This window comes from Globicephala melas, chromosome X (genome assembly GCF_963455315.2).
Source record: "Globicephala melas chromosome X, mGloMel1.2, whole genome shotgun sequence".
NCBI classification, from domain to species: Eukaryota; Metazoa; Chordata; class Mammalia; order Artiodactyla; family Delphinidae; genus Globicephala; species Globicephala melas.
In genome coordinates this window covers 84,939,297-85,007,484 of record NC_083335.1, presented here as the reverse complement: position 1 = coordinate 85,007,484, position 68,188 = coordinate 84,939,297, and the positions used below count along the sequence as shown (strand labels likewise).

At 48.4% G+C, this 68,188-nt stretch overlaps 5 protein-coding genes across 14 annotated transcripts; all 5 read left to right on the top strand.

The window, feature by feature from the left end:
* Positions 1-1,452: 1,452 nt before the first annotated feature.
* PORCN (porcupine O-acyltransferase) lies at positions 1,453-11,759 on the top strand. 4 transcript variants are annotated; one of them, XM_030846691.2, is made up of 15 exons: positions 1,453-1,614; positions 2,281-2,453; positions 3,686-3,878; positions 4,203-4,246; positions 4,631-4,812; positions 4,894-5,024; positions 5,139-5,156; positions 6,374-6,388; positions 6,486-6,611; positions 6,772-6,872; positions 7,914-7,990; positions 8,084-8,147; positions 8,271-8,356; positions 9,379-9,489; positions 10,542-10,664. In XM_030846691.2, exons 2-15 carry the CDS (start codon positions 2,318-2,320, stop codon positions 10,566-10,568), a joined length of 1,311 nt encoding a protein of 436 aa, XP_030702551.2. In that variant the 5' UTR covers positions 1,453-1,614; positions 2,281-2,317; the 3' UTR covers positions 10,569-10,664. The 4 variants fall into 4 exon arrangements, with proteins under 4 accessions (XP_030702551.2, XP_030702549.1, XP_030702550.1 ...); XM_030846687.3 differs by lacking the exon at positions 10,542-10,664 and adding an exon at positions 11,623-11,759 and having other exon boundaries at positions 1,456-1,614; XM_030846689.2 differs by lacking the exons at positions 5,139-5,156; positions 10,542-10,664 and adding an exon at positions 11,623-11,759 and having other exon boundaries at positions 1,454-1,614.
* A 1,082-nt stretch (positions 11,760-12,841) lies between these two features.
* On the top strand, positions 12,842-17,139 carry EBP (EBP cholestenol delta-isomerase). Of its 2 annotated transcripts, XM_030846702.3 has the most exons (6): positions 12,842-12,938; positions 13,072-13,148; positions 14,047-14,410; positions 15,745-15,781; positions 15,907-16,037; positions 16,662-17,139. In XM_030846702.3, exons 3-6 carry the CDS (start codon positions 14,110-14,112, stop codon positions 16,883-16,885), a joined length of 693 nt encoding a protein of 230 aa, XP_030702562.1. In that variant the 5' UTR covers positions 12,842-12,938; positions 13,072-13,148; positions 14,047-14,109; the 3' UTR covers positions 16,886-17,139. The 2 variants fall into 2 exon arrangements, with proteins under 2 accessions (XP_030702562.1, XP_030702561.1); XM_030846701.3 differs by lacking the exons at positions 12,842-12,938; positions 13,072-13,148 and adding an exon at positions 13,435-13,570.
* Positions 17,140-19,724: 2,585 nt separating this feature from the next.
* On the top strand, positions 19,725-33,761 carry TBC1D25 (TBC1 domain family member 25). The gene is made up of 6 exons (XM_030846684.3): positions 19,725-19,980; positions 21,578-21,687; positions 22,664-22,818; positions 31,466-31,593; positions 31,734-31,922; positions 32,170-33,761. Exons 1-6 carry the CDS (start codon positions 19,864-19,866, stop codon positions 33,529-33,531), a joined length of 2,061 nt encoding a protein of 686 aa, XP_030702544.1. The 5' UTR covers positions 19,725-19,863; the 3' UTR covers positions 33,532-33,761.
* An 8,187-nt stretch (positions 33,762-41,948) lies between these two features.
* On the top strand, positions 41,949-45,595 carry RBM3 (RNA binding motif protein 3). 2 transcript variants are annotated; one of them, XM_060292838.1, is made up of 7 exons: positions 41,949-42,075; positions 42,683-42,802; positions 43,041-43,147; positions 43,795-43,900; positions 44,000-44,093; positions 44,582-44,664; positions 45,003-45,595. In XM_060292838.1, the coding sequence occupies exons 2-6, from the start codon at positions 42,700-42,702 to the stop codon at positions 44,637-44,639; spliced, it is 468 nt and encodes a 155-aa protein (XP_060148821.1). In that variant the 5' UTR covers positions 41,949-42,075; positions 42,683-42,699; the 3' UTR covers positions 44,640-44,664; positions 45,003-45,595. The 2 variants fall into 2 exon arrangements, with proteins under 2 accessions (XP_060148821.1, XP_030702565.1); XM_030846705.2 differs by having other exon boundaries at positions 44,579-44,664.
* A 10,686-nt stretch (positions 45,596-56,281) lies between these two features.
* WDR13 (WD repeat domain 13) lies at positions 56,282-62,679 on the top strand. Of its 5 annotated transcripts, none has more exons than XM_030846694.2 (10): positions 56,282-56,410; positions 56,751-56,830; positions 57,506-57,746; positions 58,628-58,737; positions 58,850-58,980; positions 59,585-59,892; positions 60,616-60,796; positions 60,897-61,038; positions 61,878-61,996; positions 62,410-62,679. In XM_030846694.2, the coding sequence occupies exons 2-10, from the start codon at positions 56,790-56,792 to the stop codon at positions 62,592-62,594; spliced, it is 1,458 nt and encodes a 485-aa protein (XP_030702554.1). In that variant the 5' UTR covers positions 56,282-56,410; positions 56,751-56,789; the 3' UTR covers positions 62,595-62,679. The 5 variants fall into 5 exon arrangements, with proteins under 5 accessions (XP_030702554.1, XP_030702556.1, XP_060148839.1 ...); XM_030846696.2 differs by lacking the exon at positions 62,410-62,679 and adding an exon at positions 61,738-61,789; XM_060292856.2 differs by lacking the exon at positions 56,282-56,410 and adding an exon at positions 56,416-56,461.
* Positions 62,680-68,188: the final 5,509 nt, after the last annotated feature.

Sequence of the window (68,188 nt, the reverse complement as noted above, 5' to 3'; positions counted from 1 at the left end):
AATGCCAGGTCTTGCAACCAAAGGAAATATTTCTTGCTTGTGCTGTGGGTCATTGTTGACTCGATTTGAGTATGTTTGAAAACTGAGGAAAAAATTAGAATGAAGTCTAAGTCATAAAATGTATGGCCTGTATTCTGCTGTTAAGGAAAGGAATTAATATTTGTGCATCTGGCCTATGTAATTATCCATTACAGTTGACCACTGAACAACTGGGGAGGGTCTCAATCCGTGTATAATTCATAGCCGGCCCTCCATACCCACAGTTCCTCTGCATCCCAGGAATCAACCAAACAAGGACTGTGTAGTACCGTAGTATTTACTATTGAAAAGTATCCACCTATCAGTGGATTGTGCAGTTCAAACCTGCGTTGTTCAAGGGTCAACTGTTAAATATTTTTCATTTGTAATATATGCATATTCATTTATGAGGTAAAACTCCATCTAACTTCATGTTAACATTTTTTTAAAGAGAGGAGACATGCATTTCTCTTCAATTGCCATTGGTATTTCCAAGCAAAGAACTGCTAATCCCACTCTTTTGTTTAACAGAAAGGGACACTGAAGCCCGGGGAGTGGGCATGGCTTGCCCAGCTCCATACAGGCAGGCATTAATCTGATTAGAACCTGTTTTCCTTAGCTCCTCAGGTCAGGGTGGGGTCCAGCTTGACCTTGGCTTCCTTCTCCCTTCCACCTGATAGCTAAGTAAGTATGCAGTCCGTGCCCAATAAATGCTCCTTTGGAAAAAGGCCCTTCATCAGCCTAGGGACAGAGCGGAGTGTCCAGACACTGCAGGGTAGGGTAGGCAGACAGCAAGTGCTGCATAAATCCTCAGAGTTGGTGCAGATAGGGCCCAATACAAACCATCGTTGGGGACGCTGTAAGTGCTTTATAAATGCTCCCAATCGGTGCTCCGTACTAGCCTCCGGAAGGAGTCCCTAGGGGAAAGCACAGGCGCCTAATTCTTGCTCCTAGGTGACAGTCAGTACTGGTGTTTCTGGCCGGTCCCTGGTGCTGGAAAGGGTTGGAAATTCCCACAGCTCCTTCAAAGGATGGGAAAGGAGAGACCTCGGTTTATTCTCCCATCTGTGAAAAGGGGGCACAACAGTGACACGAAGACGTGCGCGGGTGGGCAGTTTCGGGGGCGAGGCTGATGGCTGGGGAAACGGACTTTCTCTCCTCCCTCCCCCATCTTTCCCATCTCGGCTTCCAAGGATTAGGAATTTGGCGTTTGGACAGTTTGTTCTTGGACGGCCAGAAGACCTCCCGACGCGACCCTTCAGGGACTGGCACACCAAGAGGTCGGAAAGGTGCGGGATCCAACGTTCCACGCGCCGACGTCCTCCCGCGCCCGGCTCCTCTCAACCTCCCGCTCCTCCTTCCCTCAATCCTCCCGCTCCCCTCCTCCTCCGTCCCCGCCCCGCTCCTGTCCTCTTATTGGCCGAGCGGGCCGGCCGGGCCTCCCCGGGATTTAAAGGGCCCGCTCTCCGCGCTGCCCTGGGAGCCGCAGCTGGTCCCGGCCTTGCGGCCTGCGGGGGAGGCTGCCCGGAGGAGGCGGCGACGGTGGCGGCGGCTGTACGTCCCCGGCCCCCTGGACCGCAGCTTTCTTACTGCCAGGTAGGTCGCCGGTAGTGCACGTGCGGCTCTCCCGCTCGCATCCTGAGCCGGCCTCCCCTTGCGGGTCTGCAGCGCGTGTGCTAGGGCCCCCTCTCCATCACCTTTCCAACTCTCCCTTCTGCTGTGTCCCTTTCCACCACCTCCACCTCCCTGCAGCCCCCGGGCCTGGGCAGGGCTTTGTTGGCGGCCGGGAGAGGCCGGGTGGGGGTGGGATGGGGCGCGCGGGGGATACAGGACACCCCCCACATCCGTTCAAGGAGAGATGCACACGGCCCCCAAGTGTCACAGGATCTCCCTCTCTGCCCTCCACACTGAGTGACTCTACCTCGGAAACCAGGGAGCCCCCCAATTTGATATACAGGCCTACAATGTACACCATTCAATCACTATCGGACCCGGACTCTTCCCAGCATACAAGAAACACAGGTCCTTCATTCACCGCAGGTCATGGGCTGTGTGTGTGCACCCAGAACACTCCCCCACACACAGCTGGCGGCTCAATCTGATGTACCTGACACTCACACCTTCCCTCAGCCCCCCAGTACCCTGTCTCTACAAGGGTTGGACGGCCCCAAACTGAAATCTGAGTGCTCAAGTCCATCTCTTGAGCATCGTCTGCCCCGTGGACATCCCAACTAAGCTCCTTCTATGTCCCCCCTTTGGCAGGTCTATCCATCAGTCCATCCATCCGTGGGGGTCCACAATGGCCACCTTCAGCCGCCAGGAATTTTTCCAGCAGCTGCTGCAGGGCTGTCTCCTGCCTACTGCCCAGCAGGGCCTTGACCAGATCTGGCTGCTCCTTGCCATCTGCCTCGCCTGCCGCCTCCTGTGGAGGCTTGGTAAGTGCCTGCCACACCATGGGCCACCACGCCAGGCCAAATCACACCTGCCACGTTCATCCGTACCAAGCCCCACTTTATCCTGCCACATCTTGCCAAGCCAAGCCAGGCTCGTACACGTCCAGCCTACCACAGCCCACCAGGCTAAGCGCCATTCTACCACACCACGTCCCACTAACCCAGCCACCCCATGCTACACCACACCAAGCCACATCCTGCCATGCCAAGCCATACCTTTCCGTATCCCTGGGTTCTGGGACTGTTGAAAGCTGAGGTTCTTGAATCTTGGGATCCTGAAATGCCTACATCCCAAGGTTATAAGATTCTGAAATGCTGATGTCACAGGGTTATGGAAAGTACCATGTATCCCAAAGTGCCGTGTTATGGGGTTTGGGGATTCTGACAAGTTGAAATTCTCACATTCCAGGCTTCCAAAATGCTGGCATTCTGGATTTCTGGAATCAAGGCATGATAAAATCTCTGGATTCTAGGATTCTGGAATGTTTCCACAAATCGTGGCAAGCCTATATCCAAACAACGAGATCCCAAGTGCCCGAGATCCCCATGGGATGCTGAGAATTTTGGAAATCTGAGATTCAGAAGTTCTACACTTTCTTTTTTCTTGTTCTTTTATTTTAAATGGATGTTTTATTTTTTCCCCAGGTTTATCACTTTGAAAAGTTTCAAAGTTACTGAAAAGCTAAGTTGAAAGAATAGTACAATGAACACCCATATATGCATCACCTGATTCTCCAACTGTCAACATCTTGCCACATTAGCTTGCTCTATCTACCTATCTATCTACCTACCTATCCATCCGTCCATCTGCCTATCTATCTATCTATCATCTTCCTGAATCACTTGAATAACGTGCTGACACTTCATCCCAAATCCTCTTGCGTGTGTCCCCCAAGAACAAAGACATCTTCCCCCCACAGCCAGAGCCTCAACCATCACCCCTCAGGAAATTTAATCTTGATGCCATAATATTATTCAATATAAGTTATTCAAACTTCCTCCAGGATTCCCAAAGTGACCTTTATAGATGTCTCTTTTCTTTAAACCCAAGCCCTGCCACCTCCCCAGCTCCCCAACACCTGCTTTGGGCCCCCTGCAATCCCACCACGTTCCAACCTCTAAGCCTTTGCCTGAGCTACGTCCTCTGCCCAGGCTGCCCTTCTACCAGCCCTGCTCTAATTCCCTTTCTTGTCCTCTCTTTCTCTCACCCAAAGGGTTGCCATCCTACCTGAAGCATGCAAGCACCGTGGCAGGCGGGTTCTTCAGCCTCTACCACTTCTTCCAGCTGCACATGGTTTGGGTCGTACTGCTCAGCCTCCTGTGCTACCTCGTGCTGTTCCTCTGCCGACATTCCTCCCATCGTGGCGTCTTCCTCTCCGTCACCATCCTCATCTACCTACTCATGGGGTATGGGTGTATGTCCTCATCCCCACGCTGTCCGCAGAAGGGCGGGGGGATCCCCAGGCCGCCCCTCCTGAGGCTGTCCAGGACAGGGAGGACGTGGGGTGTTTCTGGAGGGGATGGAAATCTGGGAGACTTGTTCTTTCCGAAGGCTACACAGAACAGGCTGGACTTGAGCTCCCCCTGGAGGAGGGAGCCCTGGAGAACTATTCCTCCATGAGGTTGTGCAGGGCAGGGAAGGGTATACCCTCTCTGCACCTTGGTTTCCCCCCTTTGTGGTATCTGAGGCCAGAGGAGTCACAGGGCCAAGACCACCACCTTTTTCCTCAGTGAGATGCACATGGTGGACACCGTGACATGGCACAAGATGAGAGGTAGGCAGCCCTGGCCCTCTCCCCTGCCCCAGCCCTCCAGCACCACTCCACATCTCCTAACTCCCCCCACCCTGTCTTTCCTTCCCCGCTTTTCTCCCTCATCTGCCTAGCCCACTGGACACGCAGCCCTTAGATTCCCCTTACATCTGTGTTTCTCTCTACCGTGTCTCTTCCCCATCTGTCTGTCCCATCTCATGTCCATGCCTGACTCTCTTGAGTCAAGACATCTGCCAGTCCTGGGCCTACCTGCTCAGCTGCCTGTCTGGCCCCATGCCCACCTCTCCACACTTGCTCTTCTTTCTTACCACCTCTCACCTGGTGTTCCCCGTACCCCATGATGACCTGCTCTCTGCTCATCCACTTGACCATGGGCACCACACCTAGGGGCCCAGATGATTGTGGCCATGAAGGCGGTGTCTCTGGGCTTCGACCTGGACCGGGGTGAGGTGGGTGCAGTGCCCTCGCCCGTGGAGTTCATGGGCTACCTCTACTTCGTGGGCACCATCGTCTTTGGGCCCTGGATATCCTTCCACAGCTACCTACAGGCCGTCCAAGGCCGCCCGCTGGTGAGGTCCTGGGTGGACAGGTGGGCAGGGACCATGGGAAGCCACCATGGGGCAGTGTTCATGGAGCCTTGATCCCCACAGAGCCGCCGATGGCTGCAGAAGGTGGCCCGGAGTCTGGCGCTGGCCCTGCTGTGCCTTGTGCTGTCCACCTGTGTGGGCCCCTACCTCTTCCCGTACTTCATCCCCCTTGATGGTGACCGCCTCCTTCGCAAGTGAGCACAGCTTTCGAGGCCTCTGCCCAGCAGTGAGGGGGTTGGGGAGGGACCTGGGGTCTCCCCAGCTCTGAGTTGTCTCTTAATGCTTCTGTCTGTCTTCTGTTACTACAGCAAGAAACGCAAAGCCAGGTAAATGAGGGCAGGTGCTGAGGGCGAGTGGGGCTGAATGGGGGTGGGTGCACAGTCTGTGACTGATTGGTTCTGTGAGTCTGAGACTGTCTGACCATCCACCCGGTGACTAGACAGAGACTGAGTGTCTGTGGCTGTGGTTTGACCAAGATTGGCGCTATGACTCCGTGTACAATGGATACTCCGTCACATACTGTGCCTGGCTGTCCGTCTGTTCTGCTATTTCACCATCAGAAGCAAGTTATGTGACTGCAGTGCCACAAGTATGTGTTGGTTGGTGACACTGACCTGTCTGTGACTCTAGCTAGGGGTTTGTATAGGTTGTTTACCTATCAGCCAGGGACTCCTGTGTGGGACTGGAGTTCTGGCTGTCTGGCTGGGCGGTTGTCCATGATGGGAGTATGTGGCTGTCACTGGATAGGATAAATCTGGCTTGTCTGTAACCCTGGCTGGGAATGGGTCTGACTGTCGCGTGTCGTGCGCATGTCTGTGATGGATTCTGCCTGTGGGTCTGCCTTCTCTGGCTCCTTGGTATTGTCTAGCTGAGGGGCAGAACCGACCTTCCACCCCGGGTGTGACTAGGATTTCATCCAGCTATTTGACTGTATGACCTTCCCCCCTACTCACTGGCCGCTGATTGTGTCTGATGCTGAATGAGGCTCTGAAGGGTGGAATGACTTGCCCAGTGTCACCCAACTAAGCAGCCAGGCACTAATCCCAGGCCTGAATCCAGAACCTATGCTTTTTCCAGTGTAAGACGCTGCTTGTCTTTGACCGTGTCTGACTGTACAACTGACAGGATGACTATCTGAGTACAGAATTGTGTGTGCATGCGTAACAGGGTGCTTGATGGTCTCTGTGCCTAACTAAAGGACTTCCGGGTATCTTATGGTCACCGAATCAGGTCAGAGAGCTTGGAGTCTGATAGTATGTGTGTCTGGCCATGTGGCTATGAGGTCAGCCTCTAACAGTCCCTGGGTCTGGATGTCTGGCCACGTGAAGCTGCGGGACCGTGTCATATTATAGGGCAGCTCACACATCCATTTGAGCTGCCTGAAACTAACTGATGGTGTACGGATGGATAGATGTGTGGGACTATCACAGCGCACCTCTTTTGCCGCCATATTTGTCTGTCTTGTTGATGAACAACTCAGGCCAGCCTCCAGGGCCTCTCTGACTCTCTTTCCTTTCTTCTCTGCTGCCTTCCTGACCCCTAGGGGCACCATGGTAAGGTGAGTCTACAGAGGGGCCAGGGATGCTGGCACATGGTGGGGTGTCACGCTGGGGCCTGGGCGTGATGCCTCTCTCTCCCTGGCTCCTTTCCCGCAGGTGGCTGCGAGCCTATGAGAGTGCTGTCTCCTTCCACTTCAGCAACTATTTTGTGGGCTTTCTGTCCGAGGCCACGGCCACGTTGGCAGGGGCTGGCTTCACCGAGGAGAAGGATCACCTGGAATGGTGGGGAGGGCTGGGGAGCCCCATCTCCCACAGGGTGCTGCCTAGAGGAGCTGCAGGGAGGAGGGGGGTGTTCCTGGGGGAGGGAACAGCCAAGAACAAAAGTGTGGCCATCAGGTGGGTTGAAATCCCAAATGAGTTTGCGTGTCTCTTTTGCCCATAGGGACCTGACGGTCTCTAAGCCACTGAACGTGGAGCTGCCCCGGTCCATGGTGGAAGTTGTCACAAGCTGGAACCTGCCCATGTCTTATTGGCTAAATAACTGTGAGTCACCACTCCAAGAGAGTTGGCAGTCCTCAACCCACACCCCTTTCACACATTCATACAACAAGCTGAAGATAGTAGGGACCAAAAAATCTCCCAAATTCCTGCCCTTGTGGAGTTGACATTTTTGTGGGGGTAGCAGTATAATAAAAAGAAAATACACAATAGTTCAGGTAGTGATAAGTGCTATGGTAAAAAATAAAGAAAGCAGGTAAAGATGACCTGGGAGTCTTAGGAGTGTGTGAGTAGGGGTGGATGCAATTTTAAATACATCATCCAGAGCAAGTCTCACTGAGGAGCTAACGTTTGAGCAAAGACCTGAAGGAGGTGAGAGAGCAATCAATGCAAACATGTAGGGGAGGAATTTAACACATGGAAGGAACAGCAAGTGCAAAGGCCCTGAGGCAGGAGCATACCTGGCACATTTGAAAAACAGTGAGGAGACCAGTGTGGTGGGATCAGAGTGAGCGAGGGGACCAGTGGCAGGAGGTGAGTTCGGAGAGGTGACAGGGCCTGGTTCTGTAGGGCCTCTCTGGCCACGGGGAGGACTTTGGCTTTTTCTCTGAGAGAGATCTCAGAGCAGGGTTCTGAGCAGAGGAGGGCCATGGGCTGACTTAGGTTGTACCAGGACCCTCTGGCTACTGTGAGGACAGACAGGGAGTCGGGGAGGGCAGAGTGGAAATGGGGAGGAGAGGTCAGATTCTGGATAAACTCTGAAGATAGAACTGACAGGATTTGCTGAGTTTGGTTATGGGCGTTGGGGGTGGGGGGCAGATCAAGGGTGATAGTGAGGCTTTTGTCCTGAGGAACTGGAAGGGTGTAGGTGACACTGGCTGCACTTGGGAAAGACTATAGGAGGAGCAGGTTGGGAGGGAAGATCAGGAGCTAACTTTTAGACAATGTGAAGTTGGAGGCCATTATAAAGAGACTTCATCCTGGGGGCCCCAAGAGGTTGTGGGTATCCTCACCCTGCCCTATGGCCCTCCAGGAAGGGCAGGGGGGAATCTCAGGAGACACTTGCCCCACATCTCCCCCTTGCAGATGTTTTCAAGAATGCTCTCCGCCTGGGGACCTTCTCAGCTGTGCTGGTCACCTATGCAGCCAGCGCCCTCCTGCACGTGAGCAGGGCGGAGCGGGACCAGGGTGGTAGCTGGATGGGGGTGGTAGGGCCTCTTCCTCACTCACCTCATTGCCCCCCACCCCCACCCCAGGGCTTCAGCTTCCACCTGGCTGCGGTGCTGCTGTCCCTGGCGTTTATCACTTATGTGGAGCACGGTGAGGGCGGAACCCAGCCCAGTAGATGGGATGGAAGGTTGGTGGCGGGCTGGAACCACTGTCCCCTGAGGCTAACCTGACGCCCTTACCTCTGCCCCCCCCCCCACCCCGCATCTGCCCTAGTCCTCCGAAAGCGCCTGGCTCGGATCCTCAGTGCCTGCATCTTGTCGAAACGGTGCCCAGCAGACTGTTCACACCAGCATCGCTTGGTGAGGGTTCAGCCTAGGCAGCGTTTTGTCCAACTCTCCCCCTCAAAAATTACTTCTGTCTCCATCTTATATCTGTCTCAGGGTGCCCAGCTTCCTCTTCCAGTGCCCGATCCACCCCCATAACCTCATCTCTATTCACTGGCATCCATTTATCTAACGAACATTTATCAAGCAACTGCTATATACCCACCTAGCGTTTATTTTCCCCAGTGAACATCTGTTGAGCACCTGCTGGTATCAGGCATTGTTCAAGGTGCTGGAGACACAGTGGTGAACAAAACAGACCAAAGTCCCAGCCCTCTGGGACAAACATTTTAACAGGGAAGACAGTAAATAAAAAATAAGTAAAGTATAATAGTTTGTTAGACTGTGATTAGTGCCAAGGAGAAAATACATAAGAGAAAGAGAAAGGGAAGTATCAGGGGCTGAGTGGTTTCAAGTTTAAATGGGGAGGTGACTTTTGAGTTCTTTAACTGAAGGAGGTGAGGGAGGGAAGCATTCCAGGCAAAGTCAACAACAGTGTAAAGGCCCTGAGATGGGAGAGGGCCTGGAATATTTGAGGAACAGCGAGGAGGCCGGTATGGCTTGAGCAGAGTGAGTGAGACAGGGAGAGGTGGGCCCTGTAGGTCACAGTGGGGATTTGCTTTCGTTTGAGTCTTTTTTTTTCTCATTCTTTTTGCAACAAGAAGTATGGAGAATTTCAGATTTTCCTCCCACCCGACAACCAATGTTTATCACCATAAACCCCCAACTCAAAGCCCTACCCACCATTTTTCCTCCTCTGCCTGAATACTCACATCTCCCCCAACCTGGACGCTCTCATGCTAACAGTACCCTCATCCTTGGATACCCCTTGAGCTCCCATAGGAGGATCAGAACCATCTCTTTCCTACCCTGGGGGTGGGTGCCCTGGACATCCTCATTCCTGTGCCTTGTGCATTTCCCTGTGTGCCCCTGCCCAAGTGGGGCTGGGGGATGGTGATTAGGTCCAGCTGCCAAGCATATCCATCTGTCCCCCACAGGGCCTGGGGGTGCGAGCCTTAAACCTGCTCTTTGGGGCCCTGGCCATCTTCCACCTGGCCTACCTGGGCTCCCTGTTCGATGTTGATGTGGACGACACCACAGAGGAGCAGGTGAGGTGGGGCCCTGGGCTCAGGGTTACCCAGGGATATGCTACCTATTCATGGGAACCATGAGGACAAAGGTGGGGAGGCCAAGGCATGGGAACCTTGTGTCATCTGTCTCCAGCTTGTGTAGCCACTGCTCTACCGTCCTTCTGTCCCCTTGTCCCTCTGGTTGATTCATACTGTTGGGTCTTTTACTTGGGTGAAGTGTGCAAAATACATTTATTTTACTTATAAAATTTATTTTCTAGAGATGGAGTGCAAAATCCAGGTTTTACTTTTTTAAAAGTTAATTATTTCATCATATTTTTATTTAGGTAGAATTCACAAGATTTCTTTATTTGTTTAAAAAAATAGTTTTACTTACATTGATTGTGCAAATCCTGGATTCTACTTAAAAAGTGTATGTTGGGATTCCCTGGTGGTGCAGTGATTGAGAGTCCACCTGCCGATGCAGGGGACACAGGTTCGTGCCCCGGTCCGGGAAGATCCCACATGCCGCGGAGCGGCTGGGCCCATGAGCCATGGCTGCTGAGCCTGCGCGTCCGGAGCCTGTGCTCCGCAACAGGAGAGGCCACAACAGTGAGAGGCCCGCGTACCGCAAAAAAAAAAAAAAAAAATAGTGTATATTAAAATGTATATACTAGTTTTATGCAGGTGGAGTGTGCACGTTCCAGGTTTTACTCCTTTTTAAATGAAAAACAATTTCAAAATAATGTTTATTCATATGGCACTAGCAGGATCCCGGTTTAGCTTCTCTTTCAGCTCATTTTTTTTCTTTTTTTTTTGGCCATTCCAGGCGGCTTTCGGGATCTTAGTTCCCCGACCAGGGATTGAACCCTGGCCCCCGCAGTGAAAGCGCCGAGTCCTAACCACTGGACGGCCAGGGAATACCCTGCATTAACTATTTTTAAAGTTTTAATAAAAATAAAACAAAAATTTTATTTAAAAAGAAGCAAAACCCAGATTTTGCACATTCAACCTGAATAAAAAATTAAAAATTGTTTTTAATGACAAAATATAAAATAATATAAAGTTTTATTTTCAATTAAAAATTTAAGGAAATTCCCTGGCTGTCCAGTGGTTAGGACTCAGCGCTTTCACTGCGGGGGCCAGGGTTCAATCCCTAGTCGGGGAACTAAGATCCCTCAAGCCACGAGGCATGACCAAAAAAAAAAAAAAAAAAAAGTTAATGCATATCACGTGGTTGAAAAACCAAACAGTATTCAAGATATTCAGGGGAGAGTCTTATTCCTGCCGTCTTACCCCCACCCTCTTACAGGTAACCACTTTTATTCATTTTATTAAACTATCCTTCTAAAATTGAAGCATAATAAGCAGATATAAAAATATATTTTAATTCCCTCCCCCCTGCTTTTTACCCTAAAGGTAACACATGAATGACACTGTGCTGCATGTTGCTTTTTTCACATAATTCCTGAAAACCTTCCACATGAAGACATAGAGTGTCCTCGTTCATTTTTTCCATTGTGACACAATGTAGTTTGTCCCTTATTGGTGGACACCCAGGTGATTCCCACTCTTTTCCTATGGTAAGTGGTGCTGCAGCAAGTAATACCCTCACATCCATGTGGATTCACATAGGTGCAGACAGAGCTGTAGGATCTAGTCTTGACAGCAATGGAGAAGTTACCTTTTTGCCCTCCCACCAGCAGTATGTGATCGTGCTTGACACCCCGACAACAGAGTGCCTCTCAGACCTCATGGATATGTTTGCCAGTTTGAGTGGAGGAAGATGATGAGTGAGGCTGAGTATTTTTTCGTATATTTAAGAGCCATTTGGGTTTTTTTTTCCTTTACTGAAAATGGCCTACTCACCTCCTTTGCTAATTTTTGTCTTTTTAAAAAGTGAATTTCTAGGAGCTCTTTATATATACGGGAGAGTACAGGTCAGAGAGTGGGATTGCCTTGTCTTGTTTTTTAAATTTTTGAAAGAGAAGAAAATACAAAAGAAAAAAACTAAATATGCCTACCTTTCATATGTACCCAATCTCTTCTCTGGGGCCTCACTCAGGGCTGCAGTGGAGTCACAGAAACGTCCTTGAGCAAAGGGTAGGTTTTCCTGAGACCTTCTTTGTTCTTGCTGAGTGGGACCGACCATCACCGCTTTCTCTCCCACAGGGCTACGGCATGGCATACACTGTCCACAAATGGTCAGAGCTCAGCTGGGCCAGTCACTGGGTCACTTTTGGATGCTGGATCTTCTACCGTCTCATAGGCTGAGGCACATCTGTGGACCCTCACAACTCTCTCAAGACCCCTCCTCAGGGTGCCAGCTCTGATGGGGGATGAGGGAAGGCCCTCTCTCTAATTCTTGACCCTCTCTCCATCCTTGACCCCCCAACACCCATACACACACACACACACACACACACACACACACACACACACACAACCATTTCCATGCCTGTCAATCCCCACCCCACCACAAGGAGGGAAGGGAGTGGTCCCTGCTGGGGCCTAGGGGCGGGGGATGCTTGGGGAAGCAGAGAGGGGGAGATCCAGGGCCTCCCCGCCTTCCTTGACCCTTTTTATATACAGTTTGTTATTATCAAATAAAAGTAGGAAGTATACAAAAGGCTCGCTCTTCACTGCTCAGTGGGGAATAGAAGTGAGTGAGGAAGGGGGCACAGCATGGATAAAGGTTTGGAAGCTAGAAACCGTGAAGAGGGAGGTTGTGATTGGTTCATGGTTTATTATCATTCATGATTGGATGATGAGCCTGAGGATAGCACTGCTTGATTTGAGTGGGGCCAGGACAGATTGGATGCTTGGATGTAGGGGAGGCCTGATACTAATTGGCTAGAAAAACTGAGGGATCCCCATTCGGTTTGGTTGCCCTGACTGGGACAGAGGAGGGAAAGACTGATGAAGAGTTGATGCTTATTGGTCCTTAGGACTGAGGGCTGTGGGTTCTAATTGGATAGGAGGCCTGGGTTGGATCTGGATACTGACTTAGTCTGGGCGCCCACTGGGTTAGAGTTATGGAGTCCTGATTGGTTCTTTAGAGTTGGCAGGGGGAGATTGAGGGTCTCCATGCCAATTGGCCAACAAGGCTGAAGGGCCTGGGTTTTGATTGGTTCTTCTGACTTGAAGTCAGGAGAGGTGAAGATGGCCTGAGGGAGAGGCAGAGGCAGCGTGTAGTATTGATCTGCCTGTTGTATTAAGTTTCCTTGCCCATTCGGGGTTTAGGATTGAAGGTTGGTCTAGGAAAAGATTTCGTTGCTCTGCCTTTGAAAATGAGGGCAAAGGTGAGAGGACACAACGCAATGCTGATGCAACAGCACAGAAACACCCGATTTCCGATGTGATTTATAAGGGGATAGGAAACTGAAGCCGCGACTCGCTGCAGGTTGGCTTCCGCCGAAAACGCCCACCAACCTTGGCCCTCCCAGCCTCTTCCACGCCTGACTGGGTCTCAACCAACAGCGAAAATGGTACCAACGCGTGAGGGCGGGGTCGGCGGCACAGAGAATTACTATTGGTTGGGAGCGGCAGTGGCCTCCTTCCCAGCCCCTCCATTGGCCAGTTCCGTAAGGCGGAACCTGTGAGGGGTTGGGTTTGAACTAGGGATATTTCGGAGCCAGCGAGCGATCCTAGAGAGACCCCGGAGCCGGTGGGAGAGGCCGCTGCAGCCGCGCTGCTGGGTGAGTTCCCTCCGCCTGGCCTGCCACTCCATCCCTTAGTTCTCAATTGCAAAACGGCCAGCCCTCGGCGCGCCTGCGCAAGACCCTACCCTTTCCCCCCCACCCCGCGCCGTCCCACCCCCCCCCGCCACCCCCACGCGCCTGCGCAGGACCCCCGGCTACCGCGCGGTCGTCCGGACGACAGAAGATCCGCCTTCTCATTGGGCAGCTGAACTAGCGGGTTCTAGTTCTGATTGGTGGTCTCTGTATTTGACCCTCCTTTTTCTCTTTAGCGCCCCGCGCAAGGCTCCTCTTTGTTGCAGGTTAGCCGCAGGCTGCGCAATTTCGGGAGGAGTCGGGCGATCCCACACACTGAACCTGAGGGTCGTCGTTCTGATTAGTCTTCTCTCTTCTGTCCTGCAGTTTCCAGGACTACGGGGAGGGTAATAGCTTTCCGTTGCATGATGCAAGACAGTGACCCCTGCAAATGGGACCTTACCTGGTCGTTGTGTCTCCCCCAGCCGACTGTGACCCCTGAGGGCGGGGATCAGGTGGCTCCCCCACCAAAGCGTGACCAATGAGGGCTGGGACCTAGTATGATTCTTGTGTCTGCCCACCAGACTGTGACCAATGAGGTCAGAGACTGAGCCTGGTTCCTATCTTCCCCAGCAAACTGACCAATGAGGGCTGGGACCTGTTCTAGTTCCTGTATCTACCGCATCCTATGGCTCCCGGAGGGCTGGAACAAGCTTTCAGTCTTTCTGTGGCCTTATAGTCATGTTTTTTAAAACAGTAAATAATTAGATTATTTTAATCATGTCTGTATTAATTGGTTAATTGAGTCCATTTACATTTCTTGTCATAATAAACTATTTGGATTTGATTTTATGATCTCATTCTGTGCTCTCTATTTGTTCAGGTTTTTCCTTTCCTTTTATTCTCCTTTCTACATATCCACACACCTCCATCAGCCTACAAAGACATGACCACCAATGCCAGCCCCGTGCACCCATACTGGCCTCGGCACCTGAGGCTGGACAACTTTGTGCCTAATGACTGCCCCACCTGGCATCTCCTGGCTGGCCTCTTCTCCATCTCTGGGGTCTTAGTTGTGACCACATGGCTGTTGTCAGGTCATGCTGCGGTCATCCCACTGGGGACTTGGCGGAGACTGTCCCTGTGCTGGTTTGCAGTGTGTGGGTTCATTCACTTGGTGATTGAGGGCTGGTTCAGCCTCTACCACGAGGACCTTCTCGGAGACCAAGCCATCTTGTCTCAACTCTGTGAGTCCTGAGTTCTTCAGTGTGCTGTGGAAGGGAATTTCCTGGGCAGGGATTGGCTTAGATGTTTACCCACCCACCAACTCTTTTCCATTCATTTTAAATAAAATTTTTAAATTTATTTAACTTTTTGTTGCATATATATTCACATGGATCCAAAACTAAACAATTTAAAGAGGTATGCGGTGAAAATCTGCGTTCTATCCACCAAGTTTCCCCAAATAATTGCATATGTTTCTTTTCAGGGTTTTACACATAAATTAACACACATAAGCCTCAGTTTGCTCAATTATAAAAGAGGGATAATAAGTCATATCCAAATATATGTAAGACACTTAGAACAGTGTTTGGCAGATAGTAGATGCCATATTACTTATTATCATCATCATCATCATTTTTATTTTTTCTTTTGTGTAAATGGTAACATGCTATATACACTTCTGAACTTTGCTTTTTTTAAATGAGGACACTTACAGAACTATTTGACTTTTCCAGTACTGATAGCATTTTCCACCAATATTTTGCTGTTACAAACAATACTCCTTTTTGGCCTCAAGAATAAATCTGGTAGAACATTCTTCTGCAAGTCTCCGTGTGGAGATCTGCTTTCATTTCTCTAGGGTAAATATGGAGGAGTGGAATGGCTGGGTCACATGGTAGATGTGTGTTTACCTTTATGAAAAACTGCCAAACTTTTCAAGAATGGCTGCACCAAAAAAATTTTAAAAATGGCTGCGCCATTTTATATTCCCACCGGCAGTATATGAGAGTTCTAGTTTCCCACATCCTCACTGACACTTGGTATGGTCAGGTGTTTCTTAAATTTTAGTCCTTCCAGTGGATGTGAGTGATATCTCATTATGGTTTTAATTGGCTTTCCCTTAATGACTAACAAAAGTTTGAGTAGCTTTCATGTGTTTACTGACCATTTGGAAATCCTCTTTTGTGAAAAGCCTATTCCAGTCTCCTATTTTTACATTGGGTGATCTGTCTTTTTCTTGATTCTCTTCTCACTCTTTCATTTACTCATCTGTTCACCTTCTCTCTCTCTCTCTCTCTCTCTCTCTCTCGCTGTCACTCACTCATTGGCTACGTCCCTCACTCCATCATTTACACCTGCCTCATTTTACTCCACAAACATTTATTGAATACCAGACAATCACAGCAACACTTATTGTTCTGTGCCAGGTTTGCACACATTATCTTGTATACATATATTAACCCTAGAGTCCAAACAACTACCCCATTTCACAGATGAGGAAACTGAGGCATGGGGAAGTTAGTCTGAGTTCCTTTTCCTGATGATATTCTTCATGTATGTCTCTCGTCTTCTTCAGGGAAAGAGTATGCCAAGGGAGACAGCCGATACATCCTGTAAGTGTTTGCCTCTGTCAAGGGAGACCTGTGTTTTGGAGGGGTGGTGAGTCAGGGACCACTAATGGGGTGCCTTGTGGGGAGAGCACAGTGATGCCAGTGCCCCCCAATCCTTTCTCTTGCAGGAATGATAGCTTCATGATATGCATGGAGACCATCACAGCTTGCTTGTGGGGACCACTCAGCCTATGGGTGGTGATCGCCTTTCTCCGCCAGCAGCCCCTCCGCTTTGTCCTACAGCTTGTGGTCTCTGTGGGTGAGGAGAGGGCCCACACTGGGTGCTTGAGGGCTTGATGGGGGATCCACAGACGTGGGGGCATCCCTGCAGGTGGGACCTCTCAATGTGCCCATCCAGGGCTGAGTCAGACTGAATGACAAACTCCCTGAGGTTCTGGAACAGCCATGCCCCTCTTGGCCTGCATTCTCAAGCGAGGAGGGTTCATTTCTCCTCCCACTCCATCACAAAGTCTCCCATGAAGGTTACGGTTACATGAGGTGACCCATGATGGTGGGAGGCCCCCGGATCCTCCAGGAGCAAGATTCTGAGTTTCCTTCATCTGAGATTCAGTCCTCTTACGTTCTTACTTTGTTAACTTTCTGGAAATGTGAGTTCTCTCTAGTCCTGGAATCCTGAGATGTCTTGAATGAAAGGATTTTGAGCTTCCTTAAACTCTAGAGATACGAACTCTCCTGAGTTCAGAAAGTCTCAGCTTCTGATTTCTGGAAATCTCACTTCTGTTTTCTGAAATCCTCAGCCATATGATTGCAGAACACTTAGGTCTCTGAATTTGGGAATCCTGAGCTCTGATGACTTGGAAAATGGCTTGGAATTGTTCCCCCTCCTTACAGGCTTTCCTTCTTCCCCTTCTATCTCCCACAGGTCAGATATATGGGGATGTGCTATATTTCCTGACAGAGCACCGTGAGGGATTCCAGCATGGGGAGCTGGGCCACCCTCTCTACTTCTGGTTTTACTTTGTCTTCTTGAACGCCCTGTGGCTGGTGCTGCCCGGAATCCTCGTGCTTGATTCTATAAAGCAACTTGCTTGTGCTCAGAGCATGCTGGACACCAAAGCCACAAAAGCCAAGAGCAAGCAGAACTAATGAGTGATGAACTGGGCTTGAACACTGGCTATTGAGGAACTCTCCACCTGCCAGAAGATTCCAATCCTTGCTCTCACAGGTTGGAAGGACAAATCAAATTGATCTGTCAAACTCAGGCTGATGGGTGAACAGGGGGAAGAAAGGAGCTGTGTGGAGCTACTGTCAGGAGCTGTTGGGACAAAGGTACAAGAGAACCTTGGAAGTCTGTGATGGGGACAATTTTTTAAAATCAGGAAATAAAGATCTTGACCCTATGCTGAGAGATCTTTAATGACTAACCCCAGAGATGCCCCATGACTGACCCCATAGACCCCTCCAGCACTCATTCCACAGACCATCATTCTCTCAGCCATAGACTGCCATCATCATCATGTAGACCTCGAATCTATGACCTCACAAATCCCCATCACTGACCCCACAGATTCCTCTGATGGCTGATTAGATCCATGAATCACACCTGTCAGCTCTTTTAAGGCGTGATCATCCACCCACGCCCTTGGCGTTCTCTCCAGAACACACCTCTCTTTTTACAATATGGATAGGCTGAGAATTTTCCAAATCCAAGTTCTTCAGTTTACTCAACCTCTTGTCTCCTGATCAGGTACCCCACAACTATCCCATCACTAACTCCACAGGCCCCTCATTACTCCAAAGACCCCCATCACTACCCTAACCTTCCCATCACTCACACCAGAGACCCCACAAAACTCACTCCACCACCCTCCCATCACTCACACCACATACTCCATCATTAACAACTAAGATACCCATCACTCTCCCCACAGCCTTTCATTTGCTCCAGAGACAGACCATCATTCACCTCACAGACCTCTGTCACTCACACCACAGACCCCATCACTCGCCCCAACAGACCTCCCATCACGTACAACTCCAAGACTCACCTCATAGACTCCCTATCATGTGTCACACAAACCCTCTCACTCTCCCCACAAACCCCCTATCATTTACCCCATAGGCCTCATCACTCACCATACAGATCCCCTATCACCACCCTATAAACTCCCCATAACTCACCCTGCAGAATCCATCACTTACCTTACATACCCCATCACTCACCCTATAGATCCCCAATTACCCCACAGATCTTCCATCACTTACCCCATATCCTATCACTCAACCCCACAGACCACCTGTCATGTACCCACAGATACTCTTCACCCTACAGACCCCCATCACTCATCCTGCACTCTCTGTCATTAACCTCATAGACCTTCAGTCATAAAACAAATGGGTACTTGAGGAATTTTGAGGAGATGACAAAGAATGAATAATAAAACTGCAGATACCTGGAAACTGGCTCCAGGTAACCTGTGCAGAGCAGGACTTCATTTTAAATCCTGGTTCCGCTCAAGCCTACAGTGTAGCTTTTGACAAATGCCTCACTGTTAAGGCCGTGCTTCACTTTCTCACCTCAGCTCCATCACTTACCTCATGGTTTACTTAAGGCATGCTGGCCTCTGTGTTCTTCCTCAGACACACCAGGCACAGGCCCACCTTCCGTCCATTGCACTGTCTGCTCTCTGTGCCATTTACTATCGCTTTGGTCTAGAGCATGTTTTCCCCTTTCATTCAGTGCTTTCATCTGTAAAATGCTTATAATAATAGTACCTATCTCATAGGGTTTTTATGCAGATTAAAGGAATTAATATATTTAGACTATCTGGCATACACTTTGTTGAATGGAACAATGAACAAATGAAAGAGAAAGTTCTCCCCAGCACTATGGCAAGGACCTCCTTTTTGAATTCCGTGCTTCCAGTATCTTTCCTTCCAGGGCTCTCTCCACAACCAAGACAGGGACATCTGATCACATCATACCCCCATCTAAAACCTGTGCTCCAGGGCCTGCAGGTTAAAACTCCAAGCTCTAGGCTAATGTTTTGCTCATTCCACCCTATGGTAATTTTAATGAGAAACAGACTTTCAAACTCCCTGTTTCCATCAGAAAATCCAGCAGTGCCACAGAAGTGTTTTAGAATTGCAGACTTCTCTAAAAAGGTAACGTTAACGGTAGCATCCATACAATACTGCAGCAACAGCTGGAGTCCAGGTAACTTACAGGACTCCTTTGTGAGAAATTACATTTGTAAGGGCAGCCTGTATTTTGTCCAAACCATATAGATGTTATACAGTAAAGTGAGGAGAATGCCTTTTTGCATTTTGTGGTACATAAAGTTTCTCAAAGGAGTCTAAGCTATGTCCAGTATTCAGCTGATATTTGGTGGACACACCATTTAATAACAGGATCGATCTCAACGTGTTGTAAGGATTCAATAAAAACAAAGGCAAACTTTAAAAAGCTAGGACCTCCAGAGAGCATACAAATGGCTTTTTTGGGTAAATTACTTATTGAAGTATAACATGCGGGCAGAAACTGCAAAAATCATAAATGTACAGCTCCATGAATTTTCACAACGTGTAAACTATTTTTTAAAAGATTCTGGAAAAAGGATTATTCTTCCGTTCAGCGGATTCATTTGAAGTGAAGATCACAGGCGTTTGAAATAGATGACATCATCTCTAAGCAGAGACGCGAGGCGACTTGGGGCGGGATGTGGAGGCTTGACGTCGTCGCGCAGCAGCTTCCTTTCCCCGCCCACTTTTCTCGCCTGAATAGGTCGTCACTTTAACACGCACCTAGGTGAACCCGGAAGCAAACTGCCCAAACAACCAAACCAAGAACAAGGGCGGGGCGGGCCCTCAATAAGCGCCTGCACACTGGCTAAAGTGAGGCAAAATGCCCGGCTTTGGGGGGCGGGGCTCCTGGCAACAGCACATTGTGCGCGTGCGCAGAGGCGACCTCCACCCTGTGCCAGGTGGTGGGGGGGGTAGGGTCCCGTGGCGCCCTCTGCGCCTGCGCCCGGGCGCAAGGTGGGGCCGCAGGCGCCCGCATTTTGGGGTGTGCGCAAGGGTAGGGGGCAACGGTCAGCTGTCACCCGGAGGCGGGTGGTGGAGGGATGGCGACGGCCTCTGGATCCTCGGACTTGGCCGGCTCCGGAGCGCCCCCGCCTGGTGGGGGAGCCCAAGCGGCAGCTGAGGAGGAAGAGCGAGAGGTGGTGCGGGTCCGAGTCAAGGTGAGGCTGGCGGCCCGTCGTCTAGCCTGACCCGAGCTCCCAGGGGAAGGGAAGGCGGTGGCTGTCCTAGGCTGGAGGGCGGGACCTGAGAATTGGGGTGTTACGTGAGGGGCGAGGCTTGAGGGCAGAGTGATGGTGGCGTGAGTGGAGGGTGGGGGAGAGGCTGGACCTGGGAATGCGAGGGCAGGGCATGGGGCGTGATGACTGCAAATGGAAAGGTAGAGGCCCCTGGAATGGATGGGTGGAGATTGTGGGTAGAGAGGAGGGGCTATAGGGCTGGAGGAGGGGCCTTAATAGTTGAGTGGGGCCTTGAGAAATGAGGGAGGCTGTTGCTGTCTGAAAAGGAACCTCTGACATCAGTCAACATATGTGTTGAGAGTGCACTTTTGTGCAAGTCCCCACCCTGGATGAGCGGACATACTCGTCGGGGAGACAAACAGCTCAGTAAATGAGATGCTTCAGACACGGGTAGATGTCATGGGGAAATAACGAAAAAGGTTCGGAACTAGGGAGTTACTTTAGCCAAGGTCGTACAGGGAAATCCCCAGAGAGGTACTGAAGGAGCAGAGACACAAATAAAAAGGAGTCAGGCATGTGCATATCAGGGGGGAAGAGTGTTCTAGACAGAGGGAACAGCAAGGGCAAAGGCTGGGAGGTGGGGATGAGCTTGGCATGTTCCCTTAGGTTCCCATGTTGCTGGAGCCCAGAGAGTGAGGGGAAGAGTGGTAGGAGGTGAATCGGAGAGGTAAGAGAGGGGCAGATTGTGAAGGGCCTTTGGCATGTACTCTTGAGTAAGAAAGCTGTTGCAGTAGTTCCAGCAGGCAGTCAGTGATGGTGGCTCAGACTAGGGTGGTGGCACTGGTGGTGATGAGAAGAGGGTAGATTCTGGTGAGAAGTAAACAGATCACTTCAGTGTAATAGAGGAAGCTCAAAGGTAGAGGTTTGGGAGTTCAGAAAAGAGAAGATGCCTGAACTGTGTGTGAGCCAGCTGAAGAAAGTGGGAAGGACGTACCAGACTGGGGGATCTGCATAAGCAAAGGCCTGGAGCCAGAATGTATTCAGAGTATAACTTCCAGGAGTCTGGTAGTACCAGAGTGTAAAGTTCAAAAAAGCTGACTGGAGGGAGGCTGGCTGGGGTCCTATAGGCCCACCTGTTGGGGATCCTGGGGTTCCCTTTGAAGAGATTTAAGCAGGGGAGTGTTGTAGATAGATGTGCTAGATTGGTTGCAGCGCGGAGGACTGGTTTAGTGAGGGCCAGACTGGACATGGTGATCCAGGCAACCATCATTGAGGGGATGTAGAAGAAGGATTGGGTGCCTGGACTATTGCAGTAGCCCCCTCACTGGAACACTCCTTTCTCCTTTGTCCCCCACAGACTGTTCATAGAGCAGCCAGAAGGATCCTGTTAAATCCTGAGTCAGACCACATCCCTCCTCTGCTCAGAACCCTCCCAAGCCTCCCCCACCCTCCATTCAGAGCAAAAACAACAGTTCTCCCCATGGCTCAGAACTCCCGCCTTGATCTGGTCCCTGCTACTCACTCCATGTCAGCATGGTGATGTGACCCCTGATGGCCGACCCCTGTCTTCTCTCCCCAGAAATGTGAGAGCTTCTTGCCACCTGAGTTTCGCTCTTTTGCTGTGGACCCCCAGATCACCTCACTCGATGTGTTACAGCACATCCTCATCCGAGCCTTTGACTTGAACGGGTGAGTAACGGGAGCCTGGGGAAAGCCAGTGGGCCACCCACCTCGACAGCGGTTGTTTGGCATTTTTATTGTTGTTGTTTGGTAAAGGGGGAGGTTGTTTTCTTGTTATTATTACTATTATTATTATTATTATTATTATTATTATTGAAATAATCCCACAGTGAACAAACAGCCGCATACATATCTTGGAATATTTGGGGAAATCTAGTCATAGGAGTAATATTGCTGAGTTAAACGGTGTATGCTTTTTTAAAATTTCAACAGATGTTTCCAAAATGTTCTCCAGGTAGGTATTACCAATTTACAGTCTCACCAGCAGCCCATAAAATTCCTGTTTCCCTCACACCCTCACAAACACTGGCTACTAGAAAACATTGGAAAATTTGCCAACCTGATAGATGAAAAGTAGTGTCTCTTGGAGACAGGTGTGATGGTTATTTTGTTGTCGTTGTTATTTTGGACGAATGCACATGGTAACAAACTCAAATAATACAAAAGTGATGGGTATTTAGGATGTTTCCATGGTTACAATAGTTATCACACAACATACTTCTTTGCATAGTTGCACAGGTGTATCTGAAGAACAAATTCTTAGTTGTTATTTGACTTTTTGTGCATAAACATTTTTTGTTGTGAAATATAACAAACATACAGATTGCTTTTTTTTTTATGCACAAGGCTGCTTTCTTCCCACTTCTATCCCTCAGCTACTCTGTTACCCTCCCTAGAGGGGACCACGTTACCAGTTCCCAGTGTGCTCTCCAGATACAAGCAGGTGTGTATCTGCTTCTGTTTGTGAAACAAAATAGAAAAAAACGATCTGACCTCAGGCTGCCTGAAATCCTTGGCACAGTGCCCAGCACATAGTAGGAAGTTGTTTTCAAAACCATCTATCCTCCTCAGCTTCTTTTGGAAACTGTCCCTGAGGCCTCCAGGGCACTGGGGCACTGAAAGATGCCATGTCTTCTCTGTCCAGGAAGAAGAATTTTGGTATCAGCTACCTGGGCCGGGATCGGCTGGGGCAGGAAGCTTATCTCTCACTCCTGTCTGACTGGGACCTCAGCACGGCCTTCGCCACCGCCTCCAAACCTTACCTGCAGTTGCGTGTAGATATTCGGCCCACTGAGGATAGTGAGTACCTGGTGCCTTGCGGGCACTGCTCTGGGATGCCCCCCTTTCCCCGTGGGATGACTCCACTCCTCACAATGCACTCCCTCACGGTGGGCTAGGGAGCAAGGAATCCTGGGTCCAAATCCTGGCTTGGCCACTGGCCCTCAATTTCTTTATCTGTAAAGTAGAGATAATGGTATCTTAGGGCCATCATGATGATTAAACAGGGAAATTCATGTAAAAAACCTGGAAAGGTGCATGGCTGCATAGTGAATGCTCAAAAAGTATTAGCTCTAATAACAATAATGATCACATTTATTATAGCATATAATGTAGTAACATATAACTGTATAATGCAATATAATAATAGAGCTACAGTATTATATGTTTCAGTTATAATAATATTGTAAATATAACAATGCTGATTATAGTCATGGTAATTGTATTTATTCATTGACTCACCCTGCACTCATATTCATTTGTTTGTTCCTTTTATCTCTCAGCCACTTCCAGTCTTCTCATATTTGTTCCCCTAGTCTTACCTGTACTGGTCCCTGAGAGCCCACAGATAAATTAAGACACGGTCCCCAAAATTTGATTATTGAGCTTACATTAGAAAATAATAGTGTGTCAGGGTTAAAGTTCCTGGGTATGGTAACGGTATCATGGTTATAGAAGGAAAATATCCTTGTTCTCGGGAAAAACACAGTTACGTATTAAGGGGTAAAGCATCATGATATCTGCAAATAATTCAGCAAAAAAATATACAATGGAATATTACTCAGCCATAAAAATAAACGAAATTGAGTTATTTGTAGTGAGGTGGATGGACCTAGAGTCTGTCATACAGAGTGAAGTAAGTCAGAAAGAGAAAAACAAATACCGTATGCTAACACATATATATGGAATCTAAGGAAAAAAAAAAAAGGTCATGAAGAACCTAGGGGTAAGACGGGAATAAAGACACAGACCTACTAGAGCATGGACTTGAGGATATGGGGAGGGGGAAGGGTAAGCTGTGACAAAGTGAGAGAGTGGCATGGACATATATACACTACCAAACGTAAAATAGATAGCTAGTGGGAAGCAGCCACGTGGCACAGGGAGATCAGCTCGGTGCTTTGTGACCACCTAGAGGGGTGGGATAGGGAGGGTGGGAGGGAGGGAGACGCAAGAGGGGAAAGATATGGGAACATATGTATATGTATAACTGATTCACTTTGTTATAAAGCAGAAACTAACACACCATTGTAAAGCAATTATACTCCAATAAAGATGTTAAAAAAATAAAAAAATTTTAAAAATGTATATATATATGGAGAGAGCAAGATGAAGCAAATGTGGCAAAATGTGAACAGCTGGGGGAGCTAGATGAAGGACATATGGATGGTCAATGTATTCATCTTTTAACTTTGTCATAGATTTGAAATTTTTTTAAAATAAAAAGTTGTGGAGTGGAAGACACGGTTCCCAGCCTCAGGGAATTCACAGTGCCTATTTGGGGTGACTGAGGCATTTTATTTTACTTTATTTATTTATTTTTAATATTTATTTATTTATTTGGTTGTGCCAGGTCTTAGTTGCGGCTCGCGGGCTCCTTAGTTGCGGCTTGCCAGCTCCTTAGTTGCGGCGTGCATGTGGGATCTAGTTCCCTGACCAGGAATTGAACCCGGGTCCCCTGCATTGGGGGCACAGAGTCTTAACTACCGAGCCACCAGGGAAGTCCTGAGGCATTTTATTGATGTCATAATAACATATAAATAGCTAACATGTGTCAAACACTTGGGGCCATTCTGCACACATAATGTTTATTCATTGGATTGTCAAAACAATTCTACAGGGTAGGGACAATCGTTATCCCCATGTTATAAATGGGGAAACTGAGGCTCATAGAGGGGACAGGACTTGTCCATGTGACACAGACAGTAAGTGGAGGAGCAGGATTTGAACCCAGGTGGTGGCTGAACTGTCTTCAGAGTCCTTGCTTTTAACCATTTAACTCTACAAAATGTGGGGCTTGTTAAGAAAAAGAAACTAGAGAAAAAGATAGGCAGAGAGAGAGAGAGAGAGAAACAAGAGTCAGAGGGAAAGATAGTGACAGAGACAGGCAGAGAGACAAATGGGAAAAGACAGGTAGCCAGAAACACAGGAACCTCTGCACTGAGCAGCCCTATGTGCTACTGTGTGTCAGTCACTTAGCTAAGTCCCCAAGCCTCCATTTCCTCACCTATAAAATAGACACAATAGCACTATTTCAGTAAGGAAATAAAATCTGCCCCACTAATAAACATGTGAAGAAAACCCCAACTGCACAAGAACTGAGAGGAATGCAAATTACAGAGAGACACACACCCATCAGTTTGGCAAAAGGACATTTAAAAGTTATCTTTTTAAAGAGAATCAACTTTCCAGTTACTGATGAGTTAGTTCTATTCCTACCATTGTCTTGTTTCCCAAACTCCTGCAAATACACGAGTTTGTTTCTGAATTCCTGATCCCCTTACACTGATCTCTTTGTTCAACCCTAAGCCAATTCTATGTTGTTTTAATCATGTAGCTTTATGATATGTTTTAATGTTCTCCTTTTAAAATTTTTTCTTGAATATTCTCACGCACTTACTGTTCTTTTTTTTTAAATTATTTATTTATTTTTTGTATGCGTTGGGTCTTGGTTGCTACGCACGGGCTTTCTCTAGTTGTGGCAAGCAGGGGCTACTCTTCATTGTGGTGCATGGGCTTCTCATTGTGGTGGCTTCTCTTGTTGCAGAGCATGGGCTCTAGGGTGCGTGAGCTTCAGTAGTTGTGGCACGCAGGCTCAGTAGTTGTAGCGCACAGGCTTAGTTGCTCCGTGGCATGTGGAATCTTCCCAGACCAGGGCTCGAACCCATGTCCCCTGCACTGGCAGGTGGATTCTTAACCACTGCACCACCAGGGAAGTCCCACTGTTCTTTTCATTTAATAGAATTAGCTTATCATTTCATTAAAATCCTGATGGGAATTTGATTGGAGCTACTTTTTTGGGGGGGGGCTGTGCCACACAGCTTGCAGGATCTTACTTAGTTCCCTGACCAGGAATGGAACCCAGTGAACCTGGGCCCACGGCAGTGAAAGTGCCAAGTCCTAACCAGTGGACCGCCAGAGAATTCCATGGAGTTGCATTTTTTTTTTTTTTTACATTTTTTAATGAAACTATTTTTTTTTTTTTTTTAGCCGCACCACGTGGCTTGTGGTATCTTAGTTCCCCGACCAGGGACTGAACCCAGGCCCTCCACAGTGAAAGCACAGAGTCCTAACCACCGGACCGCCAGGGAATTCCCTAATGAAACTAATCTTTAATTATCCAGTAAATACATTCTCCTTATTATAAATAATGCTGAAGTCTCCTGGAACCAGTCTGCCTAATCTTTTTTTTTAATTTATTTATTTTATTTTTGGCTGCATCGGGTCTTCGTTGCTGCACGCAGGCTTTTCTACGGTTGCTGCGAGCAGGGGCTACTCTTTGTTGCAGTGCGCGGGCTTCTCATTGTGGTGGCTTCTCTTGTTGGGAGCACGGGCTCTGGGCTCACGGGCTTCAGTAGTTGTGGCACACGGGCTCAGTAGTTGTGGCTCGCAAGCTCTAGAGTGCAGACTCAGTAGTTGTGGTTCATGGGCTTAGTTGCTCCGCGGCATGTGGGATCTTCCCGGACCAGGGCTCAAACCTGTGTCTCCTGCATTGTCAAGGCGGATTCTTAACCACTGCACCACCAGGGAAGCCCCCACTGTGCCTAATCTTGTTCCCCTACCCTTTTGCCCTGCAGGAGCTACTTTGATCAGTTTGATGTATAACCTTACAGGTCCTTTATTTATTCACACACACATACACACAGACAAATTAATCTACATATAGAGATACGTAAGTATATTCATATTTGTATATATACACAGACGGTATGTGTTTAACATTAATGGTATCATGCTATACATTAATAGGTAAGTAAGGGCTTCCCTGGTGGCGCAGTGGTTGAGAGTCCGCCTGCCGATGCAGGGGACACGGGTTCACGCCCCGGTCCAGGAAGATCCCACATGCCGCGGAGCGGCTGGGCCCGTGAGCCATGGCTGCTGAGCCTGCGCGTCTGGAGCCTGTGCTCCGCAACGGGAGAGGCCACAACAGTGAGAGGCCCGCGTACCGCAAAAAAAAAAAAAAAAAAAAAGGTAAGTAAGTGTCCAATCAATGGAGCTGTTACAAATATTATTAATGGAATTCTTGGGATCGTGTTTATGACTGTGAAAGCAACAGGCATGTTGTGACCACTTAGATGGCCCAGTCCCTCTTTCAGGGAAGAAGTCAGTTTCTGTCACCTCTACAGTTGGAAGATTACCAAGCCTAGACCATCAACCAATCTGTGCATTTGTGATATGAATCCTCTTTCTGTCATATGTATTGCAGATATTTTTTTCCAAGCTTATCTTTTTGTTTTATGGCTTTGTTTATGGTGCTTTTCTGATCCTATCAAAAACTAAAATATGTATGCAGTCTTATACATATATCTGTCTTTTTCTTTATGATTTCTGAATTTCTCCTTACTTTGGAACATCCTCCCCATCCACAAGCTTATACAAATATTCTCTTACATTTTCTTCTAATATGCTTATTATTTTCTTTTCTACATATAAATCTCTGTCAGCATTGTGATTAGTAGACCTAGCTTTAAAAAAAAAAATTCCAGACAAATAGGTATGTCAGCATCATTTATTAAATAACCACTTTTTCTACACTGATTTGAAATGCCACTTTTGTCATGTACTGAGTTCCCATATGTCCTTGGATTTATTTCTGGGCTTTCTATATTGAATTCCACCAGTTGGCTCTATTTGTCTCATGCTATGCTAACACCATATTTTTATCACAGTGGTTTTCTGATACATTTTAATAAGGCAAGCATTGCCTTCCTCCCACTATTCTTTTTTTTTGGCTCTCCTTTTTCTTAACTATTCTTAAATGTGAATTCTTTCATATGAACCTTAAAATAATGTTATCCAGTTCCAGGAAAAAACCCACTACGTCACTGATTGGCATTGCACAACATATATAATTTAGGATTTGGGAGGTTTGACAATTTTATGGTAAGGAGGTACAGTATGTATAGTACATATTGTGTAATACTGCAAGAAGGGCCTGGGGCAGCACCCCATAATGAAACGTGCATGTTTCTTCAGGGAAGTGTGTGCACATTCACACTTAGTGAGTTACATAAAGACTAGATATAGGGTTTCCCTGATGGCGCAGTGGTTAAGAATCTGCCTGCCAATGCAGGGGACACGGGTTTGAGCCCTGGTCTGGGAAGATCCCACATGCCACGGAGCAACTAAGCCCTTGCACCACAACTACTGAGCCTGCACCCTAAAGCCCATGAGCCACAACTACTGAAGCCCACATGCCACAACTACTGAGCCCGTGCACCACAACTACTGAAGCCCACTCACCTAGAGCCCGTGCTCTGCAACAAGAGAAGCCACTGCAGTGAGAAGCCCACGCACCGCACCAAAGAGTGCTTGCTCACCACAGCTAGAGATAGCCCACGCACAGCAACGAACACCCAATGCAGCCAAAAATAAATAAATAAAGTAATTTATTTAAAAAAAAAAAAAGACTACATATAGTCACACGTCAGTTCAGATCCGGTTTTGCCACTAGATGAGTTTGGGCTTGTAGAAATCCTTTGTCCATTTTATTAACAGGTTCTTTCTTTCTTTTAAAAGTCAATATAGAATATCTCTCTTTTCCTGTCATGTGTTTTGTCTTTTATTTTTTTTTAAACTCACTGAGTTATACACTTTATTTATTTTTTAATTTGGTTGCACCAGGTCTTAGTTGCGGCTCACGGGCTCCTTAGTTGCAGCATGTGAACTCTTAGTTGTGGCCTGCTTGTGGGATCTAGTTCCCTGACCAGGGATCAAACTGAGGCCCCCCGCATTGGGAGCGCCGAGTCTTAGCCCCTGCGCCACCAGGGAAGTCCCATGTTTTTGATGTTGAGCGGTGCTTTTTCTGATATTCACATGGCTGCTCTTGCTTTCTGCTTGTGTTTGCCAGGTACACCTTCATGTTTCTTCAATTTTTAACCTTTCTTTGTCACCTAGTTTTAGTATGTCTCTCACAAAATCTCCGTAGCTGGATTTATGCTTTTTTACACAATTGACAGTGAAATCTTTTGAGCACTTTTCCCCTCCAGTCTCCCCCACCCTCCGTAGCCCGTGAAATGGAAGCTTTGGAACACTTCTCATTCTCATCCTTCTCCTGCTCCCTAACCCTTAACTTCTGGGCTTTGCTCCAACAGTAATTTTTTCTCTTTTTCAATTCCAGGCTATCATTATCTTTTCTTTAGAGTCACTCGCTTATGTTTCAGGAATCCTAATGTAACAATGTTACAAACTCCCAGTCACAGTCTCTTTGTCGTTTTATGTTTAACTGTATATATTAAAAACTTGTGGCCTGTCCCCATTTACCCTCCCTTTTGCCTTCCCCCACCCACCTTGAGCCCTTGTAGTCATTCAGTAGTCATTTCTTAGAGAACTTCTTCGTTCTCCTCCAGTAAGGCGCATGCGTTAGATGTATGCTAATGATCAGAAACTTCAGTCGCGGTGGATACGTACTGGGTTGGCTGGATGTGGGACCCTTGGATCTCAGGCCTCTCTTGTCAGTACTCCGTGGGTGCTGCAAGCCACTGTCTTGCTTCCAGAGTTGTGGAACAGAAGCCCATCGGCAATCGGACCTTCTTTCAGTTGTAAGCAGCCTGTTCTTCATCTTTGGAAGCTGGCAAGAGTTTGTCTTCATTCTTAGAATGTGGGCACTTCGCCAGCAGGTGAATAGAGTTGGGGGAGCCCGTGGTCTGTGCTGTTCGTTGATTCATCCTACCTGAGACCTGCCGAGCCACTTCTTCATCTCAGGGACAGTTTCCTTCACACCTGGGTAATTCTGTCTCCACCTGACCCCTTTGCTCCTCCTGCATTTCTTAGGGTTTGCATTGTCAGGTCTCCTGGACTTGTCCTCCAGGTCTCTCTGCTTTCCTCTCAAATCATCAAGCTTTAGCTCTGTGCCTTGACAGGGGCTCCTCTCTTTGGTATTTCAGACCATTGGTGTGACCTTCTTTATTTTACCTGTTGAGTAGTGCAACCTTCTTTATTTTATGTGTTTTCATGTTTTAGAAAGCCCACTCTGGCAGCTGTTGGGAGAGGGTGCAGAGGGGCAAAGGGGAGGCAGGGACTGGTTGGGAGGCAGTTTCAGGTGAGAGGCGTGGTGTGAGCTGAGAGAAGAGGTGGAATTGAAGTGTGTTCTGCATGCAGAAGCTATTTAGCTTGGCGATGGTTTGGCCCTGGGAATTGAGAGAGTGGGAGGCGGCAAGGACATCTGTGAGGTGTGGGACTTAAGCAGCTGAACAGGTAGAGACACTGTTCACTCACACGAGGAGCAGAGGAGGAGGTTATGTCTAGAGTGGATCTTGGGCTCCCCTTCTGGACCCCTTAGGTTTGCAGTGCCCCATGGGACACCTAAAGAGAGGCAGTGACATCCACTTGTGGCCCAGGGTTTGCTTCCCCCTCAGCTCTGTGGGAGAAAGTACAGTGGACTTCATGGAAATGTTGCTTAGTGACGGCATTTGCCTGCAAATGACAATGGCTTGAACAAATCCTAGTTGATTTGTTTCATATAATAGAGTTTGAAAGCTACTGGTCTTTGCTGTTGTCAGCTTAGCAGCTCTGTGGCGCCAGGGCCGACATCTCTTAAGTCTCTCGAACTTATTCAGGTGGCCACTGCTGCTTCAGCCACATGACATTTGAGGTGGGCAGAAAGGATGCAAGGGGGAGTAAAGAAGAGAGAGAAGGGACAGACTTCTGCTGATGTTCCAAGGGCCAGAATTGGGTAATATCAAGCATAGCATTGTTTCTTCTGTCTAACATGCATGGCATACCTGTTCTACAAATACTTTTGCTAAACTTTATCTGGGCCCTGGAGTAAGGTAAATGAGATTCACATCCCAGCCCTACCGTTTCCTTGGCCACTTACTAACTGTTCCAAGCTGTTTGTCATGGTCTGCAAAATAAGAATGATAATGGTAGTCTATACCAATTGTGGGAGGAAAACTAGCAGGAATATAAGATTAAAAGAGTTTGGGCTCTTGAGCTTTGGGCCTGGCCTTCAAATTTCGGTTCTTTCACCCACTTGCTGTGGGGCCTTGGGCAACTTCTAGTCCTGACTATGCATGTTTCCACATAGAGTGGCGATAATAATAGTGCCTAACTTAGAGGATGGATGTGAATATTAAATGAGTTAATATTTGCAAAGGGCTCAGAACGCTTCCTGGCACTTAGCCGTATGGAAGTGTTGTCTACTGTTCTTATCGTTTATATTGACGTTAAGCCCTGTCACAGTGCCTGGCACATAGTAAGTGCTTGATAAATATTACCTTATATCATTAAAATACTACTATTAGAGTCTGCTCAGCCATTCTGTGAGACAGTTTCCACAAGAGGATTATTCGTGGTTTTATTTTTTATGTGATTGGGATGACATGGGAAGGGAGAGTGGAGTGGCTCATTGCCCTGTGGGTGGCCTGGCTTTGGAGGGAGAGGAACCCGACCCTGAGGTCTGGGGTTCTCATCCGCATTCTCATACGGTGTCATTCTGTGTGCCCAGGCCCGCTGCTGGAAGACTGGGACATAATCAGCCCCAAGGATGTCATTGGCTCCGACATGCTGCTGGCTGAGAAGCGGTCATCGCTGACGACAGCTGCCCTGCCCTTCACACAGTCCATCCTCTCTCAGGTGCTTTCAGGGAGCCGCGGGGCCCAGCTGTGATTGGAGGGCAGGGCATCCCTGGCACCCCCGATTCCGAGCATGCCGGTTGGTACCTGCCCCTGGCCTGCCCAGCTGAGTGGTGGCCTCCCTCCCTCCTTCCTTCACAGGTGGGCCGCACCTTGTCCAAGGTCCAGCAGGTGCTGAGCTGGTCATATGGGGAAGACGTCAAGCCCTTCAAGCCTCCCCTAAGCGATGCGGAGTTTCACACATACCTGAACCACGAGGGCCAGCTCTCACGCCCCGAGGAGTTGCGCCTGCGGATCTACCATGGTGGTGTTGAGCCCTCCCTGCGAAAGGTGAGCCCTCTTGGTCACTCATTGGATCCATCACAGCAGTCATGAATAGCTCAAGAGACACATGCGGTGGGCCACACTCTCGGCGGATGGCGTGGAAGTATTCCAGCACAGCAGGCTTACCTTCAGGAGGGGCAGGCTTTTCCAAAGGAGGGCAGAGGCCCAGGGTGGCTGGGTGGTGATGGATCCACACGAGGGTGTGGCAGCTCATCTGTAGACCCTCAGCCTCATCCCTTTCATCCCTGGCCAGGTGGTGTGGAGGTACCTTCTGAACGTGTACCCAGACGGGCTGACAGGCCGTGAGCGGATGGACTACATGAAACGCAAGAGCCGCGAGTATGAGCAGCTCAAGAGCGAGTGGGCCCAGCGAGCGAGCCCCGAGGACCTGGAGTTCATCCGCAGCACGGTCCTCAAGGACGTGCTGCGTACCGACCGGGCCCACCCCTACTTCGCAGGGCCCGAGGATGGCCCACACCTGCAGGCTCTGCACGACCTGCTCACCACTTACGCCGTTACCCACCCACAGGTGTCCTACTGCCAGGGCATGAGCGACCTGGCCTCGCCCATCCTTGCCGTCATGGACCACGAGGGCCATGCCTTTGTCTGCTTTTGTGGCATCATGAAGCGCCTGGCTGCGAACTTCCACCCTGATGGCCGCGCCATGGCCACCAAGTTCGCTCACCTCAAGCTGCTGCTGAGACACGCCGACCCTGACTTCTACCAGTACTTGCAGGAAGCCGGTGCTGACGACCTCTTCTTCTGTTACCGCTGGCTGCTGCTCGAGCTCAAGCGCGAGTTCGCCTTTGATGACGCTCTCCGCATGCTGGAGGTCACCTGGAGCTCGCTGCCCCCCGACCCTCCCGAGCATGAGGTAGAGCTCGTGGGCCCCCCCAGCCTGGTGGCAGACACTGGCTTTGGGGGCCACAGGGGACGGCCCGTGCGGCAGAGGCACATGCTGAGGCCCGCCGGTGGAGGAGATGGTGCTTTTGAAGATGCTGTTGACCACTTGGCCACCACCAGCCAGGGGCCTGGTGGTGGAGGGCGTCTCCTGAGACAGGCCAGTCTGGATGACCTCCAGCAACTCAGGGATAACACAGGCCCCAGGAGGGACCTTCTGGTCCAGCTGCCCCACCCAGCTGCCCTCATCAGCTCCAAGTCTCTCTCTGAGCCCTTGCTGAACTCCTCAGACCCACTGCTTTCCTCCTCTTCCCACCCTGATTCCCCATCATCTTCATCTCCGCCATCCACCCAGGACGCCTCTCCCACTGGTGACATGGCTGCAGGATCCCCCTTGATGCCAGAGGTGGGCTCCCCACAAGACCCTGGGAAGTCCCTGCCACCCCCACCCCCACTGGGCCTGCCCCCGCCCCAGGAGTTTGGCCGAGGGAACCCATTCATGCTTTTCCTGTGCCTCGCCATCCTGCTGGAGCACCGCGACCATATCATGCGCAACGGGCTGGATTACAACGAGCTGGCCATGCACTTTGACCGCCTCGTGCGAAAACACCACCTGGGGCGCGTCCTACGCCGGGCCAAGGCTCTCTTCGCTGATTACCTGCAGTCAGAGGTGTGGGACTCAGAGGAGGGGGCCGAGGCCACAGCCCCATCTTGATCAGACTCCCTCCAGCCCACTATCAGCCCCACCAGATATCCGTTCTTTGCCAAGAGGGCCTACACATGAGACCCCGCCTCCCTGCCTGCCAGCCCTAGACATGTGGGAGCATAGTGCCCTCTCTCCCCAGGTCTGAGAGTATGGGGCTCTGCTTCAGTACTGCCCCATGGCGACCACGGCCTCTTTTTTCTGTTTTTGTTGTTTTGTTTTTAACAATTGTACTTTGCACACATGAAGGTCACTGTGGTCTGTGTATTTCTCTGCCTTCTCCCTGGTTTTTGTTGTAGATGGAGTCCCCAGGGCCTCTTTACCTGCTGGAGCTGAAATACTTCCCATTTCAGGTGAAGGGCGGCTCCTGCTTCCCCAGTGGCAGGAGAATGGATGCTGAGAAATCAGTTCTAGAAGGTGAGCCCAGGTCGAGGACTGCTTGAGGAGGCCTGAGGCTGTTTTGTCGTACATCTGTCTGCCTGTAAGGGTCTGGATGATGTCTGTGAATGTATGTTTTTAGGACAGGCCCTTTGAATGAGGGATGGGAGAGAGAGATCCTGATTCAGAAAGGCCAAGATTCATTACAAAGACTGGGAAGTATGGGCTACTTAGAAACATTGGGCCAGCTACCTCTAGCATTCCACACGTCACCATTTCTAGGATCCAGCCCCTTCTCTGTGAGTCTTATGCACTAATGCTAGTGGTCCTGGACAGGGGTCTAAGGTTCCTATTCTCGTCACTTGCTCTGGGGACAGCTTAAGGGACTATGGCCTTGCCGTGCCTCAGGCTGTCAGCACTAAACTGGGTTTCCAGCTCATGGATACCTGTCTTAACCATTTCAACAATAGAAACCATTTATTTGCCTTCTCCATCCCACTACTGTGGACAAACAAATCAAGCACTGATAAAGCTCAGGCCCTAAAAGGAGTCACCTACCTGTGTGGAGGATAATGATCCAAAAGAAGTTCATTTTTCCCACTTACCTTCTCAGAAGGCAGATTCTCTCACAGGCCGAGTTGTCCCTCCACAGAAGACATGGCAGATGATGGATGAAGTAACTTGGGGTCCTTCGGGTCGTGGCCTCACTGTGCCAGGTTCTGGCCAGAAGTTGCTGCTCTAGGCAATACTGACAGGTGAGGGGCACGAGGGCAGCTATCCTCTCATCTGTCTCTCCCAAAACAATGTCATATAAAGCTGGAGTTAACTCTTAAAAGGCTCCCATCACCCCCCATTATTGGACAGGAGGCTGACCACTCCTCAGATGAGGGCTCAGTCACCGGAGGCAGGACAAGACCATTCTGTGCCTAGGGTCTCCAAGACTGTGGGTCTAACAAGTGCGGATAAGGGGCTCAGGCACCCTGGCCCCAGGGGCCATCCAAGATATGGGAGAATCTGGCCCTCTGAGGACCTGAAATGTCCCATTTGTCAGTAACCAGCTGACACCCTCTGGGTGTATTCTGTGATTTATGAGCTTAGATATTTGAGAAGTCAGACAAGTCAATTCTGTGTATGGCAGCTTGGGACCTCTGAAGGCCAGAGGAGTCCTTTCTGTGAACAGGAGGCTCAGATAACCTGAAGGACAGAAATCTCTATTAGTTTCCGAAGTTACTTGGGACTTCTGGTTCCCGCTAAGATGGCAGACAGCACAAGCCACTGATTCCCTTGCCCAAAAACTACTCTGGAGAAACTACAGAGGGAAACATGAGTTCCAGAAACTAGCACAGCTATGAAGACCTATGAGGAGATGGAAGGTTATCTTTAACTGACCTGTGTTTTGAGTGGTAGATGGCTGGAGGCAACAAATACAGGACAGGTTAGAGATTTAAGTTCTGGCTGGTGCCTCTCCCCCATGTTGCCTTGCCTGCCCCCTCATTGCAGAAATCATCCAAACCACTGGTACAGGTGTCTGGTTGCGGGGGCTAGTATCAGGGTAACAAGAGCCCTGCTGAGGGGAGGAAATGAGCAGCCAGAGGAGTGATTACTCCCCCACTGTCCCCCTCCAGACACCAGGGCTAGTGGTAACACCTGGGAGATGACCCCCCCTCTTAGGGTTTAAGGATGAAACCTACCAGCAGAATTGTTGGGTGGTGTGATCGTAGATGGGAGTGAGAGCTCTACTTGTGTGGTGCCTGGGACTCTCCACCCTTTGGCTCATCTCCCCTCACACCCCTTTACCCCTTGGACTCCAGGTGATTAACCAGGGTCAAGTCTGGCCTTCAGCCTTCCCTCAGTACAGTTACCAGCCAGAACAGCTGCTCACATCAGGGGAATATGAGCTCACTGCCAAAAGAACAAGACACCCGGGCAGTATAATGACCTCCAGTGAAAAATAAACTGGATGTATTAGTTATCTATTGCTGTATAACAAATCACCCCCAAACTTAGCTTAAAACAACAAATATTTTCTCAGTTTCTGAGGGTCAGGAGTCTGGGAGCAGCTTAGCCATGAGGTTTTGGCTCAGGGTCTCTTCTGAGGTTTCAGTCAAGTTGTCAGCCAGGACTGCAGTCAGCTGAAGGCATGACTTGGCTGAACGACCCAACACTAACGTGGCCCACTCACAGAGCTGTTGGTAGGAGGCTTCAGTTTTTCACCACGTGAGCCTCTCCATGGGGGTCCAAACAACACGTGGTCCCAGCAGGCAGGCAAGAGACCATAACCAAGACAGAACTGCAATGTCTATTATAACTTAACCTCAGAAATGGCATACCGTCACTTCTGTTGTATTTTCTTGGTCACATAGGCCTATGTGTTTTACTAGGCCCTAGTAAAACATGGAGGGGAACCATGCAGGATGTGAACATCAGGAGGCAGGGATCATTGGGGGCTATATCAGACTGGCTACCACACTGGGTGACATACAGTATCTGAAGCAGAAATACTGGGACATACAGATGAAGACTTTTAAATAAGTACAATAAGAGAGAAAATATAAAACAGGAACAAGAAATAGAAAAAGGACTCAAAACAAAATAAGGTATGAGTATGATGGTAGAAAAAAAAGAAACAAAAATACTGTAAATGGAGAAGATGAAATGAGATGTCAAGTTTTAATATAATAGTAAGTACAAAAAACATTTAGAACACCACCCTCAATGGATTTTGTTTTTTTAAAAAAAGGTCCAACTGTACACACACACACACACACACACACACACACACACGGATGTTGAAAATGAAAGGATGAAGAAAATATATAGCAGACTAATAAAAGCCCAAAGAAAGCTGGGAGAGACATCCTAATAGCTAACAAAATGAAATTTCAGATCGCGAAAAACAAAGAAGGACATATACTCATTAACAAAGAATATATGTCTACCATAAACACATATACTCCTAAGGAGACCTGAACAATACATTTTTAAGCTTGATATATAATTTCATATATATGACACACGTTCCTATATAACCCTCCACTTAACAAATGGAGAAGACTCCTTTTATGCTTACACTTAATTACAAAAAACAGACCCTGTTAGGGCACAAAGAAAGCCTCAATGAATTCAAAAGTATCAATATCAACCATGTTCTCTGGCCACAATGCAATAAAATTAGCAATAATGAAAAGCAATGAAAAAAAAGGCCCCAGGAGTTCCCTGGTGGCCTACTAGTTAGGATTCTGGGCTTTCACTACCATGGTCTGGGATCAATCCTTGGTTGGGGAACTGATATCCCACACAGCACGGCCAAAAAAAAAAAAAAAAGGTCCCCATTTTTGGAAACTAGCATTACTAAATAACCCCTGGGTAAAGGAAGAAATAAAGGAACTTTAGAAATACTTACAACTAAACAGTAAAAACACTACATGCAAAATTTCTGGGACACAGAAAAATCAGTTATTAAAAGAAAATGCATAGCTTTAAGTACATTTATCAGGAGAGAAGAAAGGTTGAAATATAAATGACCTAAGCATTCAAATCAAGAAGTTGGGAAAACAGCAGAGGAACAAACCCATGACTCCATGAGTCATGAAGGAAATATCGTTAAGGAAGGAAATAAGTGCCAAAGAGAATTTTTAAAGTAATGATAAAGAATAGCAAAATGAAAAGCTGGTTCTTTTAAAATATTAATGATAGGCCTCTGCCAAGACTGCTTTAAAAGAATGCAAAATACAACACAGAAAAAGGGAAATTATAGACACAAAAAGGCTCAATATTGGAAGCTAATACATTCGAAAACCTTGATGAAAGGCTTAAGTTTCTGGAAAAATTAAAATGTGCTCAGACTGATGCAAAAAGAAATTGAGAAATATAACAAGTTTTAAGAAAATTTGAAATGATAGTTAAAGACACTCCATCTCGGGCTTCCCTAGTGGCGCAGTGGTTGAGAGTCCGCCTGCCGATGCAGGGGACACGGGTTCGTGCCCCAGTCCGGGAAGATCCCACATGCCGCGAAGCGGCTGGGCCCGTGAGCCATGGCCGCTGGGCCTGCGCATCCGGAGCCTGTGCTCCGCAACGGGAGAGGCCACAACAGTGAGAGGCCCGCGTACCGCTAAAAAAAAAAAAAGACACTCCATCTCATTGTAACAAAAAGCTCAGGCCCAGACCCAGATGGTTTTGCAGATGTAGTTCATCAAACTTCCAAGGAACTGTTAATTCCCAAATATACAAATCGTTCCAGAAACTAGGAAAAAAGCAAAAGCTGCCCAACTCATTTTTTGAGGCTAGTATAGTCTTGATTCTAAAACCAGATAAGGAACATACAAGACAATAAAGTTATAGACCCATTTCACTTATGAATATAGATGCAAAAATTCTAATAAAATATTAGCTACCCGAGTTCAACAGTGTTAGTTTAAAAAAAATCATAAGTAGGGCTTATCCCAGGAATTCAAACATAATCCAAATTAGAAAATTAATGAGTGAACTACCACATTAATAAGGAGGAGAAATCATATGATAGTCACAAAGCAGAAAAAAAATTTGATAAAATTCAGCACTTGTTTATGATATTAAAAAAATAACTGAGCAAACAAAATAAGAGTAGAAGAGAACATCTTTGACTTGATAAAGGTTACGTGGCAAAAAGAGCAAAAATGCCCAATAGTAAAAAACAAAAACAAATTTTTTTAAAAGAAAGAAAACAACAAACAAAATGCCTAACAGAGAAAATTTAAACACATTTTCCCTCTAAGATCAGGAATAAGGCAAGGATGTTCCCTCTCAATATTGCTACTTAACATACAGCTGGCCAGTGCTGTAAGGAAAGAAAAAGAAATGAGATGTAAGTTTTGGAAGGAATTGATAAAAACCCATTTGTAAATGATATGACTGACTACCTTAAGGAACTAACAATGACCAGAAAAACTGTTAGGACCAATAAGACAGTTCGGCAAGGTTTCCAGATTAACCTATAAAAACCATTTCTCTACGATAAGAAAATAAAGTATCTAGGAAAGAATTTAACCAATACAAAAGACTTCTATAAGAAAAAAATTGGGGGCTTCCCTGGTGGTGCAGTGGTTAAGAATCCGCCTGCCAACACGGGACACAGGTTCGAGCCCTGCTCCGGGAAGATCCCACAGGCCGCGAAGCAACTAAGCCCGTGCACCACAACTACTGAGCCTGCGCTCTAGAACCCATGAGCCACAACTACTGAAGCCCACGTGCCACAACTACGGAAGCCTGCGCGCCTAGGGCCTGTGCTCCGCAACAAGAGAAGCCACCGCTGTGAGAAGCCCTCGCACCGCAACGAAGAGTAGCCCCCACTCGCCGCAACTAGAGAAAGCCCGCGTGCAGCAACGAAGACCCAACGCAGCCAAAAAATAAATCAATAAATCAATAAAATCTATTAAAAAATTTTTTTAACTCTAATAACAAATACTGTAGGTGATCTGAATAAAAGGAGAGACATCTCATGCTCTTTGCTGGGAAGATTTCGTGATGTATTAGCTATGTATTGGCAACAAATTACTCCCAGACTTAAAATAATAATCATTATCTCAGTTTCAGAGGGTCAGAATTCTGGGAGTGGCTTAGCTGGGTGGTTCTGAACCTGAGTCTCTCATGAGGTTGCAGTCAGGATGCAGAAGGGGGCTGCAGTCATCTGAAGGCTTGATTCCACTTCCAAGAATGTCCACTCACATAGCTGTTAGCAGGAGGCTTCAGTTCCACCATAGGGCTGCTGCATGAAGTACCAGGTACCGTCCCACAGAGAAAGCAGTCTGTGTGAAAGCAGGAAACTGAAGTGCCTTTTCTTTTTTTTTTTTATGGTACGCAGGCCTCTCACTATTGCGGCCTCTCCTGTTGCGGGGCACAGGCTCCGGACGCACAGGCTCCGGACGCACAGGCTGAGCGGCCATGGCTCACAGACCCAGCCACTCCGGGCATGTGGGATCCTCCTGGCTGGGGCATGAACCTGTGTCCCCTGCATTGACAGGCGGACTCTCAACCACTGCGCCACCAGGGAAGCCCCGAAGTGCCTTTTATGACCTAGTTTTGGAAGTGATGTGCTCATTCTGTGCATTACAAGTGAGTCAAAAGTCCAGACCCTCAAGGGAAAGGGAACTAGGCTCCAACTCTTGAAGGGGGCATTATCAAAGAGTTTGTGAACATATTTTAAAACCTCCACAGGTAATATTATTAAGATATTATTTTGCCCCAAATCTATTAATTCAATGCAATCCCAACAAAACTCCCATTAATGTTTTTTTTGTTTGTTCTTGTGTTTGTTTTTTGTTTTGGCCACACTGCACAGCTTGTGGGATCTTAGTTCCCCGACCAGGGATCGAACCTGGGTCCCAGGAATGAAAGCACAGAGTATTAACCACTGGACCACCAGGGAATTTCCACAGATGGAATAAAAATATAATGCTGGTTGAAAAAAAGAGTAAAAAAAACCAAAAACAAACGACACTACCATTTAAATTAAAAGCATACCAAGGGACTTCCGTGGTGGTCCAATGGGTAGGACTCTGCGCTCCCAATGCAGGGGGCCTGGGTTCGATCCCTGGTCAGGGAACTAGATCCTGCATGCATGCTGCAACTAAAGAGTTTGCATGCCCCAACCAAGAAGTCTGCATGCTGCAACTAAGATCCTGTATGCCACAACTAAGACCCAGTGCAGCCTAAATAAATACATTTTTAAAAAAACATACACAAAAATGCACATTTTATATGAAATCACACCAAGAGATAACATTAAACCCAATAAAAGAGTTAACGGTGGGAGGAAGAGAATGATAGTTGGGTGCAGGAATAAAAGAATAAATAAAATGAGAGGCTTCGCATAGAACAACCATGACGATGTGTCACGAACTGTGAAATATGATCAGAGCTCAGACACTTTGAGAGGTAAATAAGTACCTCTAATTTTTGCATGGGGTTTCAGATTATCAGAGGGCTAAGACTAGCACATGTGTGGACAATGTGAAATCTCTTCACGTCCATCCTGGGCATAGAAGTCTGGATATGGCAAAAGCCAGACAAGTCCATTTTGTGGATGCATACCATACCGTACTCCAAAAGTTAAATCTAGTCTGTGTTTGGGGTGCTCACCCTTAGCAGGCTGGACAAGTCCATTCTATGGATGACATATTTAGAGTCTCTGAGGGAAAACTAACCCATTCTTCCTTGATGGGGAGTTCAGAAACGAAAAGTCTGTCAAATCCATTCATTGTAAAAGTAGCTCAGACACTCAGAAGACTGAACAAGAACAAACTGTGGGGAGTGGGCTCAGACACTCTTTGCTTTGGATAAGTCCATTATGTTTTGTGAAAGTCCTTTCTGTGGATCAAGGGTTCAGCAACTCTGAGTGACAGCAAATAATCGTTCTGTTGGATTGGGATTTACTCCTTCTGAAGATTGAAGCATCCTCTTCTGTAGAAGGCACCTCAAGTGGTCCAATGGTAGGGAATTCGAGAAACTGGCTTCAGGAGGCTGTCAGATAAGGATGAGGGCTGAAGTTATAAATGAGAAGGAACGATGCCAGGGAAAAGGGTCCCATAACAAGTGGCTAGATGTTGGGCACAGAGAAGGAAACTTAGGGGTCAGGGTCAGGGACTAAGAAACAAAGGGTCTGATGTTAAGGACTGTGAAGGGCGATGACGTCAGGGACAGTGGGGAGATAAAACATCGAGGCCTCGAGAGGTATGAGGTTAGAGGACTAGAAGGTGAAAGAAGTTATCAGAGGACGGTAATTATGTCCTCAGGGACCTAGAGGAAGACGTCAAAACCAATGGGGGAGACGACGTCAAGGATGGTGAGGGTGATGTCCGGGACGGAAATGGGTGTGACAGGAAAAAGGCTCGTGCGTGTAAGGGATGAAGACGGCTGGGGCCAGTGGAGCGATGCTGATGCCAGGCGGAACCAACTACACAAGCCTCGCCTCCATTCCCGGAAGCGTACTGAGCGCATCGATCCCTTTGCATCTCCGCCCCTTCCTCCCACCCCGCCCCCTCACTGGCGTCAGCCAATGAGCGCGCACGCCGGCACGCGTGACGGACGACCCGTGACGTACCGCTACGTACGCTTTATCAGGAGTCTTCCCGCGTAGCGCACTTCCCAGTCTCTCGGCTTCTTGGCGGTAGCTGTCTCGTCGGCCTTTTACTTAATTTCCAGGTAAGCAGCATGTTTTGCGGAGCGACCGCTTCTCGCCCCACTGACGTGTGCCACGCCGGGCAAGAGCGAGGTGCGCGAGTGGGGAGAGTACTGGCTTTTGACACGTAGGCCTGGGCTTCTCCGGGGCGAGTGGGTCCCGTACTCGGAGGTGACACTTTGTTTGGTGCGAGGTTGGCGCGCTATATCCAATTGCGAGGAATGCCGGGAGGGCTGGCGGCGTGGCTGGTGGCAGTGACCGCGCGACAGAGGAGGCCTGGGTGGGGGTGGGGGGGTTTTCTTACGTTACCGCCGCCATCTTGTTTTGCGGGTGCGGAGGGAGCGCAAGGGTGTTCTGGGCATGCGCGGCCGCACAAAATGACGGGCGCGGTGGCGGGGGATGTTGTGGGCATGCGCGAAGGCGGCCCCCAAATGGCTACCTCGCTGAGTTCGCCCCGTAGATTCCCGCCGCTTTGGCCTTTCTGTGTTTCAACATAGTTACCCCTTATTTTGTTCCTTTTGTCTCTTCTGTGTTCTCTCTTCTCTTCTCTTTATCTTTTCTCATTTCTCCAATCTCTTGTTTCTCCCAACTACACTGCTTCTTCTACTCTTCTCCATATTTTCTCCACAGGACTTGAATTTACCGCCATGTCCTCTGAAGAAGGGAAGCTCTTCGTGGGAGGGCTCAACTTCAACACTGATGAGCAGGCTCTGGAAGACCACTTCAGCAGCTTCGGACCTATTTCTGAGGGTGAGACATGGGCCAGACACGTGATGGGGGGGGGTGTGGAAGGAAGTCTGGGGCCCATGCATTTCAGGAAACAGGAGAAAAGGGTCAGAATCCCAGGCCTTTACATTACTTCTCTCCTGCTTTTGTTCCTAGGTCTAAGACTGAGAACTCGATAACTTTCCATTGAGGATTGGTGGGAGGAGGGTCCAACACCCTTTGCCACTTGTCCTCTTATCTCTCTCCCCTCTCCCTTTTCCAGTGGTTGTTGTCAAGGACCGGGACACTCAGCGATCCCGGGGTTTTGGCTTCATCACCTTCACCAATCCAGAGCATGCCTCAGATGCCATGAGAGCCATGAATGGAGAGGTGAGGCCGCCTACCTGCATAGGGGCCCTGCTCCTATCTGTCACTTCGACCATTCTTTCTGTTTTTCCCTCTGTGTCTGCTAGGGGCAGCGCGGCCACCAAGCTCCGCAGTGCCCACTCACAGGAGTGTGACTGCCTTCTGTTCTAGGGGGTGGAGGGCAGCGGCAGACAGAGCCGGGCTGCCTGGGAGGCGACGACTGGTCCTGCATGAGGCCGAGAAGCCACCTGTGGATGGTTGACCTGCTCTGGGCTTAGGTAGTAGAGTCTGCAGACCTGCGGGCCTGGCCCGGAGAGGACCTCGTGAGTCTTCTGGGATGGACTCTGAAGCCTCAAACCAAGAGAGGTGTCTATCTAGCCCTAATAGTCGGGCAGCTTAGAGGAGTGGGGAGGAGAACTCAACCTGAGTTCAGTCAAGATGTAAGTAGTAGCAGGGGGAACACGGTGGATTCAGGTCATTTTGTGGGATTCTGTAGCTCCTGATAAAGCCATTCTGGTCAAAGGAGCTTGTTCTGGAATGTGGTACCCAGAACCTGGTGCCCAGCAGGAATTTCTGGGCTCTTTTGCCCACCTGCCCAGCCCGCTCTTACCTCATCCCTGCTCTGTTTGACCACCAACCCATCCATCCTCCTTGTGTCTCCCCACACCTAGTCTCTGGACGGTCGTCAGATCCGTGTAGACCACGCGGGCAAGTCGGCCCGGGGAACAAGAGGGGGTGCCTTTGGGGCCTATGGGCGTGGTCGCAGCTACTCTAGAGGTAAGTGCAGTGGTAAGTTTGATAATGGGATATGGAGGAGAGTTGCCTGTTAGCCTATGTCTGGACAATTGCCATTTGAATATTTTTTATCTGCTGTAGGTGGTGGGGACCAGGGCTATGGAAGTGGCAGGTATGATAGCCGACCTGGAGGATATGGATATGGATATGGAAGGTCCAGAGACTATGGCGGCAGGTGGGTAGCCAAGGGGTTGGGGTACTCTGGTGGTGCTCTTCCCTCTCCCCAAGATCTCAGCTCGGCTGCCTGAGTATTCATACATTTCTTACTGTGGTGCTACTAGTGTTTGTTTTTACAAATTATAACGAAACTACAAAATAAGTGTGCAACAATAATTTGGGTTAAATACAACAGTAAGATATTAGGTCATATAATTGCAGTGTGCAGTCGACAGTGACCCATACACGTTTATTGTACTGTCTTGATTAATTGTGTGTATTCTATTAATGTTTAATATGGTTTAAAATGCTATACGTAAGTTATACATAATGTGATTATTTGATGTTTACTTGGTGTTCATGTTTAACATCTCATTTTACACGTTAAAGTTTATGTTATAGTACATAAAAATGTGACAGGATTTGTAAGTATACATGGTTTTTAGTATTATTAGAAGGTGTATATAAGATATTCCTGTGATACTTATGTATGTTTTTTCCCAGAAGCCAGGGTGGTTATGACCGCTACTCAGGAGGAAATTACAGGGATAATTATGACAACTGAGATGAGGCATGCACACCTAATGTAGGTGAGGCTTCTGTGTTGCCACTGAGCAGACTTCTATGTACCAGTCCTGCCCCTCTCACTTTTCTCCTGCCTATGCATACCTCAACAAGCCCACCTGACAGCATTCCTAGGCCTTCCTTGCTCTCAGGTGCCTGTTAAAGGCTAGTCTGCTTTGGCGGGGGGTTGGGGGGGTGGGGGTGTCAAACCTATCTCGTCTATAATCATCTATTCCTATTGAGCATGGAAGAGGTGGAGGGGTGTCCCTGCTGTCTAGCCTTTCAGCATCCTCATCAGCCCTGGGAAGTGAGCATGTTGGCCTATTCCCAACATCACAATTCTCCCCCTTCTTACTGTTCTCAGATACACAAGGAATAAAACTTCTTCTGATCCAGGACCATCCCTCCAAATGGCTGTATTTATAAAGATTTTTGGAGCTGCACTGAAACATCTGTTTTAGTTACGTCAACTTCTTTTTTTGAGTAGAGCTCCCAAGGTAGCTTGTTAAAGACCTTTCAGAAAGTTCCGTGTGTTTTTTTGTTAAATTTTTCTCCCATTTAAAGACAAATTCTGAGACATTTGTGGAGTCTGGATATTGTTTCCTTTTTTTTTTTTTTTTTTACCAGTTTTTTAGTTCCGGCTCAGGAATGTTGGTTCTGGCAAAAAATGTTTGGCCAGACTGATTTTTTTTTTAAATAATGTGCATCTAGGAACATTTTGAACACAATGTTTAATTATGATTAGGAAGCAATCTCTGACTGTAACTATAAGAAATGAAGAACATGATTACTTAGAGGTGTTTTTTACTCCAGATCTCTGCCTTGATTATATAGAAGTTTCTTAAAAATATTTGTGTCATTTTTTTTAATACTGGAAGAAAAAAATATTCTGTTGTGTTTCATGTAGTGTTTAGGATGTCTTTCAACGAGTTGATTAAAAAGATGAAAACAAATCGATATTGATAGTGCTTTTTCCTTACTCAAATTAAGGTATAGAGGCTTATTACGAATTAAAAATAGAAGAAGTTCAAGAGGGAGACTGAGAAAAGGATTTAGTTACGGGGTGGGCAGGGACTGCTGAAGGGGTAGAGACCTTGAGTTCAAAGTTTGGTTGAGTTTGGGATTGGTTTTGGTATACATAAGGCTTGTGGGAAGGGTGGGGAGTCCAGGTGAAATCCCCTTATGGCTGGAATTGGGTTTCCTGAGATGGTGTCTTGGTCCCGTTGTGATCATCTCGGTGTCACCTTTGGAATGACTGCTTTGGTTTGAATCTCCCTGTCTTTGAGCATCAGGTAGGTGCCCTTCTCACAAGATTGTTCTGAGAATGTAGGCTAAATCCTGCTGTAAACAGTGGTGCCAGCTCCTCCTCCTGAAATACTGGGGGTGGGGGCAGGTATAGTAAACTCACCTTGGTGTGAGGGACACAGGAAGGGACACAGGAGAATCCTGGTTTGAAAACAGGGTTCTAGGAGCACAGCCTCTGGGTTCTGATTCCAGGATTCAAATCCAGGCTCTGCTGCTGTCCACTTATTTGACCTTCAGTGGGTCATTTAACATGTCTCTCAGCCTCATGGACAATTTACATTTTCTGTTGGGGGGTCAAGTGCATTTAATAAGCATGTTTATAGCTGTTAACAGTTTGCAAAGGCATCAACCACAGGCGTTCAGTCTTCCATGGTGGTGTGAGGGTCTTCAGTGGTAAAGTGGTAGTTCCTCAGTTTTAACTCCCTTTAGTCATGGTTCTGGTGCCTGTATTGGAGTCCCATGGGCTCTATTCCTCTTTAGAGTTTCTGATCAGTTATGTCCATTGCGTCTAACTGGCAGATACTGAGCCAAGTACCACCAGATTGTAAGTTTCAGGACATCCTAAACTGCCTTATTCACTCATTCATGGGGCAGGTGTTAATGGACTGATAGTGTACTCCCCAATGTGATGGCATTAGGAGATGAGGCCTTTGTGGGGGGTGATTAGGGTTAGATGAGGTCATGAAGGCTCCACTGTCACGATGGGATTAGTGCCCTTATAATAGTCACTAAGAAAGCTTGCTTCAATCTCCTGCTCTCCACCATGTGAGGATGCAACAAGAAGTTGGCAGTCTGCAATCTAGAAAGCTCTCTCCCCCAGGAGAGCTTGGACATGCTGGCACCCTGATCTAGGACTCCAGCCTCGAGAAGTATGGGAAATTTCTGTTTATAAACCACCCAGTGTATGGTGCTGTTAAATGGCAACCAGAGCTGACGGGTTACATGGGTCCCTGTATTGTGAGAGTTCCAGTATTGATGGCCTGTCTCCTGTGCCTCCCAGCTAGTTGAGACAGGCCCCAGGACCATTCCTCCCATCCAGTCATGAATTTGTTTTGCCAGGTGGATGGAGACTTGGGAACTTCAGAGACCTGCCTGGACTGCTGATCCAGGCCCAGGTAAAGGGACATTGTGGCTACTCCTTACTGGTTGAGTACTCAGTCTAAGGCATTCTGTGCTGGGCCTCCAGGGAGTTAAGGCTGTGGGATCTGGCAGGAGGACCACTGTTACTGTCTAGGGCGGGGGGCACCTCTGCATCCTACCTCAGGAAGTAAAATGTCCGTCTCACAATGTGGCCTGAGACAGGATCCCATAATCACAAAGTTCCTGCAACAAAATGATCCCCCAAGTGACATCAACAAAAACCATAAACGTCCTTTCAGAAGGTGCTGTTTAGTAATCCAGCCTTCAGAGGCCCAGTCTCTTGTTTACTTGCTCTAAGGAAGGGGCCTAGAAGACACAGTTTTCTTTGGCACATACTCAGCAATACAATTTCTGGACTTGAGATTGAAAACCCTTATTAAAAGCTTCTTAGTCCTCTTCACTTTGACCAGAATCTCACTAGTGTGCATGTTTCCCAAGAACCCACTGAGACCACAAGCACATTCAAAGGTGCTTTGAGAACCTGTGTCCCAAAGCCTGTGAAGACCAGACCCCTGGCCTACAGGTATTTGTATTTTCAATCCCTGGATCTTGCCTACCCCCCACCAAACTTGGACAAACATCTCACAGACCCTGCTTCCTAGCTTAGTTTTTTTATCTGCCTCAGGTTCAACGTGCAAAATGGGAATAATAGTGCCACCTCACAGAGCGGTACTGGAGGTGACCTTTAGAACAAGGTAGGTCTGTGATGCTACCCCCACACCTTGCTCTACATTCTGGTTTGGGGGATGTAAACTTTCAAAAAGCTTTTTAAAATAAGTTGCTGTAAATACTTAGGTATGTAGGAAAGCATATCGGATAACAGTGGGCAGTGTTCCTTCCACTCCTGCTTTTGGAGACAAAGCATGCCACAGTTCCTGCCTAGCTGCATTCCTCTTCCACCTCTCACCCCTCTCCAGGCTAGCATGATCCCTTATAATTCGAAGTGCACAGAGATCTGCAAAACTAAAAGTCATTTTATTTCAAATTCAGTGACAAGACCTGAAGCTTTTCATAATCTTTATTTTTCCCACTTAGTGTGAATATGTATGCAATATATTGCAGAAGTATTAGTGTTAGGTTATGGAGAACTGCCCTGGAGCCTATGGGACATGGGTTCTAACATAACCAGTGAAGGCACAAAGAAACCTAAGGCTTCTAAATTGTTGAAAACAATCTGTGGCATTGTTCTGCATAAAAATTTCTAATATGCTGTTCTAAATTCAGTTTTAAGCTTCCTTCAAGTAAAATTCAGAAAGTTTTCTTTACTCTGTCTACTTAATAGTCATTCAAGCACAGTACTTGTGGTCTCCATTTTAAACTTTGACTGTAATCCTTAGTAAGAAGTACATTTTTTTAAATTGGGATACAATCTACCCATTTGTCTATTTAAGTGGAAGAAAGGTTTAATGAATTAAATGTGCAAAATGCCCTGATGTTTTCTAGTTATCTTTTTGTTAACAAAAACAGTTGGCTCCAAACCACTCAAATGCTTATGGAGCCTGCAGCTTAGAAAATGCAGTGTGTTTTATAATTGTTGAACCTGGGTGATAGGTACATGGAAGTACATTAAATCACTACTATTGTAAGTTTGAGACTTTCCGTAATAAAAAGTTCAAAAGAAAACTGTTAGGGGTGTGGTTTGTTAGACGTTTGCGTTGGCATGGGAAGTGGATGGCTGTCAGCTATTTTTGGCTGGCTTGCCCCTGTTCCCCAAAGCCTTCTCCATTGTTACAGGCATCTCTATTCCAAGGGCCTCAAGAAACCCTGCAATGCTAGCTTGTATTTCTTGACATCTGACAATACTTTCCAGATGCTGGTCCTAGGGAATTCCCTGGTGGTCCAGTGGTTGGGACTCTGCACTTCCACTTCAGAGGTCATGGGTTCGATCCCTGGTCAGGGAACTAAGATCCTGTATGCCATGCTGCGTGGCCAAAAAAACAAAACCAGATACAGGTCCTAGAACCCCTTCCTGCCTCTCCCCCCCAATCACAGCCCTCAGGACCCCTCTGGCTTCTCCAGGCAGATGGACCATTCTTTGCCCAGCACCAGAGGTCCTGCCTGCCTTCCTTCAAAACCCAGGACCTCTTAGAAACCTTTCTCCTTAAGGGTAAAATGGGGATCATACCCATTGAATGAGTCAAGACATGGGAAACACCTAGAACAGTGTCTGGTAGTTACGTGTAGTCAATAAATGTTACCAAGCATTTGTTATGTGTGCCAGATAATAATAGTAGGAACACAGCAACATAATGACAGATTCCTTTGCTTAGGAATCACATATTGGGGTCTACGGATGATAAAGTAATAAATTGGTATGTGATGTAATGTTAGAAAGTGACAAGCGTTAAGGAGAATAAAGCAGAGGGAATGAAGAGTGTTGGGGTCTTACACAAGATGGTCTAGGGAAGGCGACTCGGAAGAGGTGACCTTACAACAGAGACTTGAAATTAGAGGGAGAATGGTAGGGGAATGGGTCTGCCACGGTGCTCTGGCTGCCTAGCATGTCTCCTCATAGGCCACGTAGGCAAGCTGATCTAAGTATTGGGAGAACGCCCTGTGATTCTCGGAACACAGAGCACGAGAGGCTACATGGCCATTTCTCATTAAGATCCTCTCTACCAAGGAGGCTGCCATGAGACGGTTTCTCATCTCCCGAGGTTCTGGTGAGGTATGAGGCTTTCTGTTCCTTCTCTCCCCCAATTTAAGGTTATAGAACTGCTTAGCATGTACTAGCTTCTCGGCAACACAGTATCCCACCACCCGTGCTGCAGTCATCTGGCCCCTTTTTGTTTCTGCGTTACCCTGCATGAGGGACATGAGCTGGCATCTGTGGCTCTTCTTGTTTCTGCTGTCTATGTAAGTAGCAAACATCTGAATCGAACCAGGGTATGTTTCTTTACCAGCCAAATATCTCAGCCTTGCCTTTCCTTGACATCTGGAAGAGGAGAATTAGAGGCAGAAGAAAAAGCAAGTAAGTGCAAAGGCCCTGAGTTGGGAGCTTGCTTGGTGTGTGTGAGGAACAGCAAGAAGGTCAGTGCAGCCAGAGCAGAGTGAGTGAGGGGACTAGTGGCAGGAGGTGAGGTCGGAGAGGTGACGGGGCCTGGTTCTGTAGGGCCTCTCTGGCCACGGGGAGGACTTTGGCTTTTTCTCTGAGAGAGATGGAGCAGGGGTCTGAGCAGAGGAGGGCCATGGGCTGACTTGGGTTGTAACAGGACCCTCTGGCAACTGTGAGGACAGACTTGGGGCGGGGGCAAGGGCGGAAGCAGTGAGGAGGCCACCACAGTAGTCCAGGCCAGCAGTGGTGGTGGCGGCAGTGGATGTGGAGAGGAGAGGTTGGATTCTGGATACGTTCTGAAGGTAGAACCGACAGGATTTGCTGACAGATCAAAAACAAAGGGGGTGGGATGAGAGAGAGAAATTGTTATGAATCCACACTGGAGAACCTCACACAAAGTAACTTGGGAATTAGTGTAAAATAGTGTAGTGGTTAAGAGCAAGGATTCTGGAACCAGGTGGCCTGGGTGTAAATCCAACTCCATTGTTTACTGGCTATGCAGCCTTGGGCAGGTTACTTCATCTTTTTGTCTTCATTTCCTGATCTGTGACATGGGATAATAATAGTAACCTGCAACTTCATAGGGTTGTGAGTATTAAAGAAGGTTTTCTATGTAAAATATTTCGAACAGTGTCTGGCACAAAGTGCTTTGTTATCAGTAATATTAGCGTAGGATGAGTAGAAGTATTTGTTTGCAGGCACAGAAGAGAGTGTTCCAGATGTCAGGAACAATTTGTGCAGTTTGAAAAGGATGTGCAGGAAAGCCAGTGTAACTGGAACATAACCAGATAGAGTAAGAGCAACAGGGGATGAAGTTGGAGAGGAGGCCTAAAGAGGTCGGCTTCTCACAGCAACTGGAAGCTGTTGTAGATTTCAGGGCCGATCTACCAGTGCAGAAGGTCAGAAGAGAGACAGGAGTGGAAATTGATTTGGGACTTGATGCGGGGATGGGGGGTGGGTGGGGAGACATACAGAGAGGTGAGAGAGGGATAGGGTACTGTTGTCAACACTCCTGGCTAGTTACCGGGGGGGGGGGTGGTTTCTGGTATCCAGGATAAGAAACAGTCCAGTTCTACTTCCTGCCTGGGTCCAAATGCTAGTTTTAATATTTTCTATGTCTGTGGCCATGGACAGTAAACCCCTCCAGGGTTCACTTTCCTCATCTTCAAAGTGGGGCTAAATGTTGCACCTACCTCATTAGGGCTGTTGTGACAGTTCTATAAGATGCATATTGTAAGAGCTTGGTAAATGCAGGCGGTCACCAAAACCAGGTGAAACGTACCCCAAGAAAGCAAGGATGGCTTAATATTTAAAAAGCAACCAGATGTAGGTCCGTGTATTAACAGAAAAAAATGAGATGAATCAAGGGCTGTGCCCATGTAGCTATATCACCTGAGACTGAGGTACCAAACCTAGGGTCCAGTTTTGGTTTTTTTTTTTTTTTTTTTTGCGATACGCGGGCCTCTCACTGTTGTGGCCTCTCCCATTGCGGAGCACCGGCCCTGGACTCACAGGCTCAGCGGCCATGGCTCACGGGCCCAGCCGCTCCGCGGCATGTGGGATCCTCCCAGACCGGGGCACAAACCCGCGTCCCCTGCATCAGCAGGCGGACTCTCAACCACTGCGCCACCAGGGAAGCCCCCAGGGTCCAGTCTTGCTCAGGCCCTCAGTTTGGCCCTGAATCACTCACTGGGTAAATGCAATTGAGATCTTAAGAGTAGAGTGGGGCTTCCCTGGTGGTGCAGTGGTTAAGAATCCGTCTGCCAATGCAGGGGACACGGGTTCAAGACCTGGTCTGGGAAGATCCCACATGCCGCGGAGCAACTAAGCCCGTGTGCCACAACTGCTGAGCCTGTGCTCTAGAGCCCGCGAGCCACAACTACTGAGCCTGTGTGCCACAACTACTGAAGCCCGCACACCTAGAGCCTGTGCTCCGCAACAAGGGAAGCCACTGCAATGAGAAGTCCACGCACCGCAGCAAAAAGTAGCCCCTGCTCCCTGCAACTAGAGAAAGCACCGCGCAGCAACGAAGACCCAATGCAGCCAAAAATAAATAAATTTAAAAAAAAAAAAGGAAAAGAGAAGTGTGACTCCAGTTCTAGCCCTGTGAAGTGATTTCTCTTCTGAATCACTTCCTGGCCTCACTGGCCTTATCCACACATTCACTGTCCAGAGCTTTGTGTATTTGGCTCCTTTTCATTCAGGTTCCAGCTTAAATTGTTGTTTTATTTAAAAAAATTTTATTTTATTGAAGTGTAGTTGATTTACAGTGTTGTGACCAGCTCAAATTTATTTTTCGTCCCTGCCCCCTTCGCCCACCGCTCAGCAATGCTAACCAAACTATTTTAATGATAGTGAGCACCAATTTTAAAAAGTGATCTTATTTATCAATTATCTTTCTAGCTAAAATGGCAGTTCCATGAGAGTGGGGACCTTTTGTCTGAGTTACTGCTGTTTTTCCAGTGCCTGGCACCTAATAGGGGCTTGCTAAATATTTGTCGGAAAGCTGGCTTGCTATTGCAGCTTGCTGGAGGCTGCTCAAATGGTCTGGGAGGCTTTTCCCAAGTGTAGGAATCTGGTTTCTGACTCAGACCATGGAGAGTTGTCACCATTAAGACTTTGGGGATTGTGAGAACTTTGGCTTCAGAGGCAAACGTTTTCCTATCAGGAAATGGTCAGATTTAAATTATGATCTTATGTCCCAACCCCCACTTCTCCAGTTTGGGAAGAAACCTCAGGGATAAGATAAGTGAATAAGGACTCAGGGTCTACACGCCAGTTACACCTCAGCTCCGTGTGTCCTCCCACTTTGCTCTCTGGCCTTGACTCTTAGCACACCCTTGTCACCCCAAGCCACCTAAGCTTTCCCTCAAATCGTGCTCCTTTTAGTTCCTGAGGATGAGGCCCAACTTCAGGTTTCATTTCAGCCTGTGATAGTAATGAAAAGCAGACACAGCCAGTGGGGTCCAATGCTCGCCTTTGCAGTTATAAACTCTGGAGGCCAAATAGGCAGGAGGCACATGAAGAAAGGAGTCCAAAAAAGACATGGCCCCTGCCTGTTTCTGCCGTCACTTAAGTTACTATTGTGATGTGGCATTATCTTTAAACCGCTCTGGCTTACCTGTCTTTTCTGTCCAAATGTGTTTTTGTTTGTTCATTCAGCTAGGACCCTCAACCATCACTCTGACAGTAAAATAACCCCAGACTCTGTTAGAGTGGGTGGGACTTGTAGTCCCCCATGGACTTGAGCTTTTTCAGATATCATGATTGTAACCAAGGTCACTCACAACCTCCAGGAGCTGCTTCTGGTGACTTGATACCCCCAGGCCTGAGACCCTTCTTTCCCCACCCACTGACCTGCCATTCATGTACCTAAATTCTGCCCCTTTCTCTCCAGGCTCCCAACAAACAAAGTGCCTTCTGTCATCAGCTTGTTGTTCAAAACCCATTTTTAATCCAGTAAGAGTGTGTAAATGTTTAAAAACAAAAATTGAAAAAATGCAGAGCACATAAATGTAAGAGGTGGCTGTGGTCATTCTCATTCACATTATTCTGCACCAGATTTACCTCTGGCAGATGGATCTGTTATCGGGAAAAGTTATTAAAACAACTAACAGTAGTCAGCATTTAGTGGATATCTTCTCTGTTCCAGATGCTTGTCTAAACTTTAAAAATATTAACTCATTTAGTCCTCACACTAAGTCTATGAGGCAGTTTTTTTTCAGATGAGGAGGCTGAGTCACAAAGGGGTTAAGTGACCTGCCCAAGACCACATAGTTGTCAGAGCCTGTGGCAGTGGCCAGGTTATACTGCCTTCTGAAAAGTACTGTACTACTTCCTGGAATGACAGCAAATGTTCTCGCAACAGGTGTCGTTCTGAACACTTTCTCTGCATTAATAGCTAATTCATATTTATAATGACCCTGTCATTAGTGTCTTATATATAGTATCTTATATATAGCCTTCTAGAAATGAGGTTTTTAAAATAATTTTTGAAATTTTAACATGAATATTGTAAAAACAACAAGAACAAAAAATCAATTCTGGCAGTGAGACAGTAGATCTCCTTGGTATTGCTGACTCTCCTGTGATTTCTTCCCACCACGTTTCTTTGTTTTGTTTGTTTGTTTTTTGGCTGCACCGGGTCTTAGTTGTGGCACGCGGGATCTTTTAGTTGTGGCATGTGGGCTCTTAGTTGCAGCATGCGGGATCTAGTTCCCTGACCAGGGATCGAACCCGGGCCCTCTGCATTGGGAGCGTGGTCTTAACCATTGGACCACCAGGAAAGTCCCCTCACCACGTTTCTTTGGAAGCTGAATGGTGGGGTGAAGGGGTGGGGTTCTGTCCTGGGAGGGTCAAGGTGAATGGGAAAGGCATTGATTGTATCATCCTTTACGGCAAAAAAAAGAAAAGAAAAGAAATACAGTTGTTCATCAGTGTCTGTGGCCGATGGGTTTTAGGACCTGCCATGGATACCAGAATCCACAGATGCTCAAATCCCATAATTGGTCCTCCGTATCCGCGGTTATGCATATGTGGATTCAACCAACCACAGATGGTGTAATACTGTAATATTTATTGAAAAAAATCTGTGTGTAAGTGGACCCGTGGAGTTCAAACCTGTGTTGTTCAAGGGCCGACTGTAAACCCAATGCTGGTCACAGATAGGGGTCCAGTTCAACAAAATGTCACACTTGAACTTCCTGGGCTTCAGGTTTCCTTATCTGTAAAATGGGGGTAGTAATGGACCCACAACATTCAGTTATTAGGATTAAGTGGATAATACATGTAAATCACCTTAAACAGTATCCAGCACATTGTCCAATAAATGTTAGTGGTTACACGTTTGTGCAAAGTTTATTCTTTAGCAATCGTGAAACAAAAGAGTGTTCAATATCCTGAAAAGACCACCCATAGCTTAGTTACATGGACAAGGGAGGTTGCTGCATCAGTACAGTACAGTGTGGTCTATTTTTGTTAGAATACAAAGGGCAATACGTTTTTGGCCGTGTCTCATTTAAGGTTGCTTTAAAAAATACTGTTCAGATTGTTGTATTATAAAAATAGTGTGGGGACTTCCCTGGTGGTGCAGTGGTTAAGAATCCACCTGCCAATGCAGGGGACACGGGTTTGAGCCCTGGTCCGGGAAGATCCCACATGCCGTGGAGCGACTAAGCCCGTGTGCCACAACTACTGAGCCTGCACTCTAGAGCCCACGAGCCACAACTACTGAGCCCACGTGCCACAGCTACTGCAGCCCACATGCCTAGAGCCTGTGCTCTGCAACAAAGAGAAGCCACCGCAATGAGAAGCCCGCACACCACAGCAAAGAGTAGCCCCGCTCGCCGCAAGTAGAGAAAAGCCCACGCACGGCAACGAAGACCCAACGCAGCCAAAAAATAAATATATTTTAAAAATAAAAATAGTGTGAAAATAACACTATTTTTATAACACATACAATAATCTGAACAATAATGAGAATTGTGTCAAAGTCAAGATCCGAAAGGAAGCTACTAAACATTGTGTTCCAACTTCGTACATTGTATATCCTGGTCACCTTAAGATGAATAGAGATGCAGCTTCTTGTTGGAGTTGAAATAAGGATGATTTCAGATAGCCTCCTGGGATCCAAACCCCAAAGCTTGTTGTACCTATTTATATCTTCTGGCTTCAGAGCCTCACGCCCAGACCAAGCTCCCTGGGAGTATCCAAGCCGCCCACCCCAACACAGACACACAGAAAGGACTCTTCTTACTCTGGGCGTGCCTGAAGGCCCATCAGTCACCTAGGAACTGGAGAATTTTCTGGGGGCCTCTGCATGTGTGATTATTTTTTATTCTGCACTTCAAATCTTGCTTGGCCAAGATTGTGCTGCTAAAAAGCAGCTTATACCACTCTTTCAAAAAAAGTCCTTTCGTTTTTTTTTTTTGAAAGTCATATTTCTGATTTTCAGTGAGTGATTCGCATACTAGCCCCTGTCCCTGTGGTCCCTGGACATTGTTCTTGTGTACACAAAAAAATGCCATTAGGGACTGAGGCTGGATAGAACTTAAAAGGGCGGAGCCTCCATCCTTGTGTCAGAACCTACCGTCCCTTAATACGCTTGCGTGGTTCTCCCACGCCCTGGGGAGGATTCCTATCGATCTGTTCTGCGTTCGGAAGTTCTTCCTGGCAGCAGGCGGCCATCTTGCTGGAGCTTGAGAGAGGAGAGAAGGGTGACACTGGTTTCAGGGCCGCCCCGGGAGCCTCAAGAGCGGGAGGCAGCCCCGGAGGTGGTCCCTAATCCCGGGTCCTGCTCTTGGACCCGAGAAGGGAAGGCGGGGGTCGGTGGGGGCAAGATGGGTGGAGAATGCCAACAAGGATTGCTAGGCGGCGGGAGGAGGGGCGTTGCTATGGTGACCGGGGAGGGGCGGGGCCAGGTCTGCTGTGAATCATCTGGGCGCTGCCTGGGAAGGGCAGGACTGGGGTGGTGACCATGCTAAGAGCCGGGTGGGATATCGTGACATCCTGGACTGGAGGGACTCCGTGTCTATGGCAACGATCGCCTGGCGGAAGGGGCGGATCTAGATCTCTTCACTTGAGACGCTGACATTCCAGGCCCTTGTCCTGCAGGCTCCCGCGGGCGGACGCGCCGGAAGAGGAGGCCGGGGAATGGCTGCGGTGTGGCAGCAGGTCTTAGCAGTAGACGCGAGGTGAGGCGTGGGGTCGAAGCTCGCGGGAGCGGAAGTTACGTGGTGCATGCGCAATGGCGATAAGTGAGGCTGGGCGGAGAACTTGCCTTATGCGGCTGAGTGGGCTTGCTGGAGGTGAGCATGCGCAGTAGCAGGGTGTGGGGCTTGCCCGCAGGGAATGACTGGCAAGCGAGGGTTGTTAAACAGCACGCTAGGATAATGCAGTCACATGTGGGCATGCGCAGAGTCTGTGGTATTGGAGCCTTTGTCGGGGGTGGGGGGGTGATAGAGCCCATGCTGGTGACATCCTGTTCCCCACTTTTGCCCCCAGACTTCTCTTACCATCACTTCCCCAGTCTGACCCAATCGCCATACTGACCCCCACCATTGCCCCATGCTAACCCCCGTCACCATGTCAGATTGGCCCCTATTGTCTACACTGACTCAGTCACCCCATACCAATTCCAGCAGAACTGCAGACTGCCTCCATTGTGCCCACACTGCCCTCATTGCCATGCCCATTATTACTGCGGACACACCCTTATCACAACACCAGAGTGACCCCCATCACCACTGCTGATCACTTGCCATCCTGACCTATCACTGCCACACACCTCATTCTCCTTCCCTATCCCCTGAGCTGATTGATTCCCTCTGTCCTGTGCCTGCTGCCCGCCTTGCCTCCTGCCATCGCAGGTACAATGCGTACCGCACACCAACGTTTCCACAGTTTCGGACACAATATATCCGACGGCGCAGCCAGCTACTGCGGGAGAATGCCAAGGCTGGGCACCCTCCAGCATTGCGTCGGCAGTACCTGAGGCTGCGTGGGCAGCTGCTGGGCCAGCGCTACGGGCCCCTCTCTGAGCCAGGCAGTGCTCGTGCCTATAGCAACAGCATCGTCCGCAGCAGCCGCACTACCCTTGACCGCATGGAGGTGAGCCCCTCCCCACGCCACCTGCCTCCATATATATTCACTCCACAGACTTGTCGAGCACCTGCTATGTTCCAGGCACTGTTCCTGGCTCTTAGGATGAGCAGAGGGCAAAAAGAGATAATGTATGTCATAAATCAACAGACAATAAGATAAATAGGTTGATAAGCAGGCAATAAACAAGATAAATAGGTCAATAAACGTAGCAAACCAGGTAAACAAGTGAATAACTACCATGGCTTGTACTGAGGAGTGCTAACATGGAAAAATAAGGCTGACTTGGGGAATGAAACAGGACAGGTGTTGGGAACAGAGAGAAGCTATTTTTAATGGGGATGCTCAGGGAAGGCGTCTCTGAGGAGGTGACAATTGAGCTGAGACTTGAATGAGGCAAGAGACAAAGCTGAGTGGTTTTCTGGGGGAAAAGTGTTCATTCTTTGTTCAAAGAGCATTTGTTAAGTATTTGCTGAGTGGGGCAAGGGTGAGAGTAGGGGAACTAGTGCAGAGGACACCACAGTAGTCCAGGTGACGGTGGTGACAGTGGAAGTGGTGAGAAGGGATCTGGTTCCAGCATGCAGTATCTCAGTTGCCTGACCAGGGATCGAACCTGCGCCCTCTGCAGTGGAAGCGCAGAGTCTTAACCACTGGACCACCAGGGAAGTCCCATGGTTCTGGGTATATTTTGAAGACTCTAGATTTCATAGGTTCTTGAGGGCTGTTTGCAAGGTGCGCCTACCTTGACCCTCTGCAATGGAAGCACAGAGTCTTAACCACTGGACCACCAGGGAAGTCCCATGGTTCTGGGTATATTTTGAAAACTCTAGATCTCATAGGTTCTTGAGGGCTGTTTGCAAGGTGTACCTACCCTGACCCTCTGTTTGCAGGACTTCGAGGATGACCCTCGGGCCCTGGGGGCCCGTGGGCACCGCCGCTCTGTCAGCCGAGGCTCCTACCAGCTGCAGGCACAGATGAACCGTGCCGTCTATGAGGACAGGTATGCACCAGGGGCAGCTGAAGGTTTGTGAGGAGGAGGGGAGCCACAGGGCAATGGCAGGCCAAACACTAGTACCTCCCTCCTCTCACCCCTCACTCCTGTTGGGGCCTAGGCCCCCCGGCAGCGTGGTTCCCACGTCAGCGGCAGAAGCAAGTCGAGCCATGGCCGGGGACACATCGCTGAGTGAGAACTACGCCTTTGCGGGCATGTACCATGTTTTTGACCAGCACGTGGATGAGGCAGGTGAGCCAGTGGATGGCGGGTCCTGTCACCACGCATTTGCCCAAACAACTGGGTGACAACCACCCAGTGCATCCTTTTCTGGAATGCAGAGTCTCAGGCCCACCTCGGAGGAATTGCTATTCATCACACCTTTCGCAAAACCTAAAAGCCCTCTGCAAAGTGATCTGCAAAGTCTTGGTTACTTTGTCTACCATAAAGGGGTTCAGCAGCTTAAAAGAGCACTTTGCAGAAGGCTTCTGGGGTCATGAGTCGCTTGAACGAGCTTAAAACCTTTGCTGCAGAGAAATCTCCTTGCAAAGGGCAGAGTGGGTTTTGCAAACTGCCAAGACCCTGGTAACTGTAAAGTGCTTACTGAGATGTAGAAGGCTTTTTGCATTGCAGAAGTCATTTGCAATCCATAAAGTACCTGCCAAGATTTAGGGAGCTTTGGGTAGAGGGCCTTCTGGCGTTCCAACTCTCTTTCTCAGCCAAGGAAAACCCTTTGCTGAGGCCACTGTGCCTGGTGCAGTCGGTCCCGGCCCCTGGCTCACACGTCAGAACCTTCTGTAAATGAAAGCACCCGGTGAGCATGGCAGCTCTCACAAATGGCTCCTTGGCCTTGCAGTCCCCAGGGTGCGCTTCGCCAATGACGACCGGCACCGCCTGGCCTGCTGCTCACTCGATGGCAGCATTTCGCTGTGCCAGCTGGTACCCGCCCCGCCCACCGTGCTCCGAGTGCTGCGGGGCCACACCCGCGGGGTCTCCGACTTCGCCTGGTCCCTCTCCAACGACATCCTCGTGTCCACCTCGCTTGATGCCACCATGCGCATCTGGGCCTCTGAGGACGGCCGCTGCATCCGGGAGATCCCTGACCCAGACAGCGCCGAACTGCTCTGCTGCACCTTCCAGCCAGTCAACAACAACCTCACTGTGGTCAGGCTCCAGAGCACCCCCTTGCCGAGGGCGGGATGCCAGGCCAGGAGGGCTGTCGCAGGGAGTCGGGATAAGGGGGTCCCCTCTAGTCCATCGCCTCCGTCCTCCTCTGGCCAGACTCAGAGGGAAACAGGGCAGAACTGGGGACATGGTTCTTGGTCTGGGATGGCCTCACTGTGGTAGACTCCGGGGATGGGGGGCGGTCTGGGGGTAGGGTCATGGTCCCATCAGCAGTAGTCCTACCGTTTTCCAACTGCAGGGGCTGCTGGTTGGGGAGCAGGATTACTAGTTGGAAACCTTGTTTCATCTCAGTGGCAGCATCATGGTGGTCCGACCCAGATAGAGAGTCAGAGGGCAGGGGAAGGAAATGAAAAGTCTGGCCTGGTCCTGAGTGGGGAGTAGGGGGAGCTGGCCCAGTGAGCCTGTGCTCTGGGATCCTTTCAGCTGTAGCAGCAGCCGCCGCCCTAGTATAGTCAAGGCTCCAGGAAGGACCAGGCAGGCCCCTTGAGTTCTGGGAGAAGCTGTCTCTTCCGGTCAGATTGCAAGAGGGACTGGCTGGGGAGGATGACCGGCCTGAGTCACCTTCCAGTCTACCGGCCCACCCTCACTGTGATGAGAGTCCAGTAGGGATCAGCCAGTCCCATCAACAGCAGCCCTGCTGTGGTCAGACTCAAGGAGGGAGTGGCTGGGAGCAGGGTGATGGTGTGCGGGTCTCACACACAGGTGGGGAATGCCAAGCACAACGTGCACGTCATGAACATCTCCACGGGCAAGAAAGTGAAGGGTGGATCCAGCAAGCTGACAGGCCGTGTCCTCGCTCTGTCCTTTGATGCCCCTGGCCGGCTGCTCTGGGCGGGTGATGACCGCGGCAGTGTTTTCTCCTTCCTCTTCGACATGGCCACAGGTAGGCAGACCCTAGGCCTGCATCCAGCTGCTCACACCCTCACCCTTCTGGTGCACAGTCCCAACCCTCACCGTTGCCTCCCCTCCTTCTGCTGCCGCAGGGAAGCTGACCAAAGCCAAGCGTCTGGTGGTGCATGAGGGCAGCCCTGTGACCAGCATCTCCGCCCGCTCCTGGGTCAGCCGCGAGGCCCGGGACCCCTCGCTGCTCATAAATGCTTGCCTCAACAAGCTGCTGCTCTACAGGTGGGTCTCCTCTCTGGGCCACCTGGAGGTGGGGGGCCTGCCGCCTCTGTCAGACTGAGACAAGAGCCCTGTCTCCCCAGCAGACTAAGCCATGGAGGTTAACTTCATTGAGGGGAGAGGTTCGGTCTCCTAATAATAGTAATAATATGATAATGGTGACATCAATAGGAGCAGTAATACTAATAGCAGTAGCTATCATGTGCGTAGCAGTTGCTGGGCCAGGCCCTGTTCATATCCCCTCATTTAATCCTCACAGCAACCCTGTGAGGTGGGTGCTGTAATCATGTCCATTTTACAGATGAGCAAACTGAGCCATAAAATAGACTAGAGTCCCCTTAGAGCAGTGGCCTGCTTTCCCTTCCTTCATTTTTTAAAAAAATTTTTTTTTTGAAGCTGGGAGTTTTACTATCCCCACTCACTTATGTCTGTCATCTAAATGCAGTTCTCAGCCTGGGCTGCACGCTGCTCCCTGCAGTAGCTCGGGTTCATTCCTTTGAATAGCCATGTGGTATTCCACGGTGCAGGGGTGCTGTAGTTTGGTCAGTCATTCCCTCTCTTTGTGCCTGTCCTAAAATCAGGATCTCTTAGGGACCCTTAGGAAAAGAAACTAGCAAATTAAACAGCAGAGGCTCCCCATTTGTATCAACAGATACAGTTTCCAAACTGTCACTAACTCACACACCATCCCGTGCTTTATAGGTTTATGCAGTCGTCTCAAAACTGGATTTCATGAACCTTGAAAAGACCTCAGGTGCAGGGGTGGGGACACAAACTGGCCCACCATTCGTCCCCCTCTGGGGCTGAGGCTGCCCCCTAACCCACTCTCTTCCTCCTCTCAGGGTGGTGGACAACGAGGGGACCCTGCAGCTGAAGAGAAGCTTCCCCATTGAGCAGAGCTCGCACCCCGTACGCAGCATTTTCTGCCCCCTCATGTCCTTCCGCCAGGGGGCCTGTGTGGGTGAGTCCCATGGGGTCGGGGTGTCTGGGTGGCCAGGGAGGGGCAGGGACCAGGGCTGGTGCTGATCTGGCTCAGCTGTCACGACATCCTAATGCCCTGACTTCCTGGGCCTCAAGAACTCTCACGCCCCAGCAACCTCACACTTTGAACACAGACCCCCCAGACAGCCCAGAAACCTCACAGCCTAAGACACAGACCCCTCCCCGCCACCAACAAAGAGCTCAGAGACCTCACACTCCGGACGCGGAGCCAAAACAGCTAGGTGACCTTGCATCTGGGGATGGTCCACCCCAGAGCCCCCAGCCCCGGGACCTTACACCTTGGACATAAATCCCTCAACACCTCAGAGACTTCACATGCAGGGCACCCCGCTGCCTCCTGCAACACCTCCTGATGGTCTCTCATCTGGGCAGTGACGGGCAGCGAGGACATGTGCGTGCATTTCTTTGACGTGGAGCGGGCAGCCAAGGCCGCCGTCAACAAGCTGCAGGGCCACAGCGCGCCCGTGCTGGATGTCAGCTTCAACTGCGATGAGAGCCTGCTGGCTTCCAGCGACGCTAGCGGCATGGTCATCGTCTGGAGGCGGGAGCAGAAGTAGGAGACTTCCATCCTTGCCACTGTCCACCTTCCCACCTGCCTCCGGCCCCAGCCTTGTGTTTGTAAATAAAGTTCCTGTGGTTGTGCCGATGGCTGGCTCCCAGATCTTCTGGGGTTGGGATGGGGGAGAGGGCAGCTCTAGGACCCAAGATGGGATGGGGTTCACCTCCTCATTCATGCCTTCATGCATTGATTCATTGATGGATTCATTCAACAACCGTTTATGAACGTCTGCCATGTCACAGGCACCACTTCAAGTGTTTTACACAGTCACGCTTTGGACAGACATTGTGGAGCACCTCTGCGCCAGGACCTGTTCTAGGCACTGAGGGTACAAGCTGTGACTTAAACTGGCAGGAATGGCTGCCCTCGTGGAGCTTACGTTCTAGCGGAGGCAGGTTGATAATAGACAAAAATATATAACAGGTCAGCTAAAGCTGAGCGTTGTGAGGAAAAAGGGCAGGGGATAGAGTGCAGGAGTGAGGGGAGGGTTAGGCTCTTTTTGGTGTCCTGATCAGGGAAGATGTTCCTGACAGTGTGACATTTATTTTTCTTTAATTTTTATTTTATATTGGAGTATTACATTAGGTCCTAGTTGATTATCTTTTTTATGTTTAGAAGTGTGTATACGTTAATCCCAAACTCCTAATTTATCCCCCCTCCCACCTTTCCCCTTTGGTAACCATACGCTTGTTTTCTAAGTCTGTGAGTCTGTTTCTGTTTTGTAAATAAGTTCATTTGTATCATTGTTTTAGATTCCTCATATAAGTGATACCATATGATATTTGTCTGTCTGACTTACTTCACTTAGTATGATAATCTCTAGGCCCATCCATGTTGCTGCAAATGGCATTATTTCATTCCTTTTTATGGCTGAGTAATATTCCATTGTATATATGTACCACATCTTCTTTATCCATTCATCTGTCAGTGGACATTTAGGTTGCTTCCGTGTCTTGGCTATTGTAAATAGTGCTGCAGTGAACATTGTGGGTGCATGTATCTTTTCAAATTATGGTTTTTTCTCTGGATCTATGCCCAGGAATGGGATTGCTGGATCATATGGGTTTTTTTTTTTTTTTTTGGTTTTGGGTTTTTTTTTTAATATCTTTATCAGAGTATAATTGCTTTACAATGGTGTGTTAGTTTCTGATTTATAACAAAGTGAATCAGTTATACATATACATATATCCCCATATCTCTTCCCTCTTGCGTCTCCCTCCCACCCTCCCTATCCCACCCCTCTAGGTCATCACAAAGCATCAAGCTGATCTCGCTGCGCTATGTGGCTGCTTCCCACTAGCTATCTATTTTACATTTGGTAGTGTATATATGTCCGTGCCACTCTCTCACTTCGTCCCAGCTTACGTTTCCCCCTCCCCGTGTCCTCAAGTCCATTCTCTACGTCTGTGTCTTTATTCCTGTCCTACCCCTAGGTTCATCAGAACAACTTTTTTTTTCAGATTCCATATATATGTGTTAGCATACGGTATTTGTTTTTCTCTTTCTGACTTACTTCACTCTGTATGACAGACTCTAGGTCCATCCACCTCACTACAGATAATTCAATTTCATTTCTTTTTATGGCTGAATAATATTGCATTGTATATATGTGCCACATCTTTATCCATTCATCTGTCAATGGACACTTAGGTTACTTCCATGTCTTGGTTATTGTAAATAGTGCTGCAATGAACATTGTGGTACATGACTCTTTTTGAATTATGGTTTTCTCAGGGTATATGCCCAATGGTGGGGTTGCTGGGTAGATTGGTAGTTCTATTTTTACTTTTTTAAGGCACCTCCATACTGTTCTCCATAGTGGCTGTGTCAATTTACATTCCCACCAACAGTGCAAGAGGGTTCCCTTTTCTCCACACGCTCTCCAGCATTTGTTGTTTGTAGATTTTCTAATGATGCCCATTCTAACTGGTGTGAGGTGATACCTTATTGTAGTTTGATTTGCACTTCTCTAATAGAGAAGATGGGAGATAGATAACCCAAATTAGTGATGTTGAGCAGCTTTTCATGTACTTCTTGGCCATCTGTATGTCTTCTTTGGAGAAATGCCTATTTAGGTCTTCTGCCCATTTTTTGATTGGGTTGTTTGTTTTTTTTTAATATTGAGCTGCATGAGCTGTTTATATATTTTGGAGATTAATCCTTTGTCCGTTGATTCAGTTGCAAATCTTTTCTCCCATTCTGAGGGTTGTCTTTTCGTCTTGTTTATCGTTTCCTTTGCTGTGCAAAAGCTTTTAAGTTTAATTAGGTCCCATTTGTTTATTTTTGTTTTTATTTTCATTACTCTAGGAGGTGAAACCAAAAAGATATTGCTGCGATTTATGTCAAAGAGTGTTCTGCATATGTTTTCCTCTAAGAGTTTTATAGTTTCCGGTCTCACATTTAGGTCCTTAATCTGTTTTGAGTTTATTTTTGTGTATGGTGTTAAAGAATGTTCTAATTTCATTCTTTTACATGTAGCTGTCCAGTTTTCCCAGCACCACTTATTGAAGAGACTCTCTTTTCTCCATTGTATATTCTTGCCTCCTTTGTTGTAGATTAATTGATCATAGGTGCGTGGGTTTATTTCTGGGCTTTCTATCTTGTTCCATTGATCTGTATTTCTGTTTTTGTGCCAGTACCATACTGTTTTGATTACTGTAGCTTTGTAGTGTAGACTGAAGTCAGGGAGCCTAATTCTTCCAACTGTGTTTTTCTTTCTCAAGATTGCTTTGGCTATTTGGGGCCTCTGACAGTGTGAAATTTAAACAAAGACCTGAATGAAGTGAGAGAGCCATAGTGTGTGAGGAAGAAGAATATCATAGGTAGAGAAAAGGCAGTTCAGAGGTACCAAGGCTGGAGTGTGCCAGGAGGACCATTGTAGAGGCCAGTGTGGCTAGATTAAGGTTTGCTAAGAGATGAGGTTGGACAGGCCCAATCCTGGAGGGCTTTGGGGGCACAGTGAGGACTTGAGCGTTTTTGCTGAGTGAGGCGTGAGTCACCAGAACATTTTGGGCAGAGTAGGGACATGATCTCACTTGGTTGTAAGAGGATCCTTGTGGGCACTGTGAAGAGAACAGACTGGAATGGGGGAGCGGGAGCAGGGGGATCAGTCAGGAGACCCTGCAGTAGTTGAGGTGAGCAGTGATGGGGACTTGCACCAAGGTGGTGGCAGCAGAGGGGCTGAGGTAGGGAATGCTGGCTTCTACCACAGGGGTTTCATCCTGTTAGTCTGCAGGACTCCGCTGGCTCCTCAGGGAGGCTCCCCCCACCCCTGGGCCAGCCACACCCTGGGCCCCACACCTGTCGGTGCATTGGTTGTTTTCCGCAAGCAGGGAGCAGAGGTGTTGAGAGCGCCAAAGTGGTGCAGAGCAACTATGGACCCTGAGGCTGAGGTAGCGGCTCCTGTTGTGGGAGGAAAGGGATGGGGAATCTCTCTCCACTCCAGAGAAACTCCAGACTACCCCTAGCTCCTCCCATGCCCACCCAGGGCTCAAATTCGAGGCCTGGAACAGCTCAGAGAACACAGAGTAATGTTCAGTATTTGAGAGGAGCCCTGAGTGAGGTCAGAAAGCTTGGGGTGTAGACAGGGAGATTGATAACCCAAATCCCTTGTCAATGACCTGAGTCACCAGGAAATGTCAAAGTTCCAGGGTATCAAAGAGCCTCTTGCTCCAGCTGCTCCCTTCCCTCCAGCTCCATAGGCTGCCACATCCAGATGTATCAATGGGAAGTGTAGCTACCATCTTGAGACCTCAGGGTCAGTCCACAGAGTCACAGAGACCCCGACCTGGCCCAACATTGTTGAGCTGCTGAACTAACACCAGCAGTCTTGTTGAGGGAGGAAAATAACCTCTTGTTCATTCAAGCCACTGTTATTGGACAGTGCAGTTACTTGTAGCCAGAAGCATTTCTATCTGGTACTTCCATCTGACAGACCTTAAGGTAAATGGTGATGAGATGTGGTGATAGTCCAGAGAACTGGACTGTTCACAGACTCAGTGATTTGCTAGGAGGATTCTCAGTCTCCTCATATGGTTGTATACATGGCTATGATTTTTACAGCAAAAAGATACAGAGCACAGTCAGCAAAGGGAAATGGCGCGTGGGGTGAAGTCCAGGGGAAACAGGCACAAGCCTCCAAGGGTCATCTTCCAGTGGCCTCACAGGACACCCTTAATTCCCTCAGTTGTGACAACACATGTTAAACACTGTGAACCACGGAAGCTTGTTAGAGACTCCGCCCATGGTTTCTATTAGGGGTTGGTCATGTAAGCACCCTCTGCCTGGCACATACCCAACTCCCTGACTCCCTGAAGGAAAGCAGGTGTTTAGCATAAACCACGGTGCTTGGACGAACAGTTCAGGCACAGTGGGTCACTCTTATCAATTAGAGAGTGGTGGGAATCTTCCTGGAATCTAAATTTCCAGATGCCAGCCAAGGGCCCCCCTTAAAGCAGGCCTTTCCAAAGACAGCAATTCAGGCCTGCTGTTAACTCTTTTCTGCACAGTATGGAGCACCAAAAAGACGCTTGGTTTCCACTAAGGTTAGCAGATCACAAAATCATTTCAGGGAGCCTCATTTTTCTCTAATACTTTCTTCTTTTCTTCACATTTTTCATGTCTTCATTGCATCTGGATTCAAGATGGCTGATCACAGATGTTGTTATACATGATTTGGGGGACTTCCTCCTTGCGAAATTTTGAGGTAACAGAGTTGACCTTCTGCTTTAAATTCTTCATCATGATTTTCTTGACTTACAACCTAAGGGGAAATAAATAAAGAGCAAATAATAAAAAAATAAACTTACTGGTCAGACTTGGACCTCTGTTAACTTGTCCGTCATCACTGTGCCTCTGATTTCACATCAGATCTGGAACCCTTTTTTTTTTTTTTTTTTTGTGCGGTACACGGGCCTCTCACTGTTGTGGCCTCTCCCGCTGCAGAGCACAGGCTCCGGACGCACAGGCTCAGCGGCCATGGCTTACGGGCCCAGCCGCTCCGCAGCATGTGGGATCTTCCCGGACTGGGGCACGAACACGCGTCGGCAGGCGGACTCTCAACCACTGCGCCACCAGGGAAGCCCTCAGATCTGGAACTCTTAACCACTCCACCATCAATACCCCTTTGGTCTTATCTGGAACTGAAATTCTGCTGACTATTCTTTGGTCCAAACTTGAATGCAGGCCTCTAGTTAATATCTCACTATCACTGGCTTTCTGCTCTGACTGGGCCTTTTTTAAAAATTTATTTATTTTATTTTATTCATTTGGGGCTGTGTTGGGTCTTCGTTGCTGCATGCGGGCTCTCTCTAGTTGCGGTGAGCAGGGGCTACTCTTATTGCAGAGCATGGGCTCTAAGCATGCCTGCTCCAGTAATTGTAGCTTGTGGGCTCTAGAGCATAGGCTCAGTAGTTGTGGCACACGGGCTCAGTTGCTCCATGGCATGTGGGATCTTCCCAGACCAGGGCTCGAATCCATGTCCCCTGCATTGGCAGGTGGATTCTTAACCACTGTGCCACCAGGGAAGTCCCAACTGGGCCTTTTTGAACTCTAGAATCATCAAGGCATTTCTGGTCTGACCTCAAATTCGGG

What these genes read in the sequence shown, in the direction of transcription:
- EBP (XM_030846702.3), top strand. Translation starts at nt 14,110, where the DNA reads ATGACCACCAATGCCAGCCCCGTGCACCCATACTGGCCTCGGCACCTG. An exon ending in AGCCATCTTGTCTCAACTCT is followed by an intron (nt 14,411 to 15,744) that starts GTGAGTCCTGAG and finishes CGTCTTCTTCAG; the next exon opens with GGAAAGAGTATGCCAAGGGA. An exon ending in GGAGACAGCCGATACATCCT is followed by an intron (nt 15,782 to 15,906) that starts GTAAGTGTTTGC and finishes TTTCTCTTGCAG; the next exon opens with GAATGATAGCTTCATGATAT.
- TBC1D25 (XM_030846684.3), top strand. Translation starts at nt 19,864, where the DNA reads ATGGCGACGGCCTCTGGATCCTCGGACTTGGCCGGCTCCGGAGCGCCC. An exon ending in CGAGCCTTTGACTTGAACGG is followed by an intron (nt 21,688 to 22,663) that starts GTGAGTAACGGG and finishes TTCTCTGTCCAG; the next exon opens with GAAGAAGAATTTTGGTATCA. An exon ending in CACAGTCCATCCTCTCTCAG is followed by an intron (nt 31,594 to 31,733) that starts GTGCTTTCAGGG and finishes CTTCCTTCACAG; the next exon opens with GTGGGCCGCACCTTGTCCAA.
- PORCN (XM_030846687.3), top strand. Translation starts at nt 2,318, where the DNA reads ATGGCCACCTTCAGCCGCCAGGAATTTTTCCAGCAGCTGCTGCAGGGC. An exon ending in CCGTCCAAGGCCGCCCGCTG is followed by an intron (nt 4,813 to 4,893) that starts GTGAGGTCCTGG and finishes TGATCCCCACAG; the next exon opens with AGCCGCCGATGGCTGCAGAA. An exon ending in CAGCCAGCGCCCTCCTGCAC is followed by an intron (nt 7,991 to 8,083) that starts GTGAGCAGGGCG and finishes CCCCCACCCCAG; the next exon opens with GGCTTCAGCTTCCACCTGGC.
- WDR13 (XM_030846694.2), top strand. Translation starts at nt 56,790, where the DNA reads ATGGCTGCGGTGTGGCAGCAGGTCTTAGCAGTAGACGCGAG. An exon ending in TCAACAACAACCTCACTGTG is followed by an intron (nt 59,893 to 60,615) that starts GTCAGGCTCCAG and finishes TCTCACACACAG; the next exon opens with GTGGGGAATGCCAAGCACAA. An exon ending in CCTCTTCGACATGGCCACAG is followed by an intron (nt 60,797 to 60,896) that starts GTAGGCAGACCC and finishes CTGCTGCCGCAG; the next exon opens with GGAAGCTGACCAAAGCCAAG.
- RBM3 (XM_030846705.2), top strand. Translation starts at nt 42,700, where the DNA reads ATGTCCTCTGAAGAAGGGAAGCTCTTCGTGGGAGGGCTCAACTTCAAC. An exon ending in TGGTCGCAGCTACTCTAGAG is followed by an intron (nt 43,901 to 43,999) that starts GTAAGTGCAGTG and finishes TATCTGCTGTAG; the next exon opens with GTGGTGGGGACCAGGGCTAT. An exon ending in TCCAGAGACTATGGCGGCAG is followed by an intron (nt 44,094 to 44,578) that starts GTGGGTAGCCAA and finishes GTTTTTTCCCAG; the next exon opens with AAGCCAGGGTGGTTATGACC.